Source organism: Trichechus manatus, unplaced genomic scaffold (genome assembly GCF_000243295.1).
Source record: "Trichechus manatus latirostris isolate Lorelei unplaced genomic scaffold, TriManLat1.0 scaffold00148, whole genome shotgun sequence".
NCBI classification, from domain to species: domain Eukaryota; kingdom Metazoa; phylum Chordata; class Mammalia; order Sirenia; family Trichechidae; genus Trichechus; species Trichechus manatus.
The window spans coordinates 1890492-1958531 of NW_004444084.1; the positions used below are offsets into that span (position 1 = coordinate 1890492).

General features: G+C 39.2%; 1 protein-coding gene across 1 annotated transcript; it reads left to right on the forward strand.

Annotated features, from left to right (window-relative positions):
* The first annotated feature begins 20878 nt into the window (after window positions 1-20878).
* Window positions 20879-32061, forward strand: MMP13 (matrix metallopeptidase 13). The gene is made up of 10 exons (XM_004385855.1): window positions 20879-21020; window positions 21108-21349; window positions 22321-22469; window positions 22625-22750; window positions 24965-25126; window positions 26772-26889; window positions 27515-27648; window positions 28629-28788; window positions 30466-30569; window positions 31465-32061. The coding sequence occupies exons 1-10, from the start codon at window positions 20901-20903 to the stop codon at window positions 31563-31565; spliced, it is 1416 nt and encodes a 471-aa protein (XP_004385912.1). The 5' UTR covers window positions 20879-20900; the 3' UTR covers window positions 31566-32061.
* Window positions 32062-68040: the final 35979 nt, after the last annotated feature.

The following is a 68040-nucleotide window of genomic DNA, read 5'->3' on the forward strand; positions in this document are numbered from 1 at the left end:
TTTATTGATTGTAGATTTGTTTGTTTCATCCCTTTTTTTTTTTAAATTTGGCTATGTCTGAGCAGGCGGACTGTGTGTTCTTTGTTGTTTGCGCGTCTGTAGGTGTAATACTTTTTGCCTGCTTCTCCAATTGGCAGGGTCAGTCACTCATATATGGTATGGCAGGGCAGGTCTAGCTGAAGAGGAGTTACTGGGACGGGTTGTTCGTTTCACTTACTATAGCCTCCAGGGTGGGTCAGTAATCAGTGCAGGGCAGGTTCCAGTAGGCTATGCCTGTGCTGCTTGGTGGCATGATGTTAAGCGCACGGTGCAGGTAGGCAGGATTTGGTGAGGAGATTGTTATGTGTGGAGCTAATATAGATATGGGAGAGAGGAGAGGGTAACAGAAGCTAAAAACATACAAACAAACAGAAAAGAATGCTAGGGGAGCTTACTGTTGGAGTGGAGAGATGAGGGACTATGAAATGGAGAAAAACAGAAAGGGGAAGAGGAAGAAAAGAAAAGAAAAGAATGAATAAATAAAAATCAGAAAGGTTGAAGAACTGCAAATTTCCCAGGGATCCCACCGGTGCAGCTATAAGGTCTGGGGAAGTCACTCTCAGGTGTTGCAATACAGCCTGGCTAGAAGGCGTAGAGGTATACAACACCAGGTATTCACTGAACAGAAAGAGAAGGAAGATATAGAGAGATGAGAAACTGAGTAATCAAGAAAGAAGAAAAGGGAAAAAGAGGGAAAAGAAAACAAAACAAATTAAAAAACAAAAACAAGAAAAGCCGCCTAAAAAACAGAAAAAGAAAACCCAATGAAAAAAGAAATGCCCTCAGGGATCCCTCTGTATGTCTGTGCAAGCCGAGGAGGTAGTCTCCTTGCCATGTAGCACCACCTGGCCAGAAAGGGATCCCAACTCAAGAAAAGGAAAAGAAAACAAACAAACAATTCAAAACACACAAACGAACAAAAGCCCCGGGATCCCACCACTTGGCAGCCCAGACCGGGAAGCAGCTCCACCCTCGAATGGAGCTCCACAGCCCTTCAGGAAGAAGCAAAGATGGCTCACGGAGCCAGGTATTTGAGCGAAAGAAGGGGGAGGTGGTGAGAGGTAAGGAAGAAATTAAAAGAAGCAGAAAAAAGCAACACCAGCAGCCAACAAATGGCACTCAGAGAGCCGGCCCATTCGGGTGTGTGGAATCCAAGCAGCCGGTGTTTCCTGGACAAGAGATTGTGGCTGCAGGAAGCAGAGGAAGCCAAGTGGGGGTGAAGAAGGGTGGGGGATGGGAAAGCATATATAGCAAATCACTGGTTGTTTTGTCTCCTGCTGGAAGCTCCGTGAAGCTGCTTTGTTGTACCCCTTGTTTGCTGGTCTCCAATAGGAGTCCAAGATGGTGGATCTGCGCTGCATTAGCTGGTAGGGGACCTCTGCATGAATCTCTCCTCGCTCTCCATTCTCTGTCAGTTTTCTCACTCCATTTGGTGCTTGGCTGAGTTCTTTATCTCTTCATTTGATGTTTTAGGTTTTCAGGATTGTTGTTTTCTCTGTTTGGCTTAGTTTTTTGGATCTTTGCTGTGGAGGGACGGCATGGTGCTTCTGCCTAGAGAGCAATTTTGCCGGGAGTCCCCAGTCAAATAATTTTTGAGCATTAATTCAAGATTTTAAAAATAGGGTAAGACAGTACACAATACTGGGGAAGCCAGCACAACTTGTCCAAGATAAGGTCATAGAAGCTCCATAGATACATGCAAACTCCCTGAGGGACCAAATTCCTAGGCTGAGAGCTGTGGGGACCATAGTCTGGAGGAACATCTAGCTCAATTGGCATAACATAGTTTATAAAGAAAATGGTCTACATTCTTCTTTGCGGAGTAGCGCCTGAGGTCTTAAAAGCTTGTGAACTGCCATCTAAGATACTCCACTGGTCGCACCCTGTCTGGAGCAAAAGAGAATGAAGAAAACCAAAGACACAAGGGAAAGATTAGTCCAAAGGACTAATGGGCCACATCTATGACAGCCTTCACCAGACTGAGTCCAGCACACAAGAAGGTGCCCAGCTACCACCACTGACTGCTCTGACAGGGATCACAATAGACGGTCCTAGACAGAGCTGGAGAAAAATGTAGGACAAAATTCTAACTCACACACACAAAAAAAGACCAGACTTACTGGGCTGTCAGAGACTGGAGAAACCTTGAGAGTATGGTCCCTGGACACCATTTTAGCTCAGTAATGAGGTCACTCCTGAGGGTCACCCTTCATCCAAAGATTAGACAGGCTCATAAAACAAAATGAGACTAAAGGGGCACACTAGCCTAGGGGCAAGGATAAGAAGGCAGAAGAGGATAAGAAAGCTGGTAATGGGGAACTCAAGATAGAGACGGGGAGAGTGTTGATATGCCGTGGGGTTGGCAACCAATGTCACAAAACAGTATGTGTATTAATTGTTTAATGAGAAGCTAGTTTGCCCTGTAAACCTTCATCTAAAGTACAATTTAAAAAAAAAAAGATTTTAAAAATAACTGCGAATAGTATGTAACCCACAGAAAGACAGCTATGAATTACAAAGAGATTAGGTTCAGAGAACTCTCTTCAGCAACTAAAAAGAAATCTCTAAAACCTTCTTCTAACTAAATCTTGATCAAGGAGTTGCTTGTTTCCATGATACTCAAATGTGAGTATTCCTAAGAAGCAATTGCATTAATATTATGGAGCAAAGAGCAGCTAAATACACTTTCCAACAGGTAATCTGGATTAGGCTAGTCTGGGATGGGAGGTTAGTTGTACAGCTCAACTAGGGTCCTACTATTTATCTTCTCATCATATCTCTACTGCTCTAACATCCTTTATCTTAATGACCTTCTTGAGAGCATGGCAATTCAGTAAAGACCAGAAGTGTTCCCAAAAAATTGACAAATATTGCTCCAGTGTTAATTTAGATTGAGAAACACAACCGCTAGCAAAGTGGATAATTATATCTAATAATCTTATAGTCTCTTCCACTGAGAAACACCTATTTGAGAAAGATAATCAAGACCAGAAGTCTTCTTAGTTAATTTGGAGACATATTAAATGACCCTGGATGATCTTCAGGAATGATTTCCTCAGGTTTGGTCTATCACTGTTTCCTTTCTCTCAGACCTGCTATCCCAGGAAGAGAATGTTAGATCTTGCTGCAGACAAATTTGCCTATGTGTCAATTCTTACTCCTTGTTAAAATTACATAAAAGAAATAAAAACAGTAACACCCTACAAAACCAAAGAGAATTGGAGAGTCTCATCAACACTGTAAGATTTTAATAAATTTCTGAAAAAAGCATAATGAAATTACTGGTATTTCAGTATTTCATAAAATTCTGTGTTTAATATTGGTATCGTATTTTTTAAAATGTGTTAGCAATTTATGACATTTAAAAAATCACTGAAATTAAATAGTTAATGCCTTGCAAATAAAATTTTCATTAACATGTTAAAGAACATCATGTTTGTAATCATTTGTCAAATGTTATTATTCTAATATAAATTATCAGAGTAAACTAAAATAAGGTGTTATTAAAACAAAAAGCAAAACACTACTTAAAATGAAAAAAATCAATCATGAAAAAGTAAAAATAATAGATGATTTTTAAAAACTTTTTCTTAAAAAACAAAGCACTTTAAAGGTTTCATTATTGAGTCATGAAAACTGATATCTTTCCAGGGCTAAACAAGCTCTTTCTGATGCTATACTAGTTTGGAAACATTTGAGGAGACAGCTATAAACTAACTCCAACTATTTGCCTCAGATTCTTTCTTCTTAAAATAACCTCACTTTTTACTGGATAATTTTGAAGAGAACTTCTAAGTTAATCTCTCCCAACTGGGACTGCAATCTTTTCATGGTAGGTTCTATTTCAAATTAAGTACCTTGTGTTCATTTTCATAGTCTTTAGTTTCATCATCTATAGATGGAGGCTTCCTATACAGAATTTCCTGAGTTAATTTGAATAGTATCGTGTTCATATCCTACCTTTTTGGAAATCCTCCACTTTGCTGCCGTAACTCAACAATTTATCTTCATTAATTGTATGAGGTCAGTCATGAGGAATAATGACAGAATGCTGAATGATTTGCATTTAAAAAACTTAGATCAGATTCCAGATTTTCTTTTATGATAATGTCGCTCTCACAGCTTTCGACTATGTTTTCTTGAATTGGAGACAAAGAGGTGGAATTACAATTGGTGCACCAAGCAATTCAAGAAACTGTGCGTTGTATATGGATGTTGCCTCTCCCTTGGGATGGCAGAAAATAGGTTGAGAATGCATGAGTTTACCTAGATGTCATCAGCAAGCCATTTTTTATTTACAATGATTTTTGGGAAGCCACTTCCTTCCTGACCGAATGCCGATGTTTTGGGATGTTTATCTTAGTTCTTGGGATTGTGACCTGCCTTCATCTCCGTTAACTGACTAGATTGTATAATAAGATAATGAATAATGGGGGAAAACCTGGTTCAGAGTCATTCATTTCATCTTGATATGACAAAATACCCTGGGAGCAAATGAAACATTAGGATAAATGTCTCAATTTTGACTAGTTATGCAATGTGCTTGCCTTTTCAAGCTGAGAGCACTCTGAAGTCAACCAGAAACACAGGTGCAGGATTTTCCAAAATGTGTAAAGAGTTGACTGTTGGAGGAAGACTGGATCAGATTCTGTATTCAACCCCCTGCTTGATCAGTTTCATCAGTTTGCATGTTTGTACAAGAAGGGGTCAGATGTGCCCAATCATTTATTTGTCAATGTTTTAGAATTTTTGGAAAGAATTTTGGTTTTGGAAAAATTGACACATACCCTCAGCGGCGTTTTTCTGGGAAAATTGCTCATTTCCTACAAATGGATTATATTATACCCTTTAGACTTGGATTTATGATTAAAGTGGTCTTGGCAGCAAGGTGATTGGATGAGTTCCCAAACTGCAGCAAACTAATAGTGAAGGTCCTTGATCTGTTGGGATAATTCTTCTAGCCCTACAGCCCTATCTGGTCCTGTACATATTCTCATCTAGGCATCTGAGAAGATTTGCTAAGATTCCTGGCCACTCTCTAGCAAATGAAAGTAAAAGCATGAGGACAGTGCGTGGGCCTTCGGTCAGTTCACAGTAAATGCCATTTCCCGTCTAACCTAACTCCCTTTCTCGCTTCCTTCTTTTTCTATTCCTTTGCTCCTTTCTTTCCTGCTTTTATCACTTCCCTTCCTTTTCTCCCTCTCTCCTCCCTCCCTCCGTTTCTCCTTCCCTTCCTCTCTTCCTTTCTTCCTTCCATCCTTCATATGTCAGAGGACACATTACAAGTTCATTGCTCTTCAGCCAGCTTCAGAGATAATATCCTCAAAAAAGCAAAATTCAGTGGGCTTGGTAACCAATGTCACAAAACAATATGTGTACTAACTGTTTAATGATAAGCTAGTTTGTTCTGTAAACCTTCATCTAAAGTACAATTAAAAAAAAAAAAAAAGCAAAACTTACATTCTACATTTAAGGCCATTAAACAAGGAGTGAAAGTTTTGTCTTTACCCATAAACTTTTACTTTGGGCAAAAGAATGTGTGATGCTTGCTCTGTCCTTGAACAGAAAATAGTGCAAACAAAGTATGGATAAGAAATGAATGATATGCCAACACTTAGACCCTATAAAAGTGATTCAGTGAGACAGAAGCTCAAATTATGTCCCTCCAAACTGCCACCTCCAAGTCAGGTTCTCTGCAGATCCCTCAAACAGCAGAGGCAACCATGTTTGTGATGATGGTTATTCTTTTCTGGACTCTTGCTGTCACCTGGCCCCTACCAGTTCCTTCATCTGCTTCTAGAGGACAAGCTTCCCTCACCAATGCAGAATTGTTTCTTGCAGAGGTAACAGGTCCCTCTTCTTTCTGTTTTCCTAACTTAGCACATTGTTTTTCCATTTAATAGTCATATTTGTGGGCTTTCTTTCTAGCACTATTTAAAAGCATTTTATCACCTTCCCTTGAGATCAACACATGTGCAGAGAAGAAACTCCCAACTCCTAGGGATTAGACTTTAGCATTTGCAGGCCTTCTTTGGTCTAGAAGCAAATGGCCAACTGGATGCTGAAACCTTAGACCTGATAAAGCAGCCAAGGTGTAGGGTCCCTGATGTAGTGGAATATAGTTTTTTCCCTAAGAAAATGAAATGGTTACTGATGACCTATAGGTAAAAAAAAAAAGTGTCGCATAGTTTTTTCTTTTGTATGATGTGTAATGTTGCTATAGCTGGTAGTATCAACTTTTGCATTTCTTATACTGATGTGCTAAGATGTGGTTTGTGGTAATACACAGTATCCTGGACTATCCTAGTCAGGATGCTGAGATTCCAATCCCAACTCCAATTCTTCTCTTTGTGCAGTTTTTGAGGAAGTTTCTCAGTATCATTAAATCTATTTTGCAATAAAGTGGCTGAGTAAATGATCTTTGGTAGCCATTTTGTGGTCAAAAAGTCTATGTTATTACCAAATCACATTCTTGTGTATTACAAACCAGGCTTTACCTCTGTTAATTGAATCTTGGTTTAGTAAATTTTGTTCTAGGTGGCTTAAAATATCTTAGAAAGAACACACTTTGTAAAATTAAAATATATGATGGAGAATTAATGGTTTTAGTTTTTTCTTATGTAATAATTTTAAATAAGAATTTTTTTTTTTTAAGGAAAACTAAAAATATTTGTCTCTAAACAGCAGTAGCTGGTAATTTAGCAGTAGCTTGCAAATTTAGAATGTTTGGAAACAGCAAATATTGAACTCATTTCATTGTGTGGAGCTGATACATTCTCAAGAGAGATTCTAAACAATTAGCTCAAGTAAAGTGAAGGATTAAGACATGAGGTAATTCCAGCTAGAAATCTGTTGATAATTGTGCTCCAAGCGTGTCCTTTGTTTTCATTCATTCTTCAACCCTTTATTTTTATTCATTCATTTACTCATTTTATCATCCGTTCAACCTTTTATTTGTATTCATTTATTCACCTATTCAACACATTTTGACTGAGCATCTATAGGTCTAATCTCTAGGGATATGAAGATCAATATGAAAGACTTTTGCTCTGTCTCAAGTATACCAGAGAGATATTTCTCTACTAGTGAATGCCTTTTAAAGTGAAATCTTATTAATTTGAAGTCCGGCATATAGAATTTAAAATATTTTGTGTAGTGTACTTAAATCTCATTTACCATAATATTGGAGAAAGGAAATACTTGAAAGTATTTCTGTGCTAATGTTTAGTTTTACTTAAAAGGAAGATCAAGTTGAAGAATAGTAACTAATTCTTTCCAAGAGTTTATGAACTTAATGGTTCCTTTACATACTTTCACGGTGATATTTCTTTAACGTTTTTCCTCAAAACTCTGAAACGACACAATTCAATTCCTTAGTTTATCATTTACTGACATGTAACATGGACTGCATGTCAATTTCTTAGTTTTATTCAATTATATCTTGTTTTATATGACTTGCACATGAATATAATTAAAATGACATTTAAATATTTTATATTAAATTAAAATTTATACCTTTATTTAAAATTATTAATGTCCTATAGTAGTTGTTCAATTTTTGGTGATGATGTTGCAGTTTAGATTTTTTTTTAGCCAAGAACATTTATAAACACATAAAAATTAGGCTATCTCTAAAGAAACTTTAATATACCACGGTGTACTTTAGATTTCTGATTCTATAAGGAAATAATGAGAATCATCAAAAGGAAAGATCAAAAGAAAGTACAACAATCTTCGAAGTACATAAGGGGGCATACTGAAATGCTGTCTATATGGGTATTGTCAGAATAATGAATTACACTCCAGATCTGCATCCTTCAACTGGACCATGCCATCCAAGCAGCGTTCAAGGTTTGGAGTGATAACATGCAACTTAATTTCACTAGAATGTTCTAGAGAGCTGCTGACCTCATGGTCGTTTTTGGAAGCAAAGGTAATAATGAAGAAAAGATTGTCTTTATTGAAGACTTTCCATTTTTGAAAACTCTCTATTGAAAATGATAAGCTTTGTTATTTCCTTGACAACTTTTCTACAGTTATTTTTTGAGTTATTTCCCTTTTACAGCATGGAGATTTTTTTCCCATTTGATGGGCCCTTTGTGCAGCTGACTCATGCCTTTCCCCCCAGTGAGGGTCTGGGAGGTGATGTTCACTTTGATGGTGATGAACTCTGGACAAATGATTCCCCAGGTAAAGGGGAATATTCACTATCCCCTGGAGAGGGCCGTCAGAGTTGTTGTCATCATTGAACTTGAAGAGTGGTTAAAGTTACGGAAATTACCCACTTGGGAAAAAAATGCTTTGCAATTTTTATATATGTAAGTGGTCAAAACATTGTGGTTTCCATCTCATAGCCGCAAACAGCAATTAAGGCAACAAAACAGGATCAACCAAAATGATTTTTGAGGTCTTCAGTTAAGCTGACACCACAGGGATTGTGTGGTAACAAGGTTTGACTTGAGCCAGTTTTTTGCCTCCAGTGGTTGAAGAAAGTGTGACAGAGTTTACCAATGGCTGAATATTTAAACTGCAGCGCGGTCAAAATAATTTATAGTGATTCATAAACAAAACATATTGCCACATGTTCAGATATAAAAGTGTTGTTTATTTCATGTTTTACTGCTTTATTCCTACTCTCCGCTGACATTTTGTCTAAATATTATACTAAGAGGTAAACAACACAGGTATTAGATATCTATCCACAATCTGTACTTTTTTTTTATTAGAAAAAGAACATGTCCCTCTGATCTGGAGCTGGTATAGAAAATATATCCTTCATAGTAACCTAGTGAGCATTAGAAAGGCTTGCTATAAAAACTTTGCTAACTTGAGCAAATGTGAATTTAGGAGTATGTGTGTGTGTGTCAATTACATACTAATGCTTATGTTTGTCAAGTACTTTCTGCCAGATGCTTCACTGAATCATAGGAATTATTGTACTGAACATGTTTATTGTTTAATGCAAATGTTGCTAAATGCTTTAAAACAGGTTACAGCTTTGGATTGGAATTTCCTCATGTGTCCATTATTGCTTGAGGCTCAGCAGTTGTTTTCATTATGCCAAAATAAACTTTGGATAAACTCCTATTATCATTAATTTAGAATTTAATCTTTGTAGCTCCCATGTATTAAAGATCACTATTTGCCAAGTGCTTTAGATAATGACAATATCAGCATTGTTGTTGTAGCCAACTCTCTTACATTTATTGAGCTCTTACAACATGCTGGACACTTTATAATGAAATTCGCACAACATGTAGAACTTCTTTTATTGTTCCCACTTCACGGAGGAATAAACAGGCTTTGGTCTCTCTGCCTTCAGGGCTCAGACTTACTACAAGTACCGGGCTCCACTGTTTCTTTTATACATTCCAAACTAAAGCTTTTTAATATAATAGTACAGTTGTGTTGTGCCTGTATATTCTACTTTTTCTCTAAAAATATAGACATCATCATTTTTCTCTTCTTCATTGCTGCCTAACAACCGAAGGGTCAAGGGACAAAACAGGAACCAATTATGCGATATCAATGGCTCCAATATGCACGCTTTGGGCACCACGCCAGGTCAAGATTATTTGGCCTCTGCCCTCCACATTCCCCACATTAACCACCCCAAGCCACTTGAGGAAGGTGTCCTTATAGATTTTGGCTGTTTTTATTCCTCCCAAAACATGCAGTAAAGGAGGGATATAATTAATAAGTTGGAAGAATCAGTATTATAAAATCTTTTGGGAGATTTCCAATTTTGTGTGGCATTTACACAGGTCATCAATGCTGTGTTTCTTTATAGACTGTAACCTGTTTGCTCTTCCTGCACACGAATTTGACCATGCCTTGGGCCTCCATCACTCCACTGACCCAAAGGCTCTGACGTACCCCACCTACACCCATCTGGGCAAGAGAAACAACATTCTCTCTGAGGATGATGTCAAAGGCATCCAGGCTCTCTACAGTTTGCTAAAGTTTGGTTTTCTTCTTTCTGTTCTGAAAATATTCATCTGTTAGACTGGCTAGTATCAGTCTAAGAAATGCCTTTCTAGTCCGCTAAATCGCTTTTTCCAATCTGTGTACTGTGGAACTCTAGTGCTACAGGAAGCAACTTGCAAAGAGTGTTCCAAGGTTAAATGACTTCGGGAATCACTCCAAGCTCTAGCCCTCTCTAGATTTTTATGATATCATTATTGCCAGATTCTTTGGAAGCGCTTAGAAGTCCTCCAGAAACAGAAACTGGTTGCCAGTTGTTTAACCCAATGTCTCCCAAAATTATTTGACCACAGAAATGTCCCTTTCTTTCCTTCTTTCCTCCCTCCCTTCCCCTCTTCCTCCCTTTTTCCTATTATTATGGTGAAGAGCTTGACTACTAACCAAAACGTCGGCAGTTCAAATCCACCAGCCGCTCCTTGGAAACCCTATGGGGCAGTTCTGCTCTGTCCTATAGGGTCGCTATGAGTCGGAATCGACTCAAAGGCAACAGGATCTCCCCCCCCCCCCACTGCCCCACCAGGGAGGCTAAGACAGCAAAGGCTAAAGTCATGAGACAATAGGCGGAGGACAGGAGATAGTGATTATGTGAGGACAGACAACCAAGGCGTGAGGAGAGGGATGAAAGTTGATCAAAAGATATAGAAGAACATGTCATCCCTCACACTAGAATGTCAGCTTCACAAAAGCAAGGATGTTTGTCTGTTTGGTTACTGTTTTATCCCCAGAACCAAGAACAGTGACTGGCACTGAATGAATGAGTGCATGAACAGCCTTCTTCATAGCATTTAGAATAATTTAGTGAATGTTATTTATAATTAATAATAATTTACAGAGCAAGACAGTGAGTTTTGCTCTTTACCTGCATCATCTTGTAAGAACCTTATTATTATTATCCCTGTTTGACAAATAAAAAAAAAAGTAAGGATCAGAGAAAGAAAACAAACTGCTTGAAGCCAGGAAGATAGTCAATGGCAGATTTGGGGTTTGGGCCAGCGTATCTGATTCCGGGGCTATGCACACAATCACTACATGGCCTCTGTGACTTAGTTAAGGGCTGAATCACTGGGGAGGTAAAATAAACAAACACCCGTCTTATATTCTACAGTTTAAAAGGCTTTCTTTGCAGCTTAGATGCTGTCTATTGCATTCCTTGTCTTAGACATGTTATAGTTACTCGGTGATAGCTTTTCTGCTGAGAGTAAGGCCCTTCTTTGATTCACTGCTTTTAACAGGAGAAAATTGGGGTCGTACAAGGTCATGTGGCGCTGGATAGATATCTCAAGGCAAGCAGTGAGCTAGGATTCCCAGGAGGCACCCACTGGATTAATGCTGCTGTTCATGATCCTAACAATAGGATCACTACCTTTTTCACTGTAGACAAGTAGTGGAGGTGGGAAAGCATACCAGCAGGCAGATGAGGTAGAAGTCTTTACTGGCATTCATGGTTGCAGTGATGCTCTTCTATAATTTTCTGAAAGTAACTACAGCATATAGGGAAACGTTTTTAATATTAACATCCTTCATGCATAGCATTGTTAAGATATATTTTTGTATATTTTGAATTCATTCTCAATTTTATAACAGATTCAATGAAGAAAGGCAAAGTATGGAAGATGGCTACCCTAAATTCATTAAAGATGGATTTTCCAGAACTGAAAATAAAGTGGATGCAGCATACCAACAACATGGCAAGATTTTCTATTATAGAATAGAAACCTTTTAGATTAAATGTAGACTAAACAAATCAGCCTAAATATAAATGTGCATATATGTATGTATATGTATATATATATATGAGAGTGTTATGTATATATATATAAACTTACACACATATACGTACATATGTATATATACACACATACTTATAGATGTATGTGTCTGTATGTATATATGTTTTAGTTGTTGTTAGGTGCCATGGAGTGAGTTTTGACTCGTAGAGACCCTAAGTGTGACAGAAGGAAACACTGCCCGGGCCCGTGCCATCCTTGCAATCGTTGCTATGTTTAAGCCCATTGTTCCAGCCACTGTGTCAATCCATCTCATTGAGGGTCTTTTTCTTTTTTGCTGACCTTCTGCCTTATCAAGCATGATGTCTTTCTCCAGGGACTGGTTCCTCCTGATAACACATCCAAAGTACACGAGACGAAGTTTTGCCATCCTCTCTTCCAAGGAGCACCCTGGCTGTACTTCTTCCAAAACGGATTTGTTTGTTCTTCTGGCAGTCCAGGGTATATTCAATATTCTTTGCCAACACCATAATTCAAAGTCATCAATTCTTCTTCGGTCTCACTTATTCACTGTCCAGCTTTTGCATGCATATGAGGCAATTGAAAATATCAAGGCTTGGGTCTGGCACGCTTTAGTCCTCAAAAGGACATCTTTGCTTTGTAACACTATAGAGAGGTCTTTTGCAGCAGATTTGTCCAAAGCAGTATGTTGTTTGATTTCTTGACTGCTGCTTCCGTGGGCTTTGATTTTGGATCCAAGTAAAATGAAATCTTTGACAGCTTGAATCTTTTCTCATTTTATCATGTTGTTGCTTATTGGTCTAGTTGTTGAGGATTTTTGTTTCGTTTATGTTGAGGTGTAATCCATACTGAAGGCTGTGGTCTTTGATCTTCGTCAGTAAGTGCTTCAAGTCCTCTTCACTTTCAGCAAGCAGGGTAGTGTCATCTGCATATCGCAGGTTGTTAACAAGCCTTCCTTCAATCCTGATGTCTCATTCTTCTTCATATAGTCCAGCTTCTCGAATTATTTGCTCAGCATACAGATTGAAGAAGTATGGTGAAAGGATATAACCCTGACGCACAGCCTTCCTAATTTTAAACGATGCAGTATCCCTTTATTCTGTTCAAATGACTGCCTGTTGGTCTATGTACAGGTTCCTCATGAGCACAATTAACCGTTCTGGAATTCCAGTTCTTCGCAATGTTATGCATAATTTGTTATGAACCACACAGTCAAATACCTTTGCATAGTCAATAAAATACAGGTAAACATCTTTCTGGTATTTTCTGCTTCCAGCCAAGATCCATCTGACATCAGCAGTGATATCCCTCATTCCACATCCTCTTCTGAATCCAGCTTGAATTTCTGGCAGTTCCCTGTTGATGTACTGCTGCAATCATTTTTGAATAATACTCAGCAAAATTTTACTTTCTGTGATATTAATGATATTGTTTGATAATTTCTACATTCTGTTGGATTAGCTTTCTTTGGAATGGGCACAAATATGGATCTCTTCCAGTCGGTTGGCCAGGTAGCTGTCTTCCAAATTTCTTGGCATAGACAAGTGAGCACTTCCAGCACTGCATCTATTTGTTGAAATGTCTCAGTTGGTATTCTGTCAATTCCCACTGAGTTGTTTTTCACCAATGCCTTCAGTGCAGCTTGAACTTCTTCCTTCAATACCATTGGTTCTTAATCGTATACTACCTCTTGAAATGGTTGAATGTTGACCAATTCCTTTTGGTATGGTGACTCTGTGTATTTCTTCCATTTTCTTTTGATGCTTCCTGCATAGTTCAATATTTTGCCCATAGACTCCTTCAATATTGTAACTCGAGGCTTGAATTTTTTCTTCAGTTCTTTCATAGTGAGTCTGTTCTTCGGTTTTGGTTTTCTAACTCCAGGTCTTTGCACATTTCATTATAATATTTTACTTTATCTTCTCGAGCTGCCCTTTGAAATCTTCTGTTCAGTTCTTTCCTTTGTCATTTCTTCCATTCGCTTTAGCTATTCTACATTCAAAGGCAAGTTTCAGAGTCTCTTCTAACATCTGTTTTGGTCTTTTCTTTCTTTCCCATCTTTTAATGACCTTTTGCTTTCTTCATGTGTGATGTCCTTGATGTCACCCCACAACTTGCCTGGTGTTTGGTCATTAGTGTTCAATGCATCAAATCTATTCTTGAGATGGTTTCTAAATTCAAATGGAATATACTCAAGGTTGTACTTTGGCTCTAGTGGACTTGTTCTAATTTTCTTCAGCTTCAACTTGAACTTGCATAGGAACAGTTGATAGTCTGTTCTGCAGTCAGCCTCTGGCCTTGTTGTGACTCATGATATCGAGCTTTTCCATCGTCCCTTTCCACAAATGTAGTCGATTTGATTCTTGTGTTTTCCATTTGGTGAGGTCCATGTATATAGTCGCTGTTTATGTTGTTGGAAAAAGATATTTGCAATGAAGAAGTCATTGGTCCTGCAAAATTCTATCATGTGATCTCTGGTGTCATATCTATCACCAAGGCCATATTTTCCAACTACTGATCCTCCTTTGTTTCTAATTTTCAAATTCCAATCACCAGTAATTATCAACGCTTCTTGATTGCATGTTTCATCAATTTTAGACTGCAGAAGTTAGTAAAAATCTTCAATTTCCTCATCTTTGGAATTAGTAGTTGATGCATAAATTTGAATAATCATTGTATTTACTGGTCTTCCTTGTAAGTGTATGGATATTATCCTATCACTGACAGCATTGTACTTCAGGATGGATATATGAATGTGATGCCATTCTTCTTCAATTTGTCACTCCCAGTGTAGTAGACCATATGATTGTCTGATTCAAAATGACCAATACCAGTCTATTTCAGCTCACTAATGCCTAGTGCATTTCGTTTTTGATGACTTCCAATTCTCCTGGTTTCATACTTCATACATTCCACGTTCCTATTATTAATGGATATTCACAGCTGTTTCTTCTCATTTTCAGTCATGCCACATCAGCAAATGAAGGTCCTGAAAGTCTGACTCCATCCACGTCATTAAGGGCAACTCTACTTTGAAGAGACAGCTCTTCCCAGCCGTATATTAAGTGCCTTCCCACCTGAGAGGCTCATCTTCTGACCATATACCAGACAATGTTCAGCTGCTATTTATAAGGTTTTCACTGGCCAATTTTTTTCAGAATTAGACTCCAATGTCCTTCTTCCTAGTCTGTCTTAGTTTGGAAACTCCACTGAAACCTGTCTACCATTGGTGACCCTGCTAGTATTTGAAATACCGGTGGCATAGCTTCCAGCGTCACAGCAACATGTAAGCCACTATAGTTGGACAAATTTACAGACGTGTGTATATATATAGTAGTAGTTACCTCCAGAATCTTAGAGGTGTTACAGTAATTTTATTTTTTTCTTCTGTGCTTCTATTTTCCAAACATTATTTCATTCTGTTTTACATAGGGCCTCAATGAGTCGGAACTGACTCGATGACACCTGACAACAACAGCAACAACATGCAAAACTAGTATAATTTTTTTATTATTATTATCTGGTGCTACTATAACAGAAATACCACAAGTGGATGGCTTTAAGAAAGAGAAAATTACTCTCTTACAGTCTAGGAGACTGGAAGTCTGAATTGAGGGTGCCAGCTCCAGGTGAAGGCTTTCTCTCTCTGTGGGCTCTAGGGGAACGTCCTTGTCATCAGTCTTCCCTGGTCTAGGAGATTCTCAGCACAGGGACCCAGAGTCCAAAGGACACACTATTCTCCTGGCTCTTGTTTCTTGGTGGTATGAGTCCCCATATCTTTCCGCTGGCTCCTCTCTTTTATATCTCAATAGAGATTGGCTTAAGACACAACTTCATCTTGTAGATTAAGTCCTGCCTCATTAACATAATAGCCACTAATCCCACTTCATCAACATCATAGAGAGAGGGTTTACAACACACAGGAAAATCACATCAGATGACAAAATGGTGGACAATCACACAATACTGGGAATCATGGCCTAGCCAAGTCGACACATATGTTTGGGGGACACAATTCAATCCACAACAATTACTTAAATATCTTTTTTTTTATTGTGGTGAAATATATGTAACAAAGCATTTGCCATTTGAACTATTTTCACATGTACAATTCATTAATTACGTTCACCATGCTGTGCAACCATCACCACTATCCATTTTTAAATTTTGTATATTACATTAAAAATATAAAACAATTTCTAATCCAGTGAATTAAGGTAACAAGGTGAGGCTACGCTGTTTTAAAAATAGGCTTTCTGCTTCATTGCTTAAATATTTGAACTCTTTAAATATACTGAAATTGTTTGTTGTTATAACCACTAAGGCATACTTCCCACTTCTCTAGCCTGTTTTCCTTTCTGTTATTCACTGCCAACCAATCCAGATTTTCCCTTTTCAAAGAAGTTTGGGCATAGATGGGCTAGGGTGTGTGTTCTATTCCTGGTTGTTTTCTTATACGGTATTTGGTTAAATCTGGCAAAGGTGAATATTCACTAACCACCCTTCTTAACAAAACACAATACAAATTAAATTCGTTAGGAAGTGAACACAGGAAATTAAGACTTGACTTTCAGATGTTTTAATCCAATAAGATCTAAAAAAAATTTTCTTTTTTTTCTTAAAGATTCTATCTATTTCTTCTATGGAGCAAAGCAGTATGAAAATAACATCTCTGAAGAGCATGTGATTCAGATGCTAAAAGTAAATGACCTTCTAAATTGTTGACCTTGTGCTTTGAAGACACAGCATGAGAAATGAGTCCCTCTGTGCTTTGTACCAGACCTGTGGATTATGCCATGGTTTAGTGTGCCTGATAGGTTAGTTGGTACACTCTTATACTTTATTCCAGTCTGTAAATATGATTAAGTGTTTAAATTTAAGTTTAGTTCTCCATTTTCTTAACAACCCTTTAGGCTTAGTTTTTTGGGGGCAAGGACAAATAAGAAATCAGAAACTGGAACAAAGCAGCCATCAGGGTATTTACAAAATCATTGCTTCATGCAGATGCACAGAGTCAAATCAATTATCTTTTAGAAAAATAATGATACTGTTAAGTGTCATTGTCAACACTGATAATTTACAACGCCCTATACTGAAGCCATTAGGTCCTGATCTTAAATGTTCTTTGACTTATGGAATATTAATGATTCCAACCCAACTCAAATGGTCAATTGTTCATTATTCCAAATCTGGAATTATCCTGTGCTTTATTAAATGGCTGTCATGGACATTGTTGGTTCTTTCTTGGATGATGTTTTGAATGTAGAAACTGATGATGACATATGTTTTAAAAAGTCCCATATTGCTTATGTCTGAATCAGCACTAGATATAATATCACTCCTAATTCAGCCCAGATAGTTTTGTTTGCCCATTCTACAGGTTTTCAAATTTCCCAGTGATTTGGTAGACTTGTTAGAACAATTTGTAAATACCTCATTGTGTTAAAGGTGGCACTTGAAACCACAAACCATTTCACCTGTGGTAATCAGGCAGCCTGGCTTTCATTCTAACAATTAACTTGAGATTAGGACTTGTGTTGACAAGCAGTTTACCACTACATTACGATGGGATGACACATCTTGACTGCCGTCTAAAATCACTTCTCCATGAACAATAGCTTATAGACAGGAAGTCTGATTATTTTCTTAAGGAATCAATGTGTATTTTAATCTTCTAAGGAATTTTTATTTATCCCTACTAAGAAAAATGGCAGAATACATAACAGCATATTCTTATTAACCTTCCTTTTTTTTTTTTTATTTGTACTGTTTATGTTCTTAACTGGAATGAGAAACTAATAAAATACTAATGCTAGTTGATAATAAACATTATTTTTAAAGCTGAAAAACAGTGGCTTTTTTTTTGTACTTTAGGTGAAAGTTTACAGCTCAAGTTAATTTTTCATATAAAAATTTATACACATATTGTTATGTGACCCTAGTTGCAATCCCTATAATGTGACAGCACACTCCCCGTTTCCACTCTGGGTTTCCCATGTCCATCCAACCAGCTCCTATCCCTTTCTGCCTTCTCATCCTACCTCTGGACAGGAGCAGCCCATTTAGTCTCGTGTATCTACTTGAACTAAGAAGCACACTCTTCACAGGTACTATTTTATGTTTTATAGTCCAGTCTAATCTTTATCTAAAGAGTTGGCTTGAAGAATGGTTTTAGTTCTGGGTTAACAGAGAGTCTGGGGCCCATGTCTTCTGGGGTTCCTCTAGTCTCAGTCAGACAGTTAAGTCTTGTTTTTTTACACGAATTTGAGTTTTGTACCTCACTTTTCTCCTGCTCCATCAGGGACTTTCTGTTGTATTCCCTGTCAGGGCAGTCATTGGTGATAGCTGGGCACCATCTAGTTCTTCTGGTCTCAGGATGATGGAGTCACTGATTTATGTGGCCCTTTCTGTCTCTTGGGCTAATACTTTCCTTGTGTCTTTGGTGTTCTTCATTCTCCTTTGCTCCAGGTGGTTCGGAACCAATTGATGTATCTTAGATGGCCGCTTGCAAGCTTTTAAGACCTCAGATGCCACTCACCAAAGTGGGATGTAGAACACTTTCTCAATAAACTTTGTTATGCCAATTGACCTAGATGTCCCCCAAAACTATGGTCCTCAGACCCCCGTCCCTGCTACTCTGTCCCTCGAAGTGTTTGGTTATGTTCAGGAAACTTCTTAGCTTTTGGTTTAGTCCAGTTGTGCTGACTTACTCTGTATTGTGTGTTGTCCTTCCCTTCACATAAGATAATTCTTATCTACCATGTAGTTAGTGAATTCCCCTCTTCCTCCTTCCCCACACTTGTAACCATCAAAGAATGTTTTCTTCTGTGTTTAAACCTTTTCTTGAGTTCTTATATTAGTGGTCTCATACAATATTTGTCCTTTTGTGACTGACTAATTTCACCTGTAGATTCATGTGGCATTTATTTATAATTATTTCTCATTAAATTTTTTTTTTGGGGGCAAAGGGGTAGTATTTGTAATTTTCTTAAGGAAAAGGCTCACATCTGATCCTCTGTTCCACCTCCACAGTGACTAGCATGTTGTCCTTCATGGTTGATGCTCAACCAATATTCATTGATTTGGTAATTAAAAAAGGCTTCCTTTCTTCTAAAGTGGTAACATTTCTACAAATATATGAAAAGTCTATAAATAAGTTAGCCTAATTGATTCTTTTTCCCCTACTTTCAAACATTGAATAAAATGTTATTTGTTTCTAAGTTTCTTCAAAGACTTCCTATTTATTACTTAATGAGACTTTGGAGGCCTGGTGGTGCGGTGGTTAAGAGCTTGGTTGCTAACCAAAAGATCAGCAGTGTGACTCCACTAGCTGCTCCTTGGAGACCCCATGGGGCAGTTCTACTCTGATCTGTAGGGTCACTGAGGGTCAGACTAGACTCAATGGCAATGAGTAGGTTTTGTTGAACAAGATTTCAAAGGATTATAAAAATTTATTTAGAACAAATGCTTTTTAAAAAACTAATTTCCTATAAGCTTTTGTCGCCAAATCAAACTTTTGAATAAATTTTCACTCAATCGCAAAGTTAAATGTTGTTGCACCTGGAAGAAGTAAAAATAAATTATTACTTTGTATTGCTGATTGAATCCAAATCTAATCTTGAACTTACAGGAAGCAATCTCTTATAAGTGCATATTTGGCTGTATTTTGGATAAGAGCATAATAAATTCCATCAACTAATTTTTTTTCCTAAAACACTTATAACAATTTACCAACATGTTTAGATTCCCTAGCCTATTCACCCTAAATCTGTATTAATGCTCCCTCCCTTCATTTTAATATATTCCTGACCTGAGCATCACTTTCCTTCTGACTTAATCATTTAACTTCACTTGCATTTTTAGTCGTTTAGTAAAAGAAGTCCAATAATTCTGAAGATCATGACCTATATGGCTTTACCCATTTACCTATGCAGGGAACCAAAATGACACTCTGATTTTATAATATTAAAAGTTTGCAGTTCTGAAAGGAATAGAAACCACTTGGACTATTTTCCTGAATTCTTGGACCAAGAAGACTTCCGTTGTTCAAACTTGAAAGTAAAAGTTGAAAAACTTAAAATTGGCCATGTGTTTACCTAGAGCTGTAGTTTTCCTGGGAGCTCCCAAAGATGTGGGAACCAAGCAGCTCAGTTTTTGAGACAATATCTGAGAATGGCATGGAGATAGATGCCATATTGGATGGTGGTTAAGAATACGGAGTCTTAAGACAACTGGCTTGGGTTCAAATCCTTATTCTACCATTTATTAACTGTGTGGCCTTAAGCAAGCTATTAATTTCTCTGTGCCCCAGATTATTCATCTGTAAAATGGAAATAAGTCTTACAATAGTACCTACTTCATAAGTCTGTTGTAAGAATTAAATAATATTTTTAATCCCAGCATATCATAATCCCTCAATATGTGTTAGCCATTATAGTTGTATTTCTACAGATTTCTTTTACCTTTGCCTGGACTTGTGGGGAATTTGTGTAGGACTTAATATTGGTCGGTAGTTCAAGCTAGTGCTTTTAAATTCCAACCGCAGGACTCAATGCTATGGAAGTGCTACAGCACCACAGAGCAGCCAAGTTTGGTTCTAGTCCAATTCCATGGCCTTCAGGCAGACAACATTTCCCTCTGCGGTTGCGTTAGAGACAGTGCAGTTTAGAACCCACCAGGTTATAAACATCCTGGAAGATTTTAGCAGGATGAGGCTTCTCTTTCTGAGAGCAAGCATACCATATTGATATTCTTATTATCTGAAAAATAAAAATAGCTACTTCCCTATAAGGAAGAAAAACATTTTTGCCAAGTGAAAAACGTACTACTGCCTACTTCTTCCCACACTATCCATAAATATGCTGAGGCTGTTTATTTCGCCAGATGGGTTTTGAGACCCGGATGAAACTAGAGACGCCCTCATTTTATATTTCCTTCAATTCTACCACAAACCACACTTCTTGGGTGAGAGAAAAAAAATAAAAAAAAGTCCCCATGTAAGCATGTTTACCTTCAACCGACTAGGAGGTTGAAATATGTCTGTAAGTGATGACTCAACTGTTGTGGGCCTATAAAAGTAAAGGCACTTGTCCGTGAAAAGGCAGCAGCCTCCAGGCATATCCATTCAAGATGCATCCAGGTGTCCTGGCTGCCTTTCTCTTCTTGAGCTGGACTCATTGTTGGTCCCTGCCCCTTCCTGATGATGAGGACAGTGATGATTTGTCTGAGGAAGACTTCCAGTTTGCAGAGGTAGGGTATCTTGCCAATCCCAATGGTATGGTACATTTTATAAATGCTGTTCTCTTTTAAAACAAGTTATTTGGGTTTCTTTCTTAGCACTACCTGAAATCATACTACCATCCTCTGAATCCTGCTGGAATCCTGAAGAAGAACACAGCAAATTCCATGGGCAATAGGCTCCGAGAAATGCAGTCATTTTTTGGCTTAGAAGTGACTGGCAAACTTGATGATAACACCTTAAATATTATGAAAAAACCAAGATGTGGAGTCCCTGATGTGGGAGAATACAATGTTTTCCCTCGAACTCTCAAATGGTCTAAAATGAATTTAACCTACAGGTAAATCATACACTGTCTTTAAAATTTGTTGTTTTTTTAAAAATAGTATTAAAAGTTAATTTTTATCATAAGCTATTCATGATGGTTAGAGCACTTATAGTCCCATTGGTTAAGGGAAAGTTAAGTCCAGGGATAACTTTAATACTGTTGATGAGGATGTCTTGTAACATCTATTACTGTTAAGTTAGCCCAACATTATTTTTCAGTGGAAATCTCAAAATATTTCTTTTAGAAATAAAATGAAAATAGAAAAGTAGACTCAAGAAAGTTTACAAATGTAATACATTAAGTGTATTTATTACAACAGTGCTAAAGATGAAGAAATTCTTTTCTTTTCTCTCTAGGACTTGTACAGATATGCTTCGTTTATTTGGCTATATCAATGTAATTCCAAAATTTTAGGTTCAAAATAAGTTCTATTAAACATCTGGATATTTAAAATTTAAGATGCCAAATGTTCAGACATATGGTATAATAGGAGCCCTAGGTGGTTCAAACGGTTAGCTCGACTGCTAACCAAAAGATTGAAGGTTTGAATCCACCCAGAGGCTCCTCAGAAGAAAGTCCTGACAATCTACTTCCAAAAAACTATCCATTGAAAACCCTATGGAGTATAGCTCTACTCTGACACTCATGGGGTTGCCATAGGTCAGAATCAGCTCAGTGGCAACTTGGCACAGTTGTTAAGAGCTTGGCTGCTTACCAAAATGTCGGTGGTTCAAACTCACCAGCTATTCCTTGGTAAATCCTATGGAGCAGTTCTGCTCTGTCCTATAGGATCACTATGAATCAGAATCAACGCAGTGGCAATGAGTTTTTTGAGAATTGATATATTCTTTGAAACAATGGACCTCTAGCAGAACTTTTAAGACACTACTGTATTTTGAGTTGAAAAGCAAGGTTCTAAGAAAATATATTCAAAATAGCTTTCACCTTCCAAAAATATAATTGAAACTTTCTCTGTTGAATAGGATTCTGAATTATACCCCTGATCTGACTCATTCTGAAGTTGAAAAGGCTTTCAGAAAGGCCTTCAAAGTTTGGTCTGATGTGACACCTTTGAATTTTACCAGACTTCACAATGGCACTGCTGATATCATGATCTCTTTTGGAACTAAAGGTAATAAAGCAGAATCATTTTTATATTTTCATCTTTCATTAGTTTCATTCTTTTATTCCATTTTTAAGGCATTCGTTACTTTTTACAGTATTCAACAAACCCCACCAAACACTGCTAAGTATAATCAGATTCCTAACTTTTGCTTTCATGTGTAGAGCACGGTGACTTCTATCCATTTGATGGACCCTCTGGTCTGCTGGCTCATGCTTTTCCTCCTGGGCCAAATGTTGGAGGAGATGCCCATTTTGATGATGATGAAACCTGGACAAGTAGTTCCAAAGGTAATACTTCTTATAAAGTTATAATTCATGGGTTATTAGATTATATTGGATAGTGAACCTTCTGGTAAGGAATTAGGAAGGATACAAAAAAATTATATTTGGTACTTGATTACATTTTCTAAAACAATTAAAAAGTTTATATTTAATACTTATGAGTGTAGTGTCTCTACAAGTGACATTTGTATAAAGCAATGTAAAACATGAAAAATGAGCAAAAATCTACATAATTTATCATAGTAGCTTGAGGGATACTAACTAACCTTGAAATAGGGTCAAAATGTCTTGTTGGTCAACCAAAGTATTGTTACTGTGGATTACTTTTTGGCATGTTGAAGAAGTACAGTTTATTACAAATCTATCTAACAACTATTAAGGCTGTGTCTGTAGGTCATAGATGAGTTAGAGGTGGATTGAAATAGTCTTTTCATTGGTAGAAAAATAAATGCCACAACTTCAGTCAAATCTTTGATCCCCAGTATACGAGTTACTTGTTTCAGACTTATCTATATTGTTTATTTCATAAATAACCGTTTGACAAATCAGGGTAGTTTCTTACTCCAAACAACACAAGACACATCAAATGAAGGTTCTATTTACACAAGCAAAATGAAACTGAACATTGAATGAATTCAGCTAGTATTTGAATCTTCAAGGCTCAAAAAAATTGGAAATGTTAATTTAGGAAGCAAAGCCAAATAGATTGTTCCAACTAGAACTTAATTTTGCAGTTATATTGACCCTTTTAACAACTAGAGGTGGTCATCATGGACTGCTAATTTTTATAATTCATTTAAATACAAATAATTATTTTTCCAAACAGTAAAATTGGCCTTGAAGTTTCAATGTCTCAACTCTTGAGCTGACTCTGTCTTTGGAGAGAGAGTTGAGAAGTTTACATGTTTATGTTCTGAATATTTCATGGGTGAGAATAGTTTCAGGAAGAAAGGATAGATAACATCTAGTATTGTTAAGACAGAGTGATGGTAAGCCTCAGTTTTAGATTCCTGCACAAATTCTGTGTTTGAAATATTTATTAAACATACACAAACAAATCTGGATTAATTTTTCAGCTAAAGACCAAGAAAAGTGTCCATTACTAGGCATTTCAGTGAAGAATTATCACTCAAATTATGTGAACTTTGATTGCCCTTACTGTCTGCACAACTCTCTGAGTTGGTTATACAGTGAAAACTGTAAGAGCTGGAACTCAGTGGGATTGCCTTGTTTTTTCGGGTCTCAAACGTTTTCCGCCTTTGACAGGGTGCAGTCTTACCACTTTTCTATTGCTCGTTTTAGTGGAAAATATTTGCGTTTTCCTTCTCTGACAGGTTTCTGCCTTACATAGGTTCCAGCTTTTGCAGATTTTACTGTACATTTTCTTAATGCATAGACTATGATGACAAAGGGTATATGAGGTCAGATTGAAACCACTCTTGGGTGTGTTCTAAGCAGAAGTAATAAAAAACTCTACTGTCTTAGTCATCTTAGTTTTCTTTTAATCTTTTATTATCTTTCTCTCCAGCTTAAATACCAGTATTAGGAGACTCAAAAATTGGCAGAACACATGACTAGAGCGAGCAGTGTAAATACAGTGGCATAGTGGTCTTCCAGAGTAAAGTTGATCAATTATGTCCAGAATTTTGTTTTTTCTAGACTCTAGACTAGAGATAGTCTGGAAAAAATCACCTGAATGGAATGTGTTCCCAAGTGACTGTCTTTAGTATGTCCTCCATACTTGGTCCTCATCCCTTTGGATGCTACCTCCTGTTTGGATGATGTACTAGGCAGCATCCTAGCTATGTACTACCCTATGTGATTTCTCCAATTCTCATTTAAGGTGATCACTGTCAATTTTTCCCACCTGACCGTGAGAAGGCAAACAACAAGTTAGAATTACTAGTGCCTTCACAGTAAAGAGCATATCAGAGTTACTAGTGTTTTCACAGTAAATCCCTAATTATTTGAGAGTTAGCTATTGACATTCAAATTCTGTAGGCAGGTACAATTAAAGAGAACACTAAATTATTTATAAGGATTTAAATCAATACTTTGAATCTTCCTTCAAGCAACTAAATATTAATTTTAAAATATGAGTAAGAGAGCCAAGAAAGAGAAACGGTGACATGCCAAATTGATGAGGAAGATGATATTTCTTTCATTAACTGGTTGTTGGAGTACACCGTTTTCTCACTGTTTCTTTGTTTTTTGTTATAGGTTACAACTTGTTCCTTGTTGCTGCCCATGAGTTTGGCCACTCCTTGGGTCTCGACCACTCCAAGGACCCAGGAGCACTCATGTTTCCCATCTACACCTACACTGGCAAAAGCCACTTTGTACTTCCTGATGATGATGTTCAAGGGATCCAGGCTCTCTATGGTAACTATCTGTTTAAAAGCAGCATAGGCACATATGTTTATTTTCTAAATTACTGGTGAGCTACCATTGTCAATAATGCTATCCTCGTTTTGTTACTAAAACCTAGGTAAACATACTCATTTTTTATTTCCAAGTCAAACTACCTACTCAAGCAGAAAATATTCCATTCTTCAAGGTTTTTGCAGAATACAACTCCTTGTATTTGTATTTTATATATTGCAAGACACATTTGATACCCTCAAACGTACCACGCAATATAAAAGAAAGGAAAATATTTCATTCCCCACTTAACCAATGAGGAAACTAAGCCTCAGAGAGTTTAAATAGTGTTCCTGTAGTCCCACAACAAGAGTTCCTGGGTGGTTCAAACAGTGAAGAGGTGGGCCAGTAACCTAAAAGTTGGTGGTTCAAACCTACCCAGAGGTACCTCAGAAGAAAGGCCTGGTGATCTGTTTCTGAAAGGTCACAGCCATGAAAACCTATGGAGTGCAGTTCTAGTCTGAAGCACATGGACATGGGTGACATGAGTTGGAATTGACTTGATGGCAACTGGTTTATTGGTTAGTCACACAACTGATGGTGAAAGTGAGATCTTAACTAGCTTTTATAAATTCAGAGTATTCTTTCAAGCGCTCCAATTTCCCATCGTAGAAACTGCTCAAGTGGTTTGAGGTGGTTTTTACTCAACCTCTACAGTCACCGTTGTAAAAACGTCTTTCTTTTTTCTTCCGAATTTTCGATAATATTTACAAAATAATTTAACTTCAACCCAAACAAGGAAGAGTGTCTGCCACGAATAGAGTTAAAGCTACAGTGCACAGTTCATTGATGTAAACACTGCTGGAGCACATAGCTCAGAAAATATACTCATGCCATCCCAATAATTGTTACAGCAGCTAGTGTAGATGTTGATATGAACTTGCTGATGACAAAGGGAATTTGCCAATTTATTTTGCAATTCTCATTAATTTCTACAATGTTGTGACCAAAGAACTGATGATAGAGCTAATATGAACTAGACAGAGAAAAAGTAGTGTAGAATTATTATTGTGCACCGTACCCCATCTTCACTCATGTAAGCTGGTAGAAAAGTTACAAATGTGGTAAGTCCTATCACAGTTGCTGAAGACCTGGATTATGACTGAGATGCAGCTGCACTGTGGCAAACTGATGAAATAACGTTAGCCAGAGTTGACAGCTGGTAAAATAGGCAAGAGAAGGGGCAGAGGTGAGGGCTCCCATTGGATGATGAGCCTTCAGAAATGGCTTGAAGGAGAACCTATTTCTCATGAGCAGCCTACCAATAAGTTTTGCAAAGCATGGGGAAACTTTTTCTCAACGACTTTTGCTTTTTTCCTCTGTTTCTATCATCAACCTCCAAAATCCTAAATTTGTAGTAAAAATGAATCTCAAGGAGTCCTGAAGAATGAAAGGATAAAGGACAGCCCCACCTGTAAGACCTTGGTAACCCTTGATGAAGGAAGTAATAGTACAGGGTACCATTATGTAGGAGCCTCAGAGAATACTGTCTCCCTCCAGAGAATCTTCTCCTACTCTCTGTTAGCAGAATCAGCCTGTTGTGCTGAGACCAGCGTCATCGGTAAGGTCATCATCAGTAATTTCTTTTATTCATTCATCACTTCAGGTCCAGGAGATGAAGACCCTAACCCTAAACATCCCAAAACTCCAGACAAATGTGATCCCTCCTTATCCCTTGATGCTATTACCAGTCTCCGAGGAGAAACAATGATCTTTAAAGACAGGTACACTTGGGATTCTTTCATAAAACCTGCATGTGACAAACATTTGTGAAGCCATGTCTACAAATTGCAAGGTGTTCTCTCTGTGTCAGTTTCTCCAAGCCATTAGAAAGGGAAAACATCATTTGTATAACTCATGTTTTATTTCCAGAGCCCAACGTAGTACCTGGCACATTTGCTTGCCATTTGCAAGATATGTAAAAACTGAACAAAGCATAGTGCCAACCCACAAAGGACTTAGAGCCTTCACAAAGACTCTGGAATATTTTAAACTTTAATACCTTAGGCTAGTTAGGGAGCCCTGGCAGTGTAGTGGTTAAGAGCTCAGCCGCTAACCACAAGGTCGGCAGTTCAAATCCACTAGCCTCTCCTTGGAAACCGGGGCAGTTCCACTCTGTCCTATAGGGTTGCCATGAGTTGGAACCTATTCAACGGCACCTAACAACAGAGTTAGGATAGCAACAGCTTAAAAGGGAATGGATTTTCCCCCGCTTCACATGTGATAGGCAATGGTTGTTTTTAACTCTCTGCAGTGATGTGAAGATAGATTGCTAGAGAGATAGAAATATCCTACTTAACAATATGTATTTTTACTCTCTATAAACTTTGTATTCTACTTTTGTGTTAGATTCTTCTGGCGCCTGCATCCTCAGCAGGTTGAGGCGGAGCTGTTTTTAACTAAATCATTTTGGCCAGATCTTCCCAACCGTATTGATGCTGCATATGAGCACCCTTCTCATGACCTTATCTTCATCTTTAGAGGTAAGCCTTCCACGGGTGAGGCTTCCCACATCTCCAGGTTGGCAGTGGAGAACTTGATGCTACCAGAAACTTAGTAAATGATCATTACTGAGAATATACCAAAATTAGAGATCAAGAATAACAAAGAGAAACCAGAAAGCCCCTGAAACCGTTCCACCAAATGTCTCCAAATCTGACATGTAAAAGTTCTACATTATTACTTGTCATATTGGTCCCTTGTTTCGTGTCAGTTTTGTCAGTTTTTCTTCTCTTAAAAATTATTTCTTGTACAAACATTATAACAATGCACATCTTGAAAAACTGAAAAAACTATTGCCTGTAATTCTACCCTTCTAAAAAATCAGTTTTATTAATTTTCTCACTCTCTTTTCTAGTCAGTCCTTCGCTATATGTAAAACATAATTTTTTTTACATACTTATATTTATGGTGCAGATACATTTTTATATTCTACTTGTTTCCTTGACACAAAGTCATGGAAACTTTTTCAAATTGTTACTCCATCTTCATGATTATAATTTATCATTATATAACATTCTACTGATGTTAACTTGTTTCTATTGTTTGACTATGGTTAATGAATGCTATAATGTAGTTACTTTTAGAGAAAGAAATAATAAATTTCTGGCTGGTATAAAATTTTAGTTTTCATTCTAATTTATTGTTCCTACCATGCTATTTATCCATGCAGAAATTTTAATATATTTTTTCACCCAGCTCCAAACTGAATACTCAGAGATAATAAATTGCCAAACTCATTATGATATTTGGATGGCTATACTCATGGTTAAAAAATAAGATTTTAAAGGGATTTAAACTCTGAAGAATGCTCATATTTTTATGTTTCATAAACATGGTGATCACAAACGCTGAATATTTTATTTCTAAATATATGAGTCTTTCTTTGTTGAAGTAAATGCCTACATATGTGAATTCTGATAGAATCCCTTGGAAAATAAAATTGTTCTCCCACTTATTTCAGGAAGAAAATTTTGGGCTCTTAATGGTTATGATATTCTGGAAGGTTATCCCAAAAAAATATCTGAACTAGGATTTCCAAAAGAGGTTAAAATGATAAGTGCAGCTGTTCACTTTGAGAACACAGGCAAGACTCTCTTCTTCTCAGGAAACCAAGTCTGGAGGTATGGCAGTCATATTTACTGACTCACATTGTGTCATAGAGGCAAAGTTAGTCTTTAACAACTCTCGTTATTATAAATTATCTTATGCATTATTTACAATGTCAAATTAGTCATTCGTTTCTGTTCCATGTCAGCTACGTCAGACAGCCCTGTAGACAGGTATTTAAAAGTCTTAATCCTCATAAAACATACACATACATATAATACTCACCTCTTCTGAGCTACTCTTTTCTTCCTTAGTCATTAATTGTGGCTCAACCATGACAAAACCATCTCTTTTACTTTGACACTTTTATTCCTTCTAATCTTTCTCCTGGATTCTCTTTCTTGTCATCATCTCCTAATTCACATGTGGCTCCATCTTCTCTGGCCAGAGAGAATTCCAATATAACTACAGGAGATGACTGATTGACAGGAGACCTCCATTTCTACAGAGTTGAGTGAGCCATTGGGGGAGGTTGGCCAGGAAGCTGCTAGGCCAGTAGTTTGTGAAGTCAGTTTCATTCTGAAGGGCAAGTGAGGCTGTAATATCCAAAACAAATGTAAAGACTAAGGCAACATTGCCATTAGTAACATTTAGGAGCCTAGGTGCATGTCTATATTTGGATATGGGAATATCCCAAAGGTACCCGACACTTGAAATATCTAAAATGAAAGCTTTACCCCATCTCTGTACCCACACACACACATATACACAGGCTCATCTTTGCCTTTTGACTTCTTTATTTCTGATAAGGACATTCACAACAGCAAACATTACTGCCAGGCTACACTTCCAGTCCTACACCTCTCGTAAAATCTATGGTCCAGTCAAGGAGGATTGTTTACCATATCTCAAATACTTCGTGCTTTTACTCCCCTAAACCTCGTCTATGCGATTTTCCTTACTTGGAAAGTCTTTCCCTCATGAAATTCTACCCGTTGCTTAAACTCCATTTGACATACTATTTCATCTGCAGAACCTTTTCTGATCACCTCATCCAGAGGTTACCTCCTAGTCCTCTGTACTCGGATGACTTTTCGTGTTTACTCTTTCATGATGCTTAACTTCTATTGCTTAGTGTTGCAGTTATGTGTGTGCATGAACATACATCAAGAATATAAAATACTTTCATCAGTAACAGTAGTACATTACGTGAGCCTGTTCTTTACGTTATTTCAGAATGTCTGGTTGGCCAGTGTGTGGGAGCAGTTAGGGGAGGAGGAGTATAGAATATGAAACTTTACCTCCATCATATCCCCCATAATGTTTAAGTACAGAAATTAAACCTTGTATACTTTTGTATCTGTTACTGAACTTAGCAAGTTGCCTTGCACGTAGTAGGTGAGCAATAGATAATTGTTCAATGAATAAAAATATATTTATTTCACTCTAAAAACTCTTTTGCAACGATGTTATTTCTAATAGATACCTAATTTTGGAAATGGGAAATGAGCTTGTAACTAACTTTGCAAAGATGGCCTTTGGGCAAGTCAATAAATACTCACCCAGGGTCCACTATACACTCAGTATTATAATTCATAATTTTAAAAAGCTATCTTTTTCTTTTTTTTAAAGGACTTAGATTCTTAAATCCTAGTCAATTTTGAAAGGTGCCATTATATTCACTCTATCATTTCTAAGGAAATTTGTAAGTAATCTAACATACTTAAGAATTTATCTTTCTTATTAAATAGATATGATGATACTAACCATATTATGGATAAAGACTATCCAAGACTAATAGAAGAGGACTTCCCAGGAATTGGTGATAAAGTAGATGCTGTCTACGAGAAAAATGGTAACCAGTTTCATTGCATTGACCTTAATGGAGGGCTTCTGTAGCCCCTCAAAACACTCTTCTAAAAGATTTCTACACAAGGCTTCCAAAAACCAAAGCAAACTCATTTCAGTCAAGTAGATTCTGACTCATAGCGACCTATAGGACAGAGTAGAACTTCCCCATAGGGTTTCCAAGAAGCAGTTAGTGGATTCGAACTGCTGACCTTTTGGTTAGCAGAACTCTTAACCACTATGTCACCAGGGCTCCGTATAGAGCTTAGATGTGCTAATAACTATATGCCAGTTAAAGAATGAATAATTCTTGCATGAGTACTTACTCAAAGAGCAAACAAAAAAGTATGTTTAGAATAAATGAGAATTTGAATTAATGATTGCTAATCGTATCAACGAAAGAATGCTGAAATTTAAGCACTACCTTAAATTATAGTTAAAGATAACTAAGATGCAAACAGTATTGACAGAATTCAAATTGGGGATGGAGTGAAGATTGATTTACATATAAAGACGTACAGCTACTGTAATTATATAATGATTTTCTGCTTTAATTATGATAAGAGAAATTGTCCCTAACCTACAACAAAATACACTGACATTAGTAATTCAAGCTTCAAAACTGGAACTCATGGCAAAACAACAATTAGTTCTAGGTGAAAATTTAAGAGACCTGGGAACTTTTTTGTTTGTTTTTTTTTTGGGGGGGGAGAGAAATTTTATATCCTTTTTTTTTTTTTAAACTATGTATATGTTGAAGCATCAGGAAGGCTTAAAAAGACAAAGATTAGAATGTTAAAAAAAAAAAAGTGGGATCTAACAGATTGGACCTTTAATGTTAGCTGGAGTAAACCTTATTAATTTCAAACTCTAAAATTTTCTTTACGGCCTTTTTCTCCTAGGTTACATCTATTTTTTCAATGGACACATACAGTTTGAATACAGCATCTGGAGTAACCGCATTGTTCGTGTCATGCTAACAAATTCTGTATTGTGGTGTTAAATGTATTTTAAAAATTGTTATTTAAATCCTAAAGAACATTTGGAAAAATACTTCCAAAGGTATTGGGGGTGGGGGACACAGGCAGATATCAGGGGAAAGCTTAGTTCTGTGAACAAGCTTCAGTAAGTTATCTTTGAATATGTAGTATCTATATGGCTATGTGTGGCTGGAACTACACTGAGGAATTTTAAACTAATGGTATTTAGTATCTCTAAGGATCACCTGACTCTTGCGTTGTAACAGTTGACAATACTTCACACCCCAAAAATGAGATGCATGGTCTAGCAAAAAAGAGTTAGGATACTTACAAATATATTTATATAGAAACTTTGCAAAGGCATAAAAGTAAATCAAATTTATGTAAGTAACAAATTATCTTTACTAAAAACTATAAAATAGCATAAAAATGGATTTTTAAGAACATGGTAACCATACAGGAGAAAAAGAGGAAATACAAGGGGAAACGTCTGCAGTAAATATAAGGTAGACAACTTCCCTGGTGGTGAAGGAGTCCTGGTGGCGCAGTGTTTAAAGAGCCCGGCTGCTAACTGAAAGGTCGGCAGTTCGAACCCACCAGCCACTCCGCGGAAGAAAGATGTGGCAGTCTGCTTCCATAAAGATTTACAGTCTTGGAAACCCTATGGGGCAGCTCTACTCTGTCCTATAGGGTCACTATGGTTGGAATTAACTCAAAGGCAGTGGATAGCAGTGGTGGTAGACAACTTTCCAGAGAAATAAATAATTTGGTTTTCATAGCAAGAAGATTTGGGTGTTCATGCCCTTCTCCACACAGACAATAAAAGAAATATCGAAGTCACTAAGGATAGGAGGCCATGACAATGGTGAGGAGGGTAGACTTGGCCTTTGGATTCTGTTTAACACTCACTTTTGACAGTGACTCAGGGCTGCACTCAAATAAGACAAATAGCTCTTTGCATATTTATAGAAAAAAAAGAAGGATGATTTTTATTTTTATTAAAATATTTCTGTTCTTTCAACTGTCAGAAAGTAAAGAATTAAAATTGTTATCAAAATAATCTAAGGTCACATACTACTTTTTTGCAAATCATTTGGTTATTTAAGGCTAAAAGAATTATTTTAACCCAATTTTATCTAGATAATTCTTTTAATTGTTCAGCGTGTCTTGGATATATAGGTTATTTTTGGAAGACTTGTATACCAGAGAATAAAATATATCTCATAAATTGGAAGTACATATGTTAAAACAGGGACCTTCAAAATAAAAGAGAATGGTCTACTAGATTGTGATTCCCTTGAGGATTTTGCCAACACGGTCCACCGTGCCTAGCACTTGGTAGGGAGATTAGTAAACACTTATTGAATAATCAGTAAATACTTATTGAGTATATGAATGGCCATCAAGAGAAGGACAATTGAGCTGAGAGATCTTGTTTATAAAACTCATGCAAAGAAAAAGAAAGTTTATCATTCTGCAAAATGTATTAAGAAGTGTTTATACTGTTCATAATAAAATAATATTTTCAACAGACATTGTTATAAGGTATATTTTGTCTTGGAGGCAGTGGTGGTTCAAGGGTAGAATTCTCATCTTTCTTGTGGGAGACCTGGGCTTAAGTCCCAGCCAAAGCACCTCAAGCACAGCCACCACCCATCTGTCAGTGGAGGCTGGGGTGTTGCTAGGATGTGGAAGAGGATTCAGCAGAGCTTCCAGACTAACACAAACTAGAAAGAAAGGCCTGGAGATCTGTTTCCAAAAATCAGCCAGTGAAAACCTTATGGATCATAACAGTCCAATCCCGTTTCGCATGGGGTCCCCGTGAGTCTCAGGCCAACTTGATGGTAACTAACAACAACAGATTTTGTCTTTAGGTGTCATTTTAAGCTTCCCTTACATAAAGAGGGTCCATTTAAATTATTTCTTTTTCTTGCCAGTATTTCTCAGAGAATGTAGCTCACTCACTGTTTTTATTTTTTAAGAAGACTAAATAAAAAAGTTAGATTTCATTGTTGTTGTTAGGTGCCATGGAGTCGATTCTGACTCATCGTGACACTACGTACAAAAGAACAAAATGCGGCCTGGTCTGGCACAAGTCTCACTATCGTTGTTATGTGTAAGCCCATTGTTGCACCCACCATGTCAATCCATCTCTTTGAGGGTCTTCCTGTTTTTCGTTGACCCTCTACTATACTGAGCATGATATCCTTCTTTAGGGACTCGTCCCTTCTGATAACATGTCCAAAGTAAGTGAGACTAAGTCTCACCATCCTTGCTTCTAAGGAGCATTCTAGCTGTATTTCTTCCGAGACAGATTTATTTGTTCTTCTGGCAGTCCGTGGTATATTCAAAATTCTTTGCCAATACCATAATTCAAATGTATCAATTCTTCAGTCTTCCTTATTCATTGCACCAGGTTATGGTAACAAAAGTTCTGGCAGAGTTTGACCAGCCTCATGCTAATGAACCCCTTCTTCCATGGTCCATCTCTCTAGATTGAGCCCAAACATTCCTCAGAATCTTCCCTGCTGAGAGTATTATTTGGTAATGAAGAGGAAAGAGTAATAGCTCTGAAGTCAGGAAGCTTGAGTTCTAATCCTTGCTCTGACATTAACTCTGCCATGTAACCTTGGGCAGGTCATTTAATCTCTTTGAGCGTTAGTTTCCTGATATGTAAAATGAGAGGACTGGCAGCTTTGGTGAAGCTGGGGAAATATGGAGGCAGCAAGAAATCCTAATGAAGAAGGCAAACATCATCTATCTCGGAGCCTCAGGGTTCCTTAAGCGCAAGATGTCGTCTCCCTTCTGTTTTCTTAGGTACTGATCATTCCTAAACATTTACTAAGCGCCTGTTAAATGTTAAATGCACTAAAATGAAGAGATGAACTAGAAAAACTTGACCCTGTCCCCAAAGAGCTTATATCCTACCGTGGAGACAAAACTGTAGGACAATTAAAATTCAGTGAGTTAACTGCTTTGTTAAAGAAGTAGTGAACACTTGCTCAATAGCACTGGAGCACAGCTCTCCTCTGACACACACGGGATCTCCATGAGTCGCAATCGACTCAAAGGCAACTAAACCCAAAACCAAACCCATTGCCGTCGAGTCGATTCCGACTCATAGCGACCCAATAGGACAGAGCAAACTGTCCCCATAGGGTTTCCAAGGAGCATCTAGTGGATTCGAACTGCCGACCTTTTGGTTAGCAGCCTAGCTCTTAACCACTGAGCCACCAGGGCTTCCAAAGGCAGCTGTTAATACCATATCCAGTCAATGTACCGAGCAAACGCATTGCACTCAGATTGCACTGGAGCTTGTAATGGCCCCTTCATCAGCTAATGAGGGTGAAAAGTGAACCAATAGTTTAAACGTATTTGAAATAAGAGAAATTGACAAGATACTATACTGGTATAACAAATTACGCCCTGAAATTATCCTGGGAGAGCTTTCGTGTTACATTAAAACTAGTATCCTGGATCTCCACATCCTCATGTCAAAATAAAAACACCAAAACGTACACAACAGACCTCGCAGAAGGATAGCTGCCACGCCTAGCTACCACATTTAGGTCCAGGTTACAGAAAATACCGTGATTTTAAAGACTCAACAAGAGGTTGTGAGATTTATAATGATCCCTCTAGGTGGCGCCAGCAATACCCTTTTGGAAATGTCGAAATGTTCAGATAATTTTAATACATCACAAAGTTAGGGCTTTGTTCTTTAATGTAGGGATGAGGAACTTGGCCAAATCACTGTTTAATTCCTGACTTTACGACATTTACTTCCTTTTTTTTAATTGTTGTAATTAAAGGAAGTTTACATTTCAAGTTAGTCTCCCATACAAAATTTTTTTTACATACGTTGTCATGAAACCCTAATTGCTCACCCCATTCTGCGACAGCACACTCCTTCTTTCCGCCCCTGATCCCCATGACCATTCAACCAGCTCGTAACCCTCTCTGCCTTCCCATCTCACCTCTGGACAGAAGCTGCTCCCTTGGTCTCCTGTATCTACTTGACTAAGAGGCACACTCTTCACGAGTATCACTTTATGTCCCACAGTCCAGTCCAATCACTGTCTGAAGAGTTGGCCTCAGAAATTGTTTTAGTTCTGGGTGATAGAAAGTCCAGGGGCCATGCTTTCCCGGGCACCTCCAGTCTCAGTCAGACCATTAAGTCTGGTCTTCTTACTGGAATTTGAGTTCTGCACCCCGTCCTTCTACTGCTCCATCAGGGACCCTCTGTTGTTATGACATTGACTTTCAGTCGAGGTTTATCAAGCAAGGAATTCAAGAACATCTTGCTCTGGGCCACTTCCTCATGTATGTGTCCCTGTCACCTCCTCAACAATAAAGCTTCCTTTATGGAGATGAAAAAAACCAAACACATTGTCCTGGAGTCGATTCCGACTTCTATCGACCCTATAGGACAGAGAAGAACTGCCCCGTAGGGTTTCCAAGGAGTGGCTGGTGGATTCCAACTGCCGACCTTTTGGTTAGCAGCCAAGGTCGCTATGAGTCGGAATCCACAAGACAGCAACGGGTTTGGTTTTTGCGTTTTTTTTTTTTGTTTGTTTGTTTTTGTTTTATGGAGATGAGAATCAGGAAGGCGTGTCAGACCAAGCTACCAAGACCTGCGGCATATTCCTTGAATCTGAGACTTGTGAGTCATCACCAGCCTCTGGGTGACAAACTCCAAGAACCACAAAACGCTCACGTAATACAGAGAATGGAATCAGGGCTCCAAAGTGAAACCAAACTAGCAGTTACCGCAGCAAAGAGAGAAGAAAACCCTGAGTTACTGGCTATGATAAATGTTTCCCAAATAAAAAAAAAGTAACTGGCTATTACTTGGGGACAATGTCAAGTTTAGAGGAAGAGGATGCTTAAGATTTTCAAAGTTTCTTAGTCATATGGCTTAGTTTGATTCCGAACTGCCCCATAGGGTTTCCAAAGCTGTAATCTTTCCTGGAGTACTGCCTCGTCTTTCTCCTGTGGAGCGGCCGGTGGGTTGAAAACGCCAAGCTTTCAGTTGGCAGCCAAGCATTTAACCACTGCGCCACCAGGACTCCTTGTTCACAGGCACTCATATTGAACTGCAGCTAGTAATGACCTCTGGAAAATTGAAGATGTGCCACGTTTACATCAACAAAGTGGCCAGTTTTTAAAGAGTTTATTGTGATTTCTCACTTGACCTCAATGGTCAAAATTATACTCTAAAATTCAATGCTGAGGGAAGGGAAATTATTCTTCCACGTGTGAGTCTGAACAGGTCAAATTCCATTACACAAACGCTATTTCAGTTAAATATGTGTGTGTGTGTATATATATATATATATACACACATAGTCCCAGGTGGCACAGTGGTTAAGAGCTCAGCTGCTGAACAAAAGGTCAGCAGTTTGAATCCACCAGCCTCTCCTTGGAAAATCTATGGGGCCATTCTGCCCTGTCCTATAGGGTCACCATGAGTTGGAATCAACTGGATAGCAATGGGTTTGGTTTGAGTTTGGATGTATTTATATAGATGTGTGTGTGTGTGTGTGTATATATATATATATTCTAGTTTTATTATAACCTAACTCTAGAATCAGGAGTCCCTGGGTGGTGAGATGTTTAACACACTTGTCTGCTAACCAAATGGTTGGTGATTTGAGCCCACAGAGAGGCTCCTGGGAAGAAAGGACTGGCAATTCTGCTTCTGAAAAATCAGCCATGAAAACCCTGTGGAGCACAGTTCTACTCTGACATACGAGGAGTCACCATGAGTTGGAACTGATTGGACGGCAGCTGATCTTAACTCTAGAGTCGATTATTCAATAACATCGCCATGTATCAACTGAGCAAAAAACAATTATAAATACTGGTATCCAGTGATTTCTGTGAGCCTCTTAGTTTTGGTTGTGTAACGGGATTTGACTCTCTTTATTCAAAGTCCTCCTGTTGCATCTTCTAGTCCTTTACAAGGGAAGATATTGCTGTTCCCGTTATCATTGTTTTATTCCAGATTAAAGGACATCATTCAAGCATCTTTAGCTATGTTCCCATCTGCAGCACAAAAAAGATTTAAAATTAGTAATCAAAAGTGTTTTTTGTTTTGTTTACATATATCAGTAGTCTTCCTTTTCTTGACAACCTTTTCTTTCTTACAGTGGACTGAGCACTAAAAGATGGTACAGTACAAGTCACAAGCAAAACATTTCCTGTGATCCTCCCTATTCAATCTGAAAGGGGGTATTACCTCCTGGGATTAAAGGCATGGTCTTTCTGGGTTGTAAACTTTAGCTAGTCTGTGTCCTGGTTCAGTGAGTGCTCAGTAACTCGTGGCTTTGCTTCCAAAAGCAACGCAAGGTAAAGGGAGTTCTGTGAGTGGTTAAGGGGCTCCAAGCATATGTAGTATGAGAGAATGCTCGTTCTGGTTCTGTTTCCGGCAGAGCAGCTGTGATGGTGTTAATTATGCCTCCAGGTATACCCACTTTCCAAATCCATTTATCAGACTTTACCCCATAATATATAAAATACTGCTTAAATAGTTGTATTCCCAATTTCATTGGAAGATCTAAACTGATTTGTGGTTTTAACAACATTGAGATAAAATAAAGGCTAAGGAAGCAGGGTACAGAGGAAGTGAAGTAATGGGCAATGTTTGGGTATATTTTGCAGCAGTGGTAATGGAAGTAGAGTAATTGGGCAACAAAACCACCGAGGAATTATATGGGATTAACCAGAATATGAATTAAGAAATCAAAGCTGTTTTACTAGAATTGCATTATACACTCTATGTATGTAATGTGCTTCTGCTTGATTTTTTACATTTAAATTCAACACCTTTACTGAAGTCTTTAAATATGGTAGATTTTAGGAGGAAAAATATGCAATGTTTTATGTCTTTTGCTTACTTAGAGTTAAAAAAAAATTAGAGGCAGAGAGGAACCGATTTGATCATCTGATTCAATCTCATCATTTTATAAATGAGAAGTTGAGGCCTACAGACAGGAAGTGGCCTGTCCAAGATCTTACAATAATGTTGGAGGCTAGACCATAAAAATCGTCCCATTTTCCTCCTTTCAGCTTGTCCTCCTTCTCCCTTCCTCAGGCCAAAACTACAGGCTTAGACACACATTATTTATCAGGGATCACCAAATCTATCTATCTATCTATCTATCTAAATATATATATTCTTTTTAAATTGTGCTTTAGGTGAAAGTTTACAGAGCAAATTAGTTTCTCAGTAAACAATTAATATACAAATTCTTTTGTGACATTGGTTGCCAACCCCGTGATGTGTCAACACTTTCCCCTTCTCCACCCTCGGTTGCCTGTTTCCATTTGTCCAATTTTCCTGTCCATTCCTGACTTCTCATCTTTGCTTTCGGGCAGGTGTGCCCATTTAGTCTTATATACATGATTGAACTATGAAGCACTTCCTCATGTATGCTATTGTTTGTTTTATAGACCTGTCTAATCTTTGACTAAAGGGTGAACTTCGGGAGTGAGTTCAGTACTGAGTTACAAGGGTGTCCAGGGGCCATACTCTTTGGGTTTCTCCAGTCTCTGTCAGACCAGTAAGTCTGGTTTTTTTTTTTCCACCAAATTATATTTAATTCTACTATAAGGGTACCACTAGTCTAATGTTACTCAGGTTTTGAGTTACATGACCAAGAGTCAAGGGATGCTGAGTACATGTGTCTATGTTGTGTTGGATAGTTGGCAAGCCTCACCAGGTTCTCAGCCTCTGCAGCCGTCCTGTTTCCACTACTGAGGTCGCTTGACCCTGACTGGCCTTAGTCAGGAGAGAGCGAGGGCACTCCAGCTCACCTGTCTGGGACTGACCACCAAGTCTTCTTGGCCAGAACAACTTTGGCTTTATATTCAGTTTTAGGAACTCAGTTTCTATCTTTTCCCCAAGATTAAATCTGCACTTTTGCTACAGATTGGAAAACTGGACCCCTGCTTTATTATGCCAGAGTCTCTGCTTTCTAATACTCTGTTCCCAGCAGATACTGCTTTGTTTTGCCAGATCTCAGGGGCTACAGCTCTGTTCCTTGCCTCAGCCTATTTATTGATCAGGGGCTGGCCTCAGCCTTCCATAAAAACATAAATACTGGAAAAAAGAAAAAAATACATACGACTTCCTCTAAATCTTGCTCTGTCTATTCCAAGCATGTATTTTTCTTCTCCCTGTTACTCTTAGCCAAGATAATTGGCTTCCTACTTCAGAAAGAAAAGAGCTGTCAACTTCAAAGACCTGCGTCGCTTTATCACTTGAGCATCCCCTCAGCCACACTCTGGGCATTGTCAACAGAAAAGCCAACCACGACCTTTGCACCTCCAGCTCTCTCATTGCTACCTCCTATAGCTACACATCTTCTTTGACTCCTTCTAGACCACCTTTACCCAGAGCTCAGGCCTATCCCTAGCATTTGTGAGGCTTCTCTCCCCAGATGGTTCTTCTCTTCATAACCCTAACTTTGTTCTACATTGCAAGAGACCTGAGACGCATGTATATGGACACCCCAGCTTGTGGGTAGATAGATACCCACTCCCAGCCACCCCCACTCCTGCACCCAATGCTCCTTGGCCACCCTTAGGGGTATGCACATCATCGAGGGGTCCACCCTTGGAAGAACAGGCCTGAGGAAGAGGCCCACCCACGCTTTGACAGCAGGGAATTCAAAGGACCCATGGTCTAGAGCAGCCCTGCCCAGTAGAAATGAAACACAAATCACCTATGTGATTTTAAATTGTCTGATAATCACATTAGAAAAAGTAAAAAGAAATTAACTGTAATAATAAATTTTATTTAACTTAATATTTCCAAAATATTATCATTTAAATATAAATAATACTTTTAAGTGATTAATTATATATTTTATATTCTGTTTCTCCTACAAAGTGCTCAAAATCTCATCTGCATTTTATACTTACAACATATCTCAGTTCTGACTAGTCACGTTTCTAGTGATTATTAGTCATCTGTGGCTAGTGACTACTGAAAGGGACAGCCCAGGAAGGGACAGCCCAGCACAGGCTCCAGATGACCCCTCCCCTGGACTCTGCCGACTCCTTGCCCCCTGAGGAGGAGTATGGTCCAAGGAGATCAAAGCGGGACCCCCTAAAGCCTGCTACTGTCAGATTTCTCCACTTTCCTTAGTTTATTGGCCTCTTTTGTCTTCACGTTATTCCCAATCTAACCAGACTCCTTGATAACACTCTTACTCCCTGGCTCCTTTGTCCTTTTCACCACTCCAGCCTCCTAACAAAGCTTTCCTGTTTCTTCCCAAGGTGCAGAATGGGGAAGGGCTGTTGGAGGAAAACACAAAGCCGCCTGAATGTGAAGTCTCCACCCTCAGGGGGGTTGGTTTGGTGACGGGGAGGCTACCCTGGGAGACTACTGGGAACAATCAGAGCGGATAGTGTAATATGAACAAGTGGTCATCTATAAAACATTGTGAAAATCTGCCTCAAAGCAAGACTTGACTTAACCTGGATACTGGTGTGAAACACTAAGAAAATTTTGTAGCCTCTCAGAGTCTCAATTACAAAGCACATTTCTAAAACGTGGATGATAAAAATAAGAGCAAAATTTACATTTCTCTATGTGCCAGCACTGTTTTAAGTGCTTCACATGTATTAATTCGTTAATTGTCACAAAAAGTCTGTTTGTATCTCTATTTTATGAGTGAGGAACCAAGCACAGTGATGTTATAAAACTTGTCTTAGGTCACACAACTGCTAGGTGGAAGAATTGGGATTTGAACCTAGCCATTCGGGATCTAGAGCCATGTGCTAAACTGAAATAATGCAGGTAATGCATTAAGCCGACTCCCTGGCAGGTAGTATGTGCTCAGTAAATAATAGCTGCTACTTCAACAATCCTGAAGATGGTGGTCAAGGTCATGGGTGATAGAGGTGATGGCGTGAAAGATTCAACTAAATCAGACACACAAAGCATACCCTTAAAACCAGTTGCTGAGTCATTCCTTCAGGTTTACAGCTGTAGTCCTTAAGCACTTCCTCTTCTCAGACAATATAGGAGTCACTTTTCTTCAGTTTAACTCAAATGACTTAAGGATTTGCCTGTATGTTCTGCTTCTTGAGGATATGGAGTTCTGTTTGAAAAGTTCACACAGAACCCACCAAAAACCAAACCCATTGCCATCGAGTCAATTCCGACTCATAGCGACCCTATAAGACAGAATAGAACAGCCCCATAGGATTTCCAAGGAGCAGCTGATGGAGTCGAACTGTCGAACTTTTTGGTTAGCAGCCAAACTCTTAACCAGTGTGCCACCAGGACTCATCCACACAGGAGGTCTTTTGAATTAAGAGCAGAATTATCAATCATGCATTTCTTTGTATCCATTTCTAATAAATATGGCCTCCTATTGGTTCTGGCCAAACAGGGGTTTCTTCCTACATGTTCGGTAGAATCAAAATGCCCTTCTGTCGTCTCTGAAGGCCATCTAGTGAAATATTGAACTATCCATGCTAATGGAGAGGAACATGAGAGCTTAGTAAATAGGAAAGAGTGCCTAATCAAGGATTTGTTATTATTTGTCCATAGAATACATTTTAAGGCTTGCTGGAAGAAATAATTTTTATTTACTAGATGTCCTACCTAGGCTAGTTTTAAATTTTATCTATAGTTCCTGAATATATACAGAACCAGGAGGAAGGCCCAGTGGCTACTAAGTTGCAAGAAAGATTAGCCAGTCACCACAGATTTCTCCCAAGGAAAGGTAAGGGCCAGGTGGGATGAACAAGGCACTGTCCTCTAGGATACAGACCATCTGAGAGTAAAATTTTGCTGGATCTTAAAAATGGACATGGATGGAAACTGTCAACATCCAGCCCTTTCCTAAACCTATTTCTTCGCATACTTACACAACTCAACCATGCTACATGACCTAGTCAGGTGAAGCACAAAGTAGTCATTTTTTTCCAACCGTGTTACTGACTTTATTTCTGCAACAGTAATTGAATCATCTCTGAGGATTCATACAGTAGCTGAAAACACCAGCTCCTCTGGGTCTCAGCTAGTTGTTTTAAAACCATGTGGAGGAGATGCACTCATTCCATAGACAGCACACAGACGTGGCCATACCCTTAGGTCAGGGCATTACAAGGGTGTGTCACGACACCTGGAGGATATACTGGCCCATCTCTTTGCCCAGCACTGACAGCTGATGTTATCAGCTCCTAATTCCTTTTTCTTGGGAAAGGAAGAAGACAGTTTAAGGTGTTTCCTTTGGTCATATAATCCTTGATGATTCTTTACTTAGTATAGAAGAACTAAGACTTTGGACCCAGAGGGTAAAAAACACACCCTGCGGAAGCAGAGTTTCATACCAGCAAGAGGCTTCTTACTAAACATGACATCATGGCAATCAGAATTGAGTCAAGCTCAGGTACAGAGTAAAAAGTAAGCAAGGTACACACAAGCTTACTTGTGCTTACTAATCTGCAGTGCACAATTGCACGAGTTTGACCACATCTTTGATTGTACACTACAGATTAGTAAACTGTGCACTACAGATTAGTAAGTAAGCACAAGTAAACCCGTGTGAACCTTATTTATTGGGTAATCCATCCCTGGTCATTCTTGACAAGGTTCTCAAGATATGTCCGTGAGACTATTTCTCATAGTTGGACCTCTTCAAGAAGACAATAACTGGCCAGTGATAAGATTGTCTTCCGAAGTTTTTAAAATAAAATTTAACTCTCTTTGGGCTTTAGTTTATCACTTCCTCACCCGTTAAGCATGGTAATACTGTGTATATTGTACTGCTTACTGAGATTGTTGGTATATATCTCAGTGAGAGACGGAAACTAGGTTTAGGTATAAAACTGTGCCTAGCCACCCAAGCAAGACGTTTAGGTAAAAAGTGTCAAGACATATTTAGGCAATCATGTAAATTGATTTGCAGGTTAGAGTTACAAAATATCAGATTATGTGACCTATTTAATTTTACAAATCAGGGTTAAACAACCTTTCCAAAGCAGAGGAGGTAAATGCTCACAGTCCCTGACCACTGGGAACATAATTGCTAGCAGGGAGGGGTGGAGAATAACAGGTCCCTGATATTGACTTAGCATCTTTTCTCACCTTCATGAAAGTGGAAAGAATTTCAGTGATTCCCTGGGTAGCTGCTCTCTGGGGTAGTATAACCTGTGGCTGTTGAATTGACTGTCAGTCATTGTGACCCCATGTGCTTCAGAGTAGAAGTGTGGTTCATAGGGTTTTAGAAAGCTGTGACCTTTTAGAAGTAGATCACCAGGTCTTTCTTCCGAGGTGCCTCTGGGACAATTTAAACCACCAACTTTTTGGTTAGTAGCTGAGTGCTTAACCATTTGCACCACTCAGGGACAGTCACTGACTAAGAAAGGTGCTCATTTTATCTTTGTGGCACTGCAGCTTCAATCTGTGTCTATGACAAAGAACAGCAGACGTCAATATGCTGTCCCATAGGCGGTGGTCCCCATGGGTGGTGCTCCCCATGGGTGGTGGTCCAAGCAGCCCTGACCATGGTGAAGAGGTGACTGTGATGACATCATCCACTTGCCAGGGCCAGGCGTATGACCTTGATCGAATCTTGATTCAGAGCTAGTCATGTTGACTACAAAGCTTCCAAGGTTCATGGCTCTAAGAAGCACCTTTGTACATGAAAAACTACTCAATGGCCTAGCGGAGGGCTAGTCCAGCAGGAGCTGGGGATTACCAAAGGCAAAGAGAAAGGGAAGGGAAAATGAGAAGAAATGAAGTGCCTTGAATTGGAAGAAGAAAATAGAAAGACAATGTTTTACAGCTACTGCAAAAATCCTGTGCCCAAATGGCAGTTGGGAAATGTGGCCACCCAATTAGGGCACAAATTAAACAGTATAAAAGTAGAATATACTGTCTGGTGTGTATGCTCTTCAGGGGAGATGTTATAACCATGTCGTCCTATTTTCTGCAGCATGGGCCGCAGTAAGAATACCCACCCAGTCGTATTCAGCACGACTGACCCTGAAGCAGAATGAAAACAAGATCTGCAACTCCAGGCCCAAAGGTGGTTCCAGATCCTCTCTGGCCCCACAGATACACACTGAAATTCCCTTTTTGGGAGATGCCTAGAACTTCTTTTGGTGTTTTGGCCACAGCAGCCCAGTAATCCAATGTCTTTTACGTGAAGATGCAGTACAGAAAAAAAAAACCAGACCAGGGTTTGAACTCAAGCTCTAGCATCGTTTTTCCACAGTGGGCAAACCACCTAACTCCTCTTTGTTTCACAGTCCTCTGCAGTAAAATTAGGGTAGTAATACTTACCTTGCCTACGTCACAGTGTTGTTGTAAGGATCTCATGAAATAGCATCCTTGAAATATGTAAATGATAAAGTGATATAAAAAAGTACCCATTGTTAATGATTACTTAGTAAGCTGCTGTCCAAGTCAACTCTAACTCATGGTGACCCCGTGTACAATAGAACAAAATCCCCTACAATTGCTAGTACGTTCAAGTCCATTTTTACGGCCAACCCATCTTACTGAGGGTGTCCTATGCCCTTGTTGGCCCTCCACTTCGCCAAACAGGATGTCGTCCTCCAGTTGAAGTATCCAAAACAAGTCAGTTAAATAATGTTCTGTTGCGATCCATAGGTTTTCACTGGCTAGGTTTTGGAAGTAGATATTGTAAGGAAAGGTACAAACTGAAAACAAGAGGTTTGGATTCTCCCTGTTAAGAAAAAGGGAAGAGGCTCACTTCCTCCTCTGTTCTCTCAGAATTCACGTTAGATAACTTACAACTGTAAATTCTTCCTTTGTCTCTTTGAAAAGAATGTAAATTTAAGAGGTGTTCTCAAAGATCTGGCAGCTACTTCTTAGAAATGTAACTTCAGGTGAGCCTCTTCTACCTTCCTGTTTCCTGGAAGGAGATTATCATAATCATAAACTTACTGGCAGTTTTATCTTAAACATGAAGGTAATGAGTTGTATCCACTCAACTATATAAATAATTAAAAAAAAAAATCATGCTGCCCTCAAGTCTGAATATAAAGGATAAGATTTCTTTCTGTCTTTACAATCTCCTTAGCAGATGGTCTGTGATGCATCACATTCTAGTTTAATGCTTATTCAATAATAAAACTTTTCTTTCTCTTCTATTTTTGTGGAGAGGTTTTCTGGGTTGTGATTTAGGAAATAATATTGGAGTTACTATTCCCTCTCCTTGAGCATACAGAATGTGACCCAGCTGGAGCTGGGTTCACAAGGGCTTACAAGGACTCACAAGGACACATCAACTGGGCCCTGAGGTATAAAGACAATAGCTGAGATAATCTTGGAAAATATCTTTTAGAGAAACTTTCACATAAATCCAATCAAACAGAACACAAAAGACTTTCCACTCTTATCTTTTTTTATTAGCATTTAGTGAATAGGAATTTGTTGGACCAATGAAGACCCTCCTGACTTTTGTTACTGGAACCCGTACCAATGATTGTTAAGAAAGATGATCCAAAATGTAAGATTACAATTTCTAGCCAATCAGTGAAAAAAGTGACGCTGTCAATGATTCTACCCATTTTGTGATGTTGATATATACTGATGATTCTGTAACCTTCTTGGGACTCGGGCCGACATGGCTGTGGCAGCATGCTTGTCCGTTTTCCCATTCTTGCCTATTCTGTGATAATCTTTGGACTCGGGCAGACATGGCTGTGGCAGCATGCTTGTCTGCTTCCCACTTTTGTCCTTTTGAATATATGCCAAATAAAACTTTCTTTTCACTTTACTAAACTTTGTGATGTTTTTCCCCTACAACAGTTGGCAGTAGATTGCAGTTTTTAGTTACTTTTCCCCAACAATAGCCAAGCCTTTCCTCCTAGTCTGTCTTATTCTGGAAGCTCTGTTGAAACCTGTCCACCATGGGTTACCCTGCTGGTATTTGAAATACCAGTGGCATAGCTTCCAGCATCATAGCAACATGCAGGCCACAAACTGACAGACCAGACAGGTGTTGGATTATTAATGATAGCTTGCAGTTTTCTTCCTTCCTCCCTGCTTTCTCCCTCCCTCCTTCCCTCACTTCTTTCTTGCAGACATTCCTTGCAAGCCTCTGAGATCTCTAAGGACTAAGTCCTGTGCAGTAGGGTAATTTGATTCCTGTCACTGTGTAATTATTGTGTAAATCATTTTGCTTTTTAATGCATTAGCTTATAAACCCAAACCAAGCAAAGCAAACCCGTTGCCATAGAATCATTTCTGACTCATAGTAACCCTATAGGACAGAGTACAACTGCCCCATAGGGTTTCCAAGGCTGTAATCTGCACGGAAGCAGACTGCCACACCTTTCTCCCCGTGGAGCTGCTCAGGTTGGGGGGGGTCCCAATCGCCGACCTTTTGTTAGCAGCAGAGCACTTAACCACTGCGCCACCAGGGCTCCGAATTAGCTTATACTTCCCCACATTTAAACTCAAGGGATCATCAAGTAGCAAATAGTAATAGGAAAGAATGAAGCCACTCTAAGTTCATATATTGAATTTAGAGCTGATTTATTATAAATAGAAAAACATTTTTCATATTTTCCAGACTGAAAAAATATTTTATCCTTTTCTTTGGTTTTCACTGGTCCTTGAAAGCCTGTTTCTTTAAAACCCATTGATTTGTGAATTGGGATCCCCTTGGTACGTTGCCAATAAATGTAGGAAAAGAGTTCGTCATCGTGTGATGGCTAAGCCAGTACAAACTTGACAGAGAAAACACAGCTCTGGAACAAGCTGGATCTTGTACAGTATTTCATTTTCGATTTTTAAAAAGACTGATCTGTGGGAGGGAAAATACCAGTTCTATTATGAATACATTGTATTACAGCTCCACTCACAGCATGTCTTGTCATTTTGGGGTAGTGTGTGTTATTTATTCACCACCCTGGAAGATGCGTTCTGCCATCAAGCTCCAGCTCCAGTCAATGGAATTTTCTTATGATCCAGAAGATTGAGGAAGGTGATGATGAAGCAGATGTACCCCTAGTCTAGTGTCCCTCTGAGACACTGCTCCTATTGCAATGGGCAGACATTGAGTGTCCTTTAGTTGGTCCCTCAGCCTAGTAAATCAGCTCTAAATGAAATATATGAACGTATCGCGCCTTTATTCTTTCCTATCTATTACTATTTGCTACTTGATAATCGCTTGGGTTTACATGTGGGGAAGTATGTGTGCGGAACTCTCTAGCCTGTTAGCAATATGAAGTTGAACTCTATCAGTTTTCATAACTGAACAAGAGGGCTTAGCAAAGGTCTACCCAACCTTCTAGATGCAACTGAAACGTCATTTCTCCATGAAGCCTCTTCTTCAGCTCGCAAAGCACCTTACTTTTTCATTTACTTGCAGCGTTTGTATTCGCCACTAGCTTGTAGACTTGTTGAGGGTTGGGATCATATCTTGTGCCTAGAGTTGTGCCTTTTTTATAGAAGGTTCTGAATAAATGCTTGCCAAATTGAATTAAAGGCTGCCACAGATAGGGAACTATAGGGTTCCACGTCACACACAGGTTCTACAAAACAATTGTGCCAAGGTTTCTAAATGAATAAGCACTGTGACGGAAAAGGCATCCTGAGTAGTTTCATCATTGCCACATTTGACATTAAATATTTGGTGTAATCAATGGTGAATCCTTTCTATTCTGACAGACTCACACTGTCCCCAGTTATTCCTCTCCCTGTTTTCCTTCTTCTAGTAGACCATTAGCTACTTGTAGGTAGGGACGTGACTTACTTATCTCTTATCAGTGATGATTCTTCACTTATCTCTCTATCCCCAGTACCTAATGCTGCCACAACACACCTAAGTGCTTAGTGTATAATTTCCGGATTGCACTGAGTTTAACTTTTCACCCATAATTCACTCTCAAATTCTTGTTATTTGGCTTCAGCCAAAAGCACCACCATACTGTGGAGACTGTGCATTCAAGGCTGTCCTGGACAGCTGTATTTTTCTACTTGCCAAGGCCAAGAGTCTTTATTCTTTATGTATTTGACATTTTTGGGGGGAGGTTGAGCATTTGATACCTTGGACACTGTCCCTCCTTCCTTTTGAAGGTCATGTCTTTCAAGGCTCTGTGAGGCTATACTTCCTCTTAATCCTAGTCTTCCCTCAGTCTTCTTTTTCACCTTTCATATAAATGTTCCCTAAGTTTCTCTCTTCAGCCCTTGCATTCTTGCCTTTGGCTGACAGATCCACTTCCAGAGACTCAAATAGCACTTTTCTGAGAAGATACAGTGTTCTTAAGCCTGTATCTCTAGTCTGATCTGGATCAGAAGTTTCCTGTGCCTGTTGGACCTCTCCATTCACACTAAACTTCACAAAGCACATGATTTGCCCCATCTGTCTCTCGGATGTCACTCACGTCTTATCACTTTTCTTGACTGCCTTTCACCCACACTGCTGCCTTTCTTTAAAGAAAGATATCAAGCTCATTCCCACCCCAGGGTCTTTGTAACTGCTATGCCTCTCTCCCTTTTCAATTCACTTCCCCTGGTTCTTCACATAGTTGACTCATTCTTCCTTACCCCACCTCACCACTCCTAGTCCAGCTACCTCTCTCATAGCTTTCTGTTCTATTTCCTCCTTAGTACTTACCACTCTCTGAATTTATCTCATTCATTTATTTAGAATGTGATTCTATGAAGACAGAAACTCTCATTCACATTATAGCCTTAGCATCTAGCACAAGGCCAGGAACACATTAGTCATTCCTTCAAGGAACTGTGAATTAGGAAACGTGGGTTTTAGTCCTAGATCTGCTACTGACCAACTGAGTGTCCTTGGGCAATTCACTTTGCATATTTGGACCACAATTTCCTTGTCTGTAAAACACGTAGCCTTGGTTTTCAAACCTTATTCCATGTACCATCTAAGAGGTTCCCTTAGGGGTGTGTGTGGGTGGGAGAGGTAATGAGAAGAGCCATTAATGGGAAGACTTTGGGATCCTACCTCCCAATCCCATCTCAACAAGAAAAGTTTTATTTTTATTTTGTTACCTACATTGGACTTTCACTGAAGATTTCACTTAAAGAAAGGAATCCACATCAAAATTAAAAATATATATAAAGTTTGAAAAATCACTGATTCTGATCATTGTAAAGCCCCTTCTGTGTAAAGCGCCATCCAAACCAGAATTCATCCTTCCTGTCCTCCCCAAGCCAGTATGAATTCCTTATTACTATTATTGGTATTGTCACACAGATTCAGATCTTCAGAGTTATTTTTGACAGTTCCTTCTTCCTCCTGGCCCACATCCAATTAGTTGCCTAATCGTTCTAAATGCCTTCCTCATTTACCCCTTAATTTTACTTCCACTGCCTCTGCCCTAGGTCAGGATCTGATAACTTCTTACCTGGATCACTGCAATAGCCTCCAAACTGTCCTCCCTGCACCCTGTGCTGGCAATTCTTTCCCTGCGCAATTATGAATTGATCTTTGTAAACAATATTCTAGTAGTCAGTCTTGTTCAAAACCTTCAGTGGCTTCTAATTGCCTATAAGGTGAATCTAAATGACTTACCCTGGAGCCTGTCCTGGAACCAACACTATTTTTGTCTACTGTGTCCACAGCACTCTCTTCATAGTTCCCTACACAGGGGTCACTGTGCTTTGTGACATGGGATCCCAGTTTCCCGGCCAAAGCACCTGGCCAGACAGCTACATTCTGGGCAGTGACTCCTAAGTCAATCTGGAAAGAGAACTTTGCCTAACAGGTGTTCTCTACTGGATGACAGTTGATTGATTAATCAGATACTTTCTCCTGGGAAGTTTGAATGCACAACTTGAGAGAATTAGCAGAGACTAGGATGAAAAGGAGTGAAGAAAAACACAGAAAAGAGGCATTGGGCAGAAACCACAAGGCAGGAGAAGTTATGAGTAGGTAGAAGCCATCATGCAGAGAGGGGAGCAGAGGGAGTTATTTGGTAGCAGAAAGAGAAATAGAAATGGAGATTGTGGCTGACCCATCTGGGTGGGCACTTGTTGGATATGCTACCTGCTCCATGAAGCCTCCCTGATCACATTAAATGAATGTTATCTTCCTTCTAAACACAGCACTTAGCCCCTCTCATTTGGTTTTATTCCACTTTGTATCTTTTGGTGCTCTTTGAGTATAAGCAGTAGAACCCAACTCTGGCTAAGTTTTCTGAGTAGTTCATAAAATTGAAAAGAAAGCTAAACTCCTAGATATTACAAAAGATAGGAACCAGCACAGTCTCGATATCTCAGGAGCAGGAATCCAGACTTTCTCTGGGCTCTGCCATTGAAGTGATTCTGCCCAACTGCTTCCATTGTATATTCTTCCACTCTGGAGTCAAACTCCAGGGAGAGAGAATATACTCTGTTGTCTTAAGACCATTGGCCACACTTGGTGGGGAATGGGAACATGGGCCTGAACTGGACTGACAGTCTCACAGCACAATGACCCCATGGAATTGGTAAGAGAGAGCCCTCAAAGTAAAAGAAGAGTGCTCTTACTAAAAGAAGGCCAAAACAAAATAAAAACAGATGGGAGGTGCATATCGTACCTTATTTTATAATTATTTACAGAGTTGACCTTATCTCTACTTTTAAGGGGTGCAAGTGATATATTTTCCTCTTGAGGGAAGGGTTCATTCATTACTATTACTTGATTATTTAATAATCACAGTATTACTAATGGCTAATATTTATATTTATATTTATACTTACGATGCATCAGATACTGTGCCGAGTGTCTTGTGTTCTTTATCTCAACTGATCTCAGCAATCATATATAGTAGTTCTCTTATTAAGCTCACTTTACAGAAAAGAAAACCATGGCTTGAAGAGGTTAAGAACTTTCTCATTCCCTTGTTCTGTGTAACCCCAAAACCCAGGCTCTCAGCCACTCTGATATATTAACTCCACAATATGTGAGATGATTGATGCATGTTTTTTATTATTTTTCCACCCTTGCACAAAATTGTATATTTTAATAATTAATGTAATCCCAGACACTACACTTCTAGCTAAGACCTAAGAGAGCTGGAGAAGACTTAAGAGAAAAGTTATTGAGAGACAGCAAGGTAGTAGAGAAACAGCTGAAGAAAGAAAGCTTGAAAAAAAAATTATGACAGTCAGTGTGAAAAATCCCAAAGTACCTGGACAAGCCAACTCCAGCCTCCATGGACTAAGGGGTATCCCAGGTTACAGAAAATAAATGAGAACCTGCATACGAGAAATTTTTGTAGACTGAAAGGTGTTGTACAAAGACAAGACATGGTTATTTTTACTCTTACACATAGAAAAGATTGAAATGTAAGTAGAACCAACAAGTTTTGAATAAATTCATGGTTCATATGAAGGTTAGGCTACTCTGGGGTCACTCCCAATTATTGCAGGTTGAAGTCCAGGGAGCTCTCCACCACCCTTGATGTTGTTATTACACACTGGACTGGTGGGAATTTGAGTTTGTCTCAACTTGGCAATCCTCATTTTCTTAGAATGTGAATTGTCCCTAGAGAATTCCCATAAAAAGCCCATGGAACTGCCAGGTTTTTCAAGCTACTTTGGGACACATCCACCATAGCGACAAAGTTTACTTCAAGGAGATCTCAAGTGAGTCATTCCTGTCCCTAGATCGTAGGCCTGGGGAGGGGCAAGAAGATATGATGTGCAAAATTGGGCTGAAATTAATGGGTTCTAAATAATTTTAGGGACCAGAGTGGCCATGTCCTGCACATTGGGTTTCAAAACAAGGAAAGATGGTCTTACCCTTCTCATGTCCACCACAGGGACCTGAGTGAAGGGTAACTTCAGTAGCAGGGTTACGCATATTTAGAAGAGATGAAAATCCTAGGGAAAGGAGTGGGTTCCAAGGAAGTTATTGGTGTCCCCCACATATGACTCATCTAACCATATGCTGACTAAATTTCCATCAGGTTTTCAGGCTCTTCTTTGAACAATAAGCTAATAAAATCTTCATTCCTTTCTTCTCTTTCTCTGCAGCACTTCCTAGTGGCTTTCAAATTTTTGTGTAGGTCTTGAAAGGGGTCCTTATTAAAAATGCGGATTCTAGGCCACATCTCTAGAGATTCTAATTCAGGAGACAATGGCCAACCACTCACCAAGACATGTTAATTAATTCTCATTCTCAGTTTCCTGGATGTTATTTCAGACCTGTTTGAGTGTTGCTTTGTTAACAGCCTGAGCTTATCTCTTTCTGTTTTTCTGAGATCAGGAGATGAATCTTTCCTTTCTCCAATGCTCCTGGTGGTACCTCACACGTTTACAATATACATGGGGAGTTGCTCATTGACCAAAAGTTAAGGAAGCCCTTTCTCCACCTCCATCAATGTCAGGGCTGGGTTTGAATGGGAATTAATTTCCAGGCTGAAAGAACCAATCAAATAAGAAACATATAAGGTTTTTCCAGTAGAAGTTTATGTAGAAGACACAAAACACACTGATAAACAGAATATATAATTAAAAAATTTTTGTTTTCCAAAAGGTATTTTTAATCTGCTAATTTTATTTAGAACAGAGCTACCAAAAACCAGTTGCTACTGAGTTGATTCTGACTCATGACGACCTCATGTGTTACAGAATAGAACTGCCCCATAGGGTTTTCTGGGCTGTAATGTTTGTGGAAGCAGATCACCAGGCCTTTCTTCCACAATACCGCCGGATAGGTTTGAACTGATGAACTTTAGGTTAGCAGTTGAGCTCAAATCATTTGCTCCCAGGGACCTGACATATCTACAAGAGGTAAAGTTACTACTTCTTTTTCCTCTGTATTTCAGATATATCCATTGGTTTCTTTTATCAATAATTTATAGAAAATCAAAATTATTCCAAATTTGTCAAGGGTGCAAACATACACCAGAGGCCAAAATCATTTAGCAGTCATAGACTAAATCGTTTTTTTAGAGAGGAGAGAGAAGGATCCAGGTAACTTTCTTCTTATTTGATAGTGTGTCACTCTGTTGCTGAAAAGCTATCAATGTTTCAAGTTTACTCTCAGGGTATAATTCAGACTCCTCATGGTGGCTTACAAACATTCACCTGGTCTGACCTCATGCACCGCCCCTTACCCCCCCAACCTCACTTCTCACTCTGTGACCTTCCTTGCCCCCATCCCCACCTCATCATGCTCTGTGCATCAGCCATACTTTATTCAGTTGCTTGAAGATGCTGTACTCTTTCTCCTTTCTGACCTTGGTACATGCCACTCTCCCCGTACTGGCTAAGTCCCTCTTCACTCTTCAGGTCTCATTTTAAATGTCCCTTCATCTGGGAAGCCTTCCCTGACCCCAGGTCTGATTGAGAGGCATGGCTCCTTCTTTTTGCATTATAACTGCCTGTGTTCTCTTCTGTATCCTCTACAGAGACTGTAAGCTCAGTGTATGGTAAGGACAATGAAAGCTTTATTCATTGTTATATCTATATAAACAAACCGAGCAGGAGAGAGGTAAAGTGATTTGTCTCTCTTCTCTTGATTTAGTGCCCTGTAGTTAGAGTCTTTCAGGTGCTGGGCCCTGGGGTTTCCCTGTTAGTGCGAGTCCATGCTGAGGATGCCTGTAGACATAAGGAAGATAGAGGCTCTGCAGATCCACAGCCAGTGCCACCTTTAGAGATAGACAAGAAGGGCCCCAAGCTGGCCTTCATATTTTAGAGTGTCCTGCATATCACAACATTGAAACTTAAAGACTTTTTCTTCTATATGTTATCGTAAGAATTAAAAGAAAAAAAATTTGCTACCCAATAGAGTGAACAGCAGTATGGGAGAAGAATGTACAAGCTGAATTGACCCTCCACTCCAGTACATTCAAGACTGAGAGTCTGGTAGTGTGTGTACATGGATGATGGGAGGTTTGAGGTGAGAAGCGGTGTGTCTGCCTTGGCTTAAAGTTGTCTGACTCATGTCATGTGAAGAGGTTGTCTATGCAGACCAGGTTCCCACATACTTTTGTGCCCTTGTTCTTCTCTACTGGGGTCATGTAGTTTGGGGAGGTTCTTAGTTCCACCTGGAAATCCTGAGTCAGAAAAGTGAGGCACTGGGGAGGGTCATCTACACACCATAGGGTGCTTGACCTGATTTGAACAGGTCCAGTTATGCCAAGGAGTCCTGGCCAGAGTCCTGCTTCCACCCTGCTCTGCCCCAGCAGTCCACACTACTTAGGCTTGCAGGCTGTTGGCTGGTGGTGGTTGGGGATGGAGGTATGAAAGACTGTGGAGGGGTGTGAGACAATAGAGGATAGGTGGGTATGCACAGCTCCTTTTGCCTCCAGTCTGAGGGCAGGTCATTGAGTGAGAATAAGAGCTAGGCCATGATCATATTTAGACAGATAGTAAATGGGATTCTACTTGAATTCTTTCATCCCTATCTCCTAACAAATATTAGGGGTAGCTCTGCACACACCCTTGCCTCATATTCAAAGACTCTTGTGCTAATTGACTCCTTGGAAATGGACATAATTTCTCCCTACTCTAACTCTCTATTCAAAGATTGGCTTTACTTCTCATTTGCTTGTACTAATTCTACTTCTACCACTAGTGACTAACTGATCTACTCTCATTCAAACTTCTGAGAGAGGATCTGACTGGCTGGCCAGTTCGTACTTAGTGTGGAACCCCTCTGTTGGGCAGATCTCTTACACTCATGTCTCAGAGACCATCAGCCTTTGGATGAAGCATCATTCATTGAGCTGATCATCTGTGGCCACAATGACTGGTCACATTGTCTACAACAGCATGGTGACTTTTGTTATGGAAACCTCTTAGGGCATTGTCTCTGAAGAGGCTGTGAGCAGAGCAGGCACTCAGCTTCATGCCCAGTACTTGTTCTTTCCCCTGTCCATACTGCTGCCCAGGTCACTAAATGCTACTTTCGTAATAAGTTTTTAATAAGCCATTTATACAATCATTCTCATTCCCACCTAAAGTATACCAGCTTAGAAAATGTGTAATGTCAAAGATGAAAATTTCATACTCTGTTAGAGTGAAAGAAAAGGAGTTTTATTGAAGAATAATATGGCTTGATTCAGCAGAGTAAAGCACTCTGCCATTCAAAGGGACAGAGGGTTCTATATACATAGAAGACAAAGGAAAAGTACTGGGTTAATGATTGATTATAGATAAGATGAACTTCAGCTTGAAGTCTTTTGAAATGTAAAGGTTGGCCGCTTGGCTAGGAGGGAGTAAGTTAACACATAGAGGGTGGCGCCAGCTGGTTCCATTTTACAGGATAGTAGTCATGAACACATTTTTCCCAGCAACATCTTGACACATTATTCCGATGAACAAATGATCCTGATCTTTCGCTTCCTGGGAAAGCACGTTGGCTCTGTGATTCTTACATTTGACATGAGTGCCTCCAGTTTGCAACTTTTGCATTTACAACCTACAGAATGTTCTCATTAATGTTAGTTCTTTATTTCTTCCAACAACTTACATCTTTCACGCTTTCACAAGCTTTCTCAGGTCTCAGCTCCTGATAAAGTCCAAGGGAGATGCTACTGGGACAGACATGCCAAAGGCTGAAGAGCAGAGGAGAATGTGAGGATATCTATGTCCTGTCGTTGTTGTTAGGTGCCATCAAGTAGACTCCGACTCATAGTGACCCCATGTGACAGAGAAGAACTGCCCCACAGGGTTTTCTAGGATGTAATCTTTATGGGAGCAGATCACCAAGTCTTTCTCACATGGAGCCACTGGGTCGGTTCAAACTACCAAGGAATGCCAAGGGGGCCCTGGCACTCTTGGGTAATAGGGAAAATGTGAAGGTAGCCTTGTCATAACTGAAACCCAGCCAAACACTGCTGCTGAGGTGCCAATGATAACAAGGGAGCTTGAAGCTGAAATTACAATATGTGCTCACTGTGGAGATTTTTCCCAAAGAAAAACAGAGGGATAAGTCAAACACAGCAATATGAAATATAGAAACAGTGGTTTTTACCATGGGGTGGTTATAGCAGGGAATTTGGGTTTAGTTTTTGGTACCAGCCTTACAGGAATGTTTGGTTGACTCATTAAAACCCAATCAGTGGTTACTTTCTGGTGTGACATTTTCGTACACAGGATTTTGGGGAATTAAGATATCCTGTGGACAACAGCCTGTGGTGTTAATTTGTTTTTCTTAAAAGTGTTTTCCTTTCTTGCTTGCTTGGTGCCTAAGGTAACCTTGTCAATGCTCATCTAGCAAGAGAATTTGCACGGTCATTAGCTCTAAAGCTTCCCACTGATTATTCCCTCCTGGCTTCAGGGAGTGCCCAGTGCGTCACCGGAAGGGTGGAGGGGGTGTAGGCAGCACCGGCTGACACTGTCAGAGGGGATGACACCAAAATGACTGTATATAAAACTTTTGTGCAGCGTTTCAGCAGAAATTTATTATTTTTTTAATAAAAATATCCCTGCAGTTAGCTGTAAGGACAAAAACATTTTTTATAAGTCCAGTTTATATGTATCAATATAAAAACTAAAAACCAAACCTGTTGCAATCAAGTCGATTACAACTCATAGCGACCCTATAGGACAGAGTAGTACTGCCCTATAGGGTTTCCAAGGAATGCCTGGTGGATTCGAACTGCCGACCTTTTGGTTAGCAGCCATAGCTCTTTACGCCATCAGGGTTTCCTCATATCAGTATAACTAACCTAAAACCAAAACCCTCTGCCCTTGAGTCGATTCCGATTCTTAGCGACCCCATAGAGTTTCCAAGGCTGTAAATCTCTATGGAAGCAGACTGCCACATCTTTCTCCCGTGGAGCTGTTGGTAGTTTTGAACCACAGAACTTTTGGTTAGCAACTGATCACTTTAACTACTGCACTACCAGAGGTCCTTGTATCAATATAACTACAAGGCTAAAACTCTATGCTAGTTTACTTTTTGAAACTTCTAATGTCCTCCAGTCAGAGCTGTCATTATTATCCAATTGCAATGATGCTTCAAGGCACATGCACGAGCTATCCGCACCTGCTTTTCTTCTTGTTGCTGCCGGTGTTTTTATAGTTGCTGATTTTGTCAAATTTTCTGGTGTTTTAGATATGTGAATTTGTGGTAATTAGTATGTGAACCTGTATCAATAAATTTTTTGAGAATTAAGTAGTAATTAAAGGAAAAGGAGAGAAATTTAAAAAGGCTTCCACTCAGTTACTAATAATGTAACTAATAATGTTGTAATTCAATGTAGAAAGGTATTACAAAACAATTTTGTTGTTAGTATTCATATAATCAAAGAAATATTACATGTAAGCAATTTACAGCTATATTTATCACATATTATTCTATGATTAAAATTGATAATAAACTTACATGTGTCAAAGAGTAAGAACACTCACTCTATTAAAGCAAAAGCAAAGATATTAATTGAGGGCAATACAATTCCTAAATTGGGGAAACACAGGGCAGGGAGGAATTCTACCAAGTGCTCCAAAGCATGGAGAGAGAGGTGTGCTTTTATAGTAAAGACGGGGAAGGGGAGTGCATGATGGTTGCATGGTCACAAGGTGGGTACATCATCAGCTCAACTACCTTCTTCCTGGAACATTTTGAGTAAACTTGTTCTCCTACAATCACATTCCTGACCCCCACTCTTATTTATTAAGAGTGGCTTGGGGTAAGAGCCAGGCCAGTTAAACATGATGATTGATAGGAGGCCAGCGTCTTCTTATCCCATCCAGCCTGAGGCCCAAGGCCATTTACATATGAATGGGAAGAAGCCAAGGTTACAATCTCAGGAATGCAGAAGCAGGAGCCTGCAACAAAATGGAGTTTTGATTCCAACCTCATGTCAACCATTTTATTATGCCAAGTACCTCAGTTTTAGAAGTTTGCTAGCACATTCTCCTCTTTTGTTCAAGTCTCCGCTAGGGGATGCTGAACACCCACAATGGAGTTACCTTTCTTCTGCAAGGATATCCTGGGTATGTCACAGGCCCAAGTACCAAGAGTACTAGACCTTAAGGTTTTTGGGCTAATTTTCTTCTTCACCTTGCCATATTGATGGGCCTTATCTTCAGGGTGAGTTGACTTTCATCAGAGTCAGTGCTACAAACAGGGCTGGATTGGCTGGTGCCATGAGCTGAAGCAAGCAGTAGCCTTGGGACACATTTTACCACATCAGGAGAGACTGGGTGGCAGAGAGTATGCACAAGCCTCTGGAGCCGGGGGAAGCAGTGCTGGATCTGTGACAGTTAAGTGCAAGTGTCCAACTTAACATGCGGGATCAAAATAACCCCTCCCCCTCTAGGACTTTTGTAGCTGAGAATGCCTCTTTTTCCCTCACACACCCTCTCCTCGTTCTGCTCTGATACCAGTCTGGCAATATTCTACAATTGCTACACCCTCAAGCTGGAAATAAAAGCTGTAACACCCAAACCAGTCTCCTGGCTTTAGGGAAAAAGCAAACAACAACAACAAAAAAAACAAAATTCACCAACTCCCTAAGCCAGGTACTCAGGACTAACATGCCCAAACCAGTCTTGAAGCTTTAAAAAATCCCCACTCCCCCTAAGCTGGGAATTCAGGAGAGACACTGCTCCTTTGCCTAAGCACAGGCATAAGGGGTCCACAGGCTTCAAACTCCCTTCACCCATGCGTAGACCTGTGTGGGCCAATTCAACAGCATAGACCCCCCATTAGCATAGAACAACAACAGGGTATATACCTGAACCCTATTTTCAACTGCATCAGCCAAGGAAGAGTGGCAGATTTGTAACATTTGACACCACCCTGCCCATTAAACAGGGTCCTCACTTACCCACACCAGGGGCCTGAGGACTGGCAGATTCACCCATTCCACCTAATCACCAATAACAGGGGTCCGAGAATAAGTGGTGCCTCCCATTCCTTACAGTCAATAGCACTGAGTGTCCAAAGTCCAGCTGCAAAACATACCTGCCTATGAGCTCTAGAGGACAGGGTCAGGCCTTCCACCTAGGCACTCAGGGGCAGCCATTAGCCACCTACCCTGCTCAGCACATAGCCCCCAGCAGCAGCCAGATACCTGTGCCTATTCCAATCACCCCTACATAGCCCTGTCCATATAGGACTGTAAGGGAGAGCCTGCACCACACACTCGGTGACTGACAACCTGGAGCCACCTGAGCTGAATCCACACAAGAAAAGTAAATGGACTCCTGGGCTCACATACCTAGTAGCAACCCTAACCACCTGGTGACAGGATGTGAAAGCTTCAAAGACACCAATAACCAATATGAAGCATATGCCCAGCCTATCTGGGCATATCAAAACAAAACAAAATAAAACACTAGAACACAGCAAACACACAATAAATAAATAACCTACTGATGGCTTGGAAACAATGGTCACTATCAAATCACATAAAGCAGCAGATCAAGTGGCTCCAGTAAGCAACCAAAACAACGAACCAGGAAACCTCCTGTAGGAAGAGAAGGTCTCGGAATTACCAGAGGTAGAATTCAAAAAATTGACATACAGAGCTCTTCAAGATATCAGGAAGGAGATCACGCAAAACTCAGACCAAGCCAAAGAACACACAGACAAAGCAATAGAAGATTTCAGGAAAGCTATACAAGATCCGAGTGACAAATTTAACATGTTGTTAGAAACCATAGGAAGACAGCAAATAGAAATCCAAAAGATTAACAATAAAATTTCAGAATTAAACAATGCAATAGAAAGTTGTAGAAGTAGAATCGAGTCAATGGAAGTCAAAATCAGTGAGACTGAAGATAAAGCACTTGACACCAATTTATCTGAGGAAAAATCAGGTAAAAGAATTTTTAAAAAATGAAGAAATTCTAAGAATTATGTAGAACACTATCAAGAGGAATAACCTACGAGCGACTGGAGTATCAGAACGGGGTGGGGGGGAATAACAGAAAATATAGTGAGAATTGTTGAAGATGTGTTGGCAGAAAACTTCCTTGACATTGTGAAAGACGAGAAGATATCTATCCAAGAGGTTCTTCAAATCTCACACAGGGTAGATCCCAAAATAAAGTCACCAAGACATATTATAATCAAACTTGCCAAAACCAAAGATAAAGGAGAATTATAAGAGCAGCTAGGGATAAATGAAAAATAACCTACAAAGGAGAGTCAAAAAGACTAAGCTCTGACTGCTCAGCAGAAACCATGCAGGCAAGAAGGCATTGGGATGACATATATAAACACTTGAGAGAAAAAAACTGCCAATCAAAAATTATATATTCAGCAAAACTGTCTCTCAAATATTAAGGTGAAATTAGGGCATATTCAGATAAACAATAGTTAAGGGAATTTGTAAAAAAAAAAAAAAAAAACCAAAATTACAAGAAATACTAAAGGGAGTCCTCTGGTTAAAGAACCAACAATATCAGATAACAACCTAAGACCAGAACACAGGATGGAACAACCAGATATCAACCCATATAGGGAAATTACAAATACAAGTCACAGCTAAAACACCTAAAATAGGGAAACAGAGATGTCAATATGTAAACAACGTCAACATTAAAACAAAAATAAGGACTAAATAGTGTAGTCACAGAACTTTTATATGGAGAGGAAGTTAAGATAATGTCAAGAAATAAAAGATTGGTTTAAACTTAGAAAAATAGAGGTAAATGTTAAGGTAACCACAAAGAAAACTAACAAATCTACCCATCAAAATAAAAAAGAAGAGAAGTATAAAGACTCAGCAAAACAAAATCAACAATAATGAAAAACATGAAAAGAAAATAGATAAAGAAAAACAACTCAGCACAGAAAATTAAGTGGAACAAAGAAACTGTCAATAACACACACACACACAAATACATCAAAATGACAGCATTAAACTCATACCTATCAATAATTACACTGAACGTAAATGGTCTAAATGCACCAATAAAGAGACAGAGAGTGGCAGAATGGATAAAAAAACACGATCCATCTATATGCTGTCTACAAGAGACACACTGTCATAGATTGAATTGTGTCCCCCCAAAATATGTGTCAACTTGGTTAGGCCATGACTCCCTGTATTGTGTGGTTGTCTTCCATTATGTGATTGTAATTTTATGTTAAAGAGGATTAGGTTGGGATTGTAACACCCTTACTAAGGTCACATCTCTGATCCAATGTAAAGGGAGTTTCCCTGGGGTGTGGCCTGCACCACATTTTGTCTTACAAGAGTTAAAAGGAAAGGAAAGAAAGCAGAGAGTGGGGACCTCATATCACCAAGAAAGAAGCAGCAGGAGCAGAACACGTCCTTTGGGTATGGGGTTCCTGCACAGAGAAGCTCCTAGTCTAGGGGAAGATTAATGAGAAGGACCGTCTTCCAGAGCTGACAGAGAGAAAGCCTTCCCCCAGAGCTGAAATGCACTGAATTTGGACTTCTAGCCTACTAGAGTGTAAGAATATAAATTTCTCTTTGTTAAAACCATCCACTTGTGGTATTTCTGTTATAGCAGCACTAAATGACTAGGACACACACCTTAGACTCAAAGATACAAACAAACTAAAACTCAAAGGATGGAAAAAATATATCAAGCAAACAACCAAAAAAGAGCAGGAGTGGCAATATTAATCTCTGACAAAATAGACTTTAAAGCAAAATCTACCACTAAGGATAAGGAAGATCACTATATAATGATTAAAGGGTCAATACAGCAGGAGGACATAACCATAATAAATATATACGTACCCAATGACAAGGGCTCCAAAATACATAGAACAAACTTTAACAACATTGAAAAGAGAGACAGCTCCACAATAATAGTAGGAGACTTCGACACACCACTTTTTTTTTTTTTAATTGCACTTCTGGTGAAGGTTTACAGAACAAATAGTTTCTCATTAAACAGTAGTACACATATTGTTTTATGACATTGGTTAACAACCCCACAACATGTCAACCCTCTCCTTCTTGGCTTTTTTTTTTTTGGTAAAAATATACATAGCCAAAGATACACCATTTCAAAAATTTCTACATGCACAGTTCAGTGACATCGACTACGCCCTTCCAATTGTGCTGCTATTCTCACTTTAGATGAAGGTTTACAGAACAAAATAGTTTCTCATTAAACAGTTAGTACACATGTTGCCCTATGACAATGGTTAACAACCTCACTACACATCAACATTGTCCTTACTCAACCTTGGGTTCCCTATCACCAGCTTTCCTGTCCCCTTCTGCCTTCTAGAACTTGTCCCTGAACTGCTGTGCCTCATTAGTCCCGTTTTGTTTTATGGGGCTGTCCAGTCCTTGGCTGAACGGTGAACCTCGGAAGTGACTTCACCACTGAGCTGAAAGGGTGTCTGGGGGCCATACTCTCGGGGTTTCTCCAGTCTCCTTTAGGCCAGTAAATCTGGTCTTTTTGTGTGCGTTAGAATTTTGTTCTACATCCTTCTCCTTCTCTGTCCAGAACCCTCTGCTGTGATCCCGGTCAGAGCATGACACACCACTTTTGATGAAGGACAGAACTTCTAGAAAGAAGCTCAATAAAGACACAGAAGATCTAAATGCCACAATCAATCAACTTGATCTCATAGACGTATACAGAACACTTGACCCAGCAGCAGCCAAGTATGCTTTCTTTTCCAATGCATATGGAACATTCTCCAGAATAGACCACATATTAGGCCTCAAAGCAAGCCTTAACAGAATCTAAAACATCAAAATATTACAAAGCATCATTTCTGACCATAAAGCCATAAAAGTAAAAATCAATAACAGAAAAAGCAATGAAAAAAAAAAAAATCAAATACATGGACACTGAACAACACCTTGCTCAAAAACTATTTGGTTACAGAAGAAAGTAAGGACATCACAAAGAAAATCACAGAATCAAATCAGAATGAAAACACATCTGTCATGTTTTGAATTATGTCCCCCAAAAACTGTGTGTATCAATTTGGCTGGGCCATGATTCCTAGAATTGTGTGTTGGCCTCCATTGTGATTGTAATTTTATTTTAAAGAGGATTAGGGTGGGATCGTAACACCACCTTTACCCAAGTCACATCCCTCATCCAATGTAAAGGGAGTTTCCCTAGGGTGTGGTCTGCACCACCTTTTACCTTACAGGAGGTAAAAGGAAAGGGAAGCAAGCAGAGAATTGGGGACCTCATACCATCAAGAAAGCAGTGTCGGGAGCAGAGCACGTCCTTTGGACCAGGTTCCCTGCACAGAGAAGTTCTTAGTCCAGGGTAACACTGAAGAGAAGAAGGCCGACAGAGAGAAAAAGCGTTCCCCTGGAGCTGAGGCCCTGAATTTGGACTTTTAACCTACTTAAACTGTGAGGAAATAAATTTCTCTTCATTAAAACCATCCTCCTGTGGTATTTCTATTATAGCAGCACTAGATGACTAAGACAGCATCTTACCAGAACCTTTGGCGCACAGCAAAAGCACTGCTCAGAGGTCAATTTATAGCAATAAATGCATACATCCAAAAAGAAGAAGGGGCCAAAATTAAAACATTAACCATACAACTTGACAAATAGAAAGAAAGCAGCAAAAGAAGCTCTCGGGCAACAGAAGAAAGGAAATAATAAAGATTAGAGCAGAAATAAATGAAATAGAGGATAGAAAAACAATTGAAAGAGTTAACAAGACCAAAAGCTGGTTTTTGAAAAGATCAACAAAATTGATAAACTATTGGCCAAACTGACAAAAGAAAAACAAGACAGGAAGCAAACAACCCAAATAAGAAATGAGATGAGTGATATCAGAGCTGACCCAACTGAAATTAAAAGGATCATAACAGAATATTATAAAAAATTGTACTTCAACAAATTTGATAACCTAGAGGAAATGGAAAAACTTCTAGAAGCACTCTACCTACCTAAACTAACACAAACCGAGGTAGAAAAACTAAATAAACCTATAACAAAGAAGAGATTGAAGACATAATTTAAAAACTCCCAACAAAAAAAAAAAGCCCTGGCCCTGACGGCTTCACTGGAGAATTCTACCAAACTTTCAGAGAAGAGTTATCACCAGTACTACTAAAGGTATTTCAGAGCATAGAAAAAGATGGAACACTCCCAAACTCATTGTATGAAGTCAGCATAACCCTGATACCAAAGCCAGATAAAGACACCACAAAAAATGAAAATTACCGACCAATACCCCAGATGAACATAGACACAAAAATCCTCAACAAAATTCTAGCCAACAGAATTCAAAAACATATCAAAAAAATAATTCATCATGGTATGCAGGGATGGTTCAGCATGAAAGAAACAATCAATGTAATCCATCACATAAATAAAACAAAAGACAAGAACCACATGATCTTATCAATTGATGCAGAAAAGGCATTTGACAAAGTCCAACACTCATTCATCATAAAAACTCTCAGCAAAAGAGGAATAGAGGGAAATTTCTCAACATAATAAAGGACATTTATATACAAAGCCAACAGCTAAGATCATCCTAAAAAAGAGACTCTGAAAGCATTCCACTTGAGAACGGGAACCAGACAAGGATGCCCTTTATCACCACTCTTATTCAACATTGTGCTGGAGTTCCTAGCCAGAGCAATAAGGCAAGAAAAGAAATAAAGGGCATCCGAATTGGTAAGGAAGAAGTAAAAGTATCCCTATTCCCAGATGATATGATCTTCTACACAGAAAACCCCAAAGAATCCACAAAAAAACTACTGGATGGTGTGGGGATGCAAAAACACTAAATAGACAACACATAAGTGGTAACTTTGGTAAAGGGTAAGACAGTACACAATACTGGGGAAGCCAGCACAATTTGTCCCAGGCAAGGACATGGAAGCTCCATAGACACATCCAGACTCCCTGAGGGACTGAATTACTGGGCCGAGGGCTCAGCGGAGCATGGTCTTGGGGAACATCTAGCTCAATTGACCTAACATAGTTTATAAAGATAATGTTTTGCATTCTACTTTGGTGAGTAGTGTCTGGGGTCTTAAAAGCTTGTGAGTGGCCATCTAACTTACTCCACTGGTCTCACCCCATCTGGAGCAAGAGAGAATGAAGAAAACCAAAGACACAAGGGAAAAATTTGTCGAAAAGACTAATGGACCACAACTACCACAGCTTCCACCAGACTGAGTCCAGCACGACTAGATGGTGCCCAGTTGCCACTACTGACTACTCTGACAGGGATCACAATAGAGGGTCCCTGACAGAGCTGGAGAAAAATGTAGAACAGAATTCTAGCTAACAAAAAAAGACCTGACTTACTGACCTCACAGAGACTGGAGAAACCCCAAGAGTATGGCCCCTGGACACCCTTTTAGCTCTACAATGAAGTCACTCCTGAGGTTCACCCTTCAGCCAAATATTAGACAGATCTATTAAAAAAACAACCTTCTGTAGAACAGAATGAAACACTGCCTGTTCTTGTGCCATGATCATGATGGTTGTTATGCTTGAGCCCATTGTTGCAGCCACTATATCAATCCATCCCCTTGAGGCGCTTCCTCTTTTTTGCTGACCTTCTACTTTACCAAGCAAGATGTCCTCCTCCAGGGATTGCTCCCCCCGCCGCCCTTGGAAACTCTATGGGGCAGTTCTACTCTGTCCTAGGGTTGCTATGAGTCGGAATCGACTCAACGGAAAAGGGTTTGGTTTTTTTTTTGGATGACGTTCCAAAGTAGGTGATATGAAGTCTTACCATCCTCACTTCTAAGGAGCATTCTGGCTGAACTTCTTAAGACAGATTTGTTCGTCCTTCTGGCAGTTCATGGTATGTTCAATATTCTTCGTCAACACCATATTTCGAAAACATCAATTCTTCTGTCTTCCTTATTCATTGTCCAGCTTTCACACACATATGAGATATTGAAAATACCATGGCTTGGGTCAGGTGCACCTTAGTCCTCAAAGTGACATCTTTGCTTTTATTTTATCATTATTTTTTATTATGCTTTAAGTGAAAGTTTACAGTTCAAGTTACTTTCTCAAACAAAAATTTATACATACACTGTTATGTGACCCTAGTTGCTCTCCCTATACTGTGACAGCACACTCCTCCTTTCCACCCCGGATTTCCCGTGTCCATTCAACCAGCTCCTGACATTCTCTGCCTTCTCATCTCACCTCCAGACAGGATCTGCCCATTTAGTCTCATGTATCTACTTGAGCTAAGAAGGACACTCTTCACAAGTATCATTTTATGTCCCATAGTCCAGGCTAATCTTTGTCTGAAGCGTTGGCCTTGGGAATGGTTTTAGTTTTGGGCTAACAGAGAGTTCTGGGATCTTCTGGGGTCCCTCCAGTCTCAGTCAAACCATTAAGTTTGATCTCTTTACTAGAATTAGAGTTCTGCACTCCACTTTTCTCCTGCTCCATCAGGGACTCTCTGTTGTGTTCCCTGTCAGGGTGGTCACTGGTGGTAGCTGGGCACCAACTAGTTCTTCTTGTCTCAGGTTGATGAAGTCTCCGATTTATGTGGCCCTTTCTGTCTTTTGGGCTGATACTTTCCTTGTGTCTTTGGTGTTCTTCATTCTCCTTTGCTCCAGGTGTGTTGGGACCAACTGATGCATCTTAGATTGTCACTTTCTAGCTTTTAAGACGCCACTCAACGAAGTGGGATGCAGATCATTTTCTTAATAAACTTTGTTATGCTGATTGACCTAGATGTCTTCTTAAACCATGGTCCCCAGGACCCCCCCTACCCCCCCGTTACTCTGTCCCTCAAAGTGTTTTGTTGTCTTCAGGAAACTTCTTAGCTTTGGTTTAGTCCAGTTGTGTTGATTTCCCCTGTAGAGGGTGCTGTCCTTCCCTTCACCTAAGATAATACTTGTCTACTATCTAGTTAGTGAATAACCCTCACCCTCCCTCCCCACCTTCATAACCATCAGAGAATGTTATCTTCTGTGTTTAAACCTTTTCTTGAGTTCTTACAATAGTGGTCTTATGCAATATTTGTCCTTCTGTGACTGACTAAATTCACTTAGCATAATGCCCTCCAGCTTTCTCCATGTTATGTTTCACGGCTTCATCATTTTTCTTTATAGTTGCATAGTATTCCATTGTGTGGATATACCATAATCTTTTATCCATTCATCCGTTGATGGGCACGTAGGTTGTTTCCATCTTTTTGCTATTGTGAACAGCGCTGCAATGAACACGAGTGTGCATATATCTATTCAAGTGACACCTCTTATTTCTCTAGGATATATTTCAAGGAGCGGGATAGCTGAATCCTATGGTACTTCTATTTATAGCTTTTTAAGGAGCACAAAATTGATTTCCAAAGTGGTGGTACCATTTTACATTCCACCAACAGCGTATAAGTGTTCCAGTCTCTCCACAACCTCTCCAGCATTTATTATTTTGTGGTTTTTGAATTAATGCTGGCCTTGTTGGGGTGAGATAATATCTCATTGTAGTGTTGATCTGCATTTCTCTAATGGCTAATGATCATGAGCATTTCTTCATGTGTCTGTTAGCCACCTGAATATCTTCTTTGGTGAAGTGACTGTTCATATCCTTTGCCCATTTTTTCACTCGGTTATTTGTCTTTTTGTTGTTGAGGATTTGCAGTATCTTGTAGATTTTAGAGATTAGATGCTGATCGAATTTGTG

Bases quoted from the DNA above. Each gene is read 5' to 3' on its own strand.
- MMP13 (XM_004385855.1), top strand. From the start codon at position 20,901: ATGCATCCAGGTGTCCTGGCTGCCTTTCTCTTCTTGAGCTGGACTCAT. The intron at 27,649-28,628 runs GTAAGCCTTCCA...CACTTATTTCAG, and splicing joins CCTTATCTTCATCTTTAGAG to GAAGAAAATTTTGGGCTCTT. The intron at 30,570-31,464 runs GTAACCAGTTTC...TTTTTCTCCTAG, and splicing joins TGCTGTCTACGAGAAAAATG to GTTACATCTATTTTTTCAAT.